The 72,089-nt window shown below is 37.6% G+C and overlaps 5 protein-coding genes across 7 annotated transcripts; 3 read left to right on the top strand and 2 right to left on the bottom strand.

Annotated features, from left to right (window-relative positions):
• Nucleotides 1–31,472: 31,472 nt before the first annotated feature.
• LOC128241771 (transcription factor Sp5-like) lies at nt 31,473–36,565 on the top strand. 2 transcript variants are annotated; one of them, XM_052958854.1, is made up of 2 exons: nt 31,473–31,726; nt 35,146–36,565. In XM_052958854.1, exons 1-2 carry the CDS (start codon nt 31,688–31,690, stop codon nt 36,244–36,246), a joined length of 1,140 nt encoding a protein of 379 aa, XP_052814814.1. In that variant the 5' UTR covers nt 31,473–31,687; the 3' UTR covers nt 36,247–36,565. The 2 variants fall into 2 exon arrangements, with proteins under 2 accessions (XP_052814814.1, XP_052814815.1); XM_052958855.1 differs by lacking the exon at nt 31,473–31,726 and adding an exon at nt 34,708–34,817.
• A 6,939-nt stretch (nt 36,566–43,504) lies between these two features.
• LOC128241213 (calphotin-like) lies at nt 43,505–46,521 on the top strand. The gene is made up of 2 exons (XM_052958167.1): nt 43,505–45,054; nt 45,150–46,521. Exons 1-2 carry the CDS (start codon nt 43,505–43,507, stop codon nt 46,519–46,521), a joined length of 2,922 nt encoding a protein of 973 aa, XP_052814127.1.
• A 4,049-nt stretch (nt 46,522–50,570) lies between these two features.
• LOC128239883 (uncharacterized) lies at nt 50,571–58,848 on the bottom strand. Of its 2 annotated transcripts, XM_052956323.1 has the most exons (5): nt 58,713–58,848; nt 57,439–57,540; nt 55,634–55,708; nt 52,764–52,901; nt 50,571–50,982 (listed from the first exon to the last, which is right to left on the bottom strand). In XM_052956323.1, exons 1-5 carry the CDS (start codon nt 58,771–58,773, stop codon nt 50,774–50,776), a joined length of 585 nt encoding a protein of 194 aa, XP_052812283.1. In that variant the 5' UTR covers nt 58,774–58,848; the 3' UTR covers nt 50,571–50,773. The 2 variants fall into 2 exon arrangements, with proteins under 2 accessions (XP_052812283.1, XP_052812284.1); XM_052956324.1 differs by lacking the exon at nt 55,634–55,708.
• A 3,059-nt stretch (nt 58,849–61,907) lies between these two features.
• On the top strand, nt 61,908–63,539 carry LOC128241212 (hornerin-like). Its single transcript, XM_052958166.1, has one exon. It carries the CDS (start codon nt 61,908–61,910, stop codon nt 63,537–63,539), a length of 1,632 nt encoding a protein of 543 aa, XP_052814126.1.
• Nucleotides 63,540–66,989: 3,450 nt separating this feature from the next.
• LOC128240125 (protein quiver-like) lies at nt 66,990–71,545 on the bottom strand. Its single transcript, XM_052956640.1, has 3 exons — nt 71,396–71,545; nt 69,490–69,627; nt 66,990–68,507 (listed from the first exon to the last, which is right to left on the bottom strand). The coding sequence occupies exons 1-3, from the start codon at nt 71,454–71,456 to the stop codon at nt 68,284–68,286; spliced, it is 423 nt and encodes a 140-aa protein (XP_052812600.1). The 5' UTR covers nt 71,457–71,545; the 3' UTR covers nt 66,990–68,283.
• Between the last annotated feature and the right edge of the window lie 544 nt (nt 71,546–72,089).

The raw sequence follows: 72,089 nt of genomic DNA, 5'->3' as shown, positions 1-72,089 counted from the left end.
AAATAATAATACTAAGTATTCGTTCCATCAATATCAATATATCTTTAAAGGTAATCAAATGTCGCAAAATTATTGTATGATTGGACAGATTATACAGCAACTGGCAAGCAACAGTTCAAAACTCTATATGAATTGAACCGCTGACGTGTTATCACTAAACAACAACGTCGATGTTGACTAACGTTTGTGTACGGTTAAAGGACCGTAATTATTTCAACGCATGGGCAGCAACTTACAAAACGTATGTAAAGCAGTTGTACGCTTGAAGACAAATAGATAGAGAACGTTCCCTCCATAAAACGCAATATACACATAAAAAGGTGAAAAATGTATAAAGCACTTGAACACTTTATAATAATTATCTGTACCACGTTTCAGAACAATCCGTTAAAAATATAGAAGTTCGATCCACAAAAACAAAAAATAATTGCACATTGAACATGCAGTTAAATGGTCATTTCTAAAACAAATGGCCGAAACTGAAATAAAATTAATTAAACATTTCTACACTCTATGATTATCATGTGTACGAAGTTTCCAAGCGGTAGGTTTGATCCATCATCGTTTTGAAAAAGACCAAACGACCACCCGAACAAGCGACCGTGTGGTGACTCCACTATACTCAATTCAACTGTTTGCAGGGCCTTAATAATAAAAGTTTTCTAAAAACGTTTTACAGACTGTTGATATGTCATTCTTTAAAAGATCAGATAACTTCTCATATATTGTTAACAAGGGTCTGGGGTCAGTTGTACCGAAAACATTATGCAAGTCACACAATGGAATCGTGAATATTGAACGTACATTAAACCTTAATAACCAGATAAACAACCGAAACTGACAAAAACATCAGTTGACATTGTGTATGTGTCGGGGACAGTCGTTGATTGTTACTTTATTGTTTTTAGTAGATTTGGTCCTTGATCAAGTGTGAGCAAACAATATAACTTAGATTAGCACACACGTAAGTATAACGCCGTGCCCGGTACTGTTATCATTTTACGATACGTGTTTATGAAAATGTTGATTATCGATAAAATTACATGCCAAAATTTAGAAACAATTAAACATCTTTTCATCGCAAATCTTGCAGATTTGACATTCATCAAGGATATGTCACGAGTCTTCATACAATACACCAATTTATTCAACAAGGAATTTCTGCGTAAAATAGCCTAGACGAGTTCAAAAAGCCTAATAGTTTCCCGAAATTGCTGCGAATCCCGCCATTGTCAAATACCCAAAAAAAAGTGCCTAAAAAGTGCCCTAAAAAGTACAGACGAAACGGTAAAAGATAAACCCCATATTGCACCATACCATTACTCAGGCGCGTAACAGTGCGTGTAAGAATCAGAAAATCGGCGGTCATGACGCATATGATGTCCTCAACCAGCAGCCGTAAGAAACTCCACAGTCATGACGCAAATGTAGTACTCAAACAGTAGCCGTAAGAAGATCCACAGCCTTCAGAGGATTCCTGGTCATGAATCATATGTAGTCCTCAAACAGCAGCCTTCAGGAGATTCCTGGTTATGAAGCATATGTAGTCCTCAAACAGTAGCCTTCAGGAGATTCCTAGTCATTAAGCATATGTAGTCCTCAAACAGCAGCCTTCAGGATATCCATGGTCATGTCGCACATAAAGTCCTCAAACAGCAGCCTTCATGAGATTCATGGTCATGACGCAAATGAAGTCCTCAAACAGCAGCCTTCAGGTGATCCATGGTCATGTCGCAAATAAAGTCCTCAAACAGCAGCCTTCAGGAGATCCATGGTCATGTCGCAAATGAAGTCCTCAAACAGCAGCCTTTAGGAGATCTATGGTCATGACGCAAATGTAGTACTCAAACGGCAGCGTTCATGAGATCGATGGTCATGACGCAAATGTAGTACTCAAACAGCAGCCTTCAGGTGATCCATGGTCATGACGCAAATGAAGACCACAAACAGCAGCCTTCAGGAGATCCATGGTCATGACGCAAATGAAGTCCTCAAACAGCAGCCTTCAGGTGATCCATGGTAATGACGCAAATGAAGTCCTCAAACAGCAGCCTTCAGGAGATCCATGGTCATGACGCAAATGTAGTACTCAAACAGCAGCCTTCAGGAGATCCATGGTCATGTCGCACATAAAGTCCTCAATCAGCAGCCTTCAGGAGATCCATGGTCATGACGCGTATGTATTTATCAAACAGCAGCCTTCAGGAGATCCATTGTCATGACGCGTATGTATTTATCAAACAGCAGCCTTCAGGAGATCCATGGTCATGGCGCGTATGTATTTATCAAACAGCAGCCTTCAGGAGATCCATTGTCATGACGCGTATGTATTTATCAAACAGCAGCCTTCAGGAGATCCATGGTCATGACGCGTATGTATTTATCAAACAGCAGCCTTCAGGAGATCCATGGTCATGACGCATATGTATTTATCAAACAATAGCGTTTAGGAGATCCATGGTCATATCGCACATGAAGTCCTCAAACAGCAGCCTTAAGGAGATACATGGTCATGACGCAAAAGAAGTCTTCAAACAGCAGCCTTCATGAGATCCATGGTCATGACGCGTATGTATTTATCAAACAGCAGCCTTCAGGAGATCCATGGTCATGACGCATATGTATTTATCAAACAACAGCCTTTAGGAGATCCATGGTCATATCGCACATGAAGTCCTCAAACAGCAGCCTTAAGGAGATCCATGGTCATGACGCAAAAGAAGTCTTCAAACAACAGCCTTCAGGTGATCCATGGTAATGACGCAAATGAAGACCACAAACAGCAGCGTTCAGGAGATCGATGGTCATGACGCGGGTGTAGTCCTCAAAAAGCAGCTTTCAGGAGATCCATGGTCATGGCGCGTATGAAGTCATCAATCAGCAGCCTTCAGGGGTTCCATGGTCATGATGTGAATGTATTCAACAACCAGCAGCCTTCAGGAGATCCATGGCCATAAGGCAAATGTAGTCATCAAACAGCAGCCTTCAGAAAATCCACGGTTGTGACACACATGAAGTCCCCAAAAAGCAGCATTTAGGAGATCCATGGTCATGACGCGAATGTAGTTTTAAACAGCAGCTTTCAGGAGATCCATGGTCATGACGCGAGTGTAGTCATCAACCAGCAGCCTTCAGGAGATCCATGGTCACGACGCGAATGTAGTCATCAACCAGCAGCTTTCAGGAGATCCATGACCATAAGGCTAATGTAGTCATCAACCAGCAGCCTTCAGGAGATCCATGGTCATGAGGCGTATGTAGTCATTAACAATCAGCCATATGGGTAGTCATAAAACATCAGTCTTCAGAAGATCCGTAGTCATATCGGTAGTCCTCACCGCGTAGCCTTCAGGAGATCCACGGTCATGTCGCATATGTGGTCCTTAACCCGTAGCCTTTAGGAGATTCCTGGTCATGAGGCATATGCAGTCCTCAAACAGCAGTCTTCCAGAGATTCCTGGTCATGAGGCATATAAAGTCCTCAACCCGTAGCCTTCAGAAGATTCCTGGTCATGATGCATATGCGGTCCTCAAACAGCAGCCTCCAGGAGATCAATGATCATGACGCATATGTAGACCTCAAACAACAGGAGATCCATGGTCATGTCGGCCATTTAATCTTCAAAATTATGTACTCAACTGGTACTGTTCGTGCAACAATCGGCAACCCGATTGGCGGTGTACTGCTCAAGTCATAGTTCCGACTCAAGTGGCAGAAATGCAAACCTTCATTTAATTGGAACTTCTAGTTCAGAATTAATGTTAAAATTTCCTTCCTTTTTTAACTATTTGGTATTGTACAATTATTCATAAAGATTTTTGTAAAGTCATCGCGGAGACCGGAGAAATGATCGCCGATCATACAGCCATAGGGTTTGCAACTTGTCAGTATATGATTGGATGCGACGGCTTGGCCACTTAATTGCTAAGGGGAACAAAAATAAACACCAAATATGACTTAGTTTATAAAGAACCGAAAACGAAAAACTGAAAAACAGAACTTACTTAGTATATCATTTATGTGCAATAATACGATGCATTTATTGTATTTTCATAACAGAAGCAAACTAACAAAGTTTCAATAAGGGCCTGTCACACACTACCGATGCACCTCGCCGGGACTAAACCGAAGCACACAATTAACACAATTATGGTTGTTAGTATATTCTTACAAAAATCATTGGTTTGATGCGACTATTAGTAAGTACAAACAACCTTTAACATTTTAGTGGTCTACATAATATTGTGTAAACACCCACGAACACTATTTATATCTACCGCTTCACCTGATTAAAATCAATTACGGCTGACTGCTAATCTACGGAAATAAATGCACTTCGAATCATACTGCAATCTCTTAGACAAACTATTATGTTGATCACTAAAGAAAGATTTGATATCCGTAATGTTGTACGTAGTAGAGTTCGGCTGATTTGCTATGATCGGTTTTCCATAATATACTGAGACATTCCTTTTAATACATTTTTGTATTTTTTGAAAGGCAACGTGCGATATTAACATAATTACATGTACATTATATCTGTTTTTAGTTTGATGCTCTTAGAAAGAAATGTAATATAATACTACTTTTTTAAAGCGTCAGTGTTTACGTTATCAAATTTAACTATCAGAACGGAGCTTATCAAATTATGTTTCTTTGTTTCTTAAAATAAGATCAAGCTTATAAGTATCTTCCATGACCGAGAGTGTAAGATAGGTTCATTCCGACCCGAGCGTAGGGTGTTTTGCGGAAACGAGGTTTACCGAGTTTCCGTAAAACACCCTGCGCGAGGGTCGGGATGAAACTATTTTACACGAGCTGCTATGGTAGATGCTTTTTCTCCCACCTCAGTTAAACAAAAGTAAGTAAAAATGTATTTTTTGCTGGAACTCTTTTGTGCTTAGTGAAAATAATTGCGAATGGATATGCGATATCACGTGGTTGTCATGGATATGCGCGCAGTGGTCCAGTTAATGTGAATAGTCAAATCGGTCTTTTTAAGCAGTTCTAAGTAATAAATGAAGTATTATTTCTTGAATGGTGCGTGAAAACTGTTTTATGGTGACATTTGAAGCGAGAAATAATTAATTAGCGTTCTAAATATTACCATAAGACAAGATTTCCTTGATGCTACTGACGACAGTCTTCAACAAGGGAGGTTATTATAATGTGGTGACCGTTAAAAAGGAGTTCCATACGGGCATTTTATCTTCGCCCGTGGGCAAGATAAGAATATCTAGCATGGTTAAATTATTGGATCTACTTGTCTGAGGTGGGAGAAAACTAAATCTCAATACTTAATAACATAATAAAGCCATGTTCACCTTCTGATTGTTTAGTTATTATCTTTATTTTATTTTTTAATGTGTATATATTATTGTTCGTTTATTATCATTGCTTAAGCAATATGTGTTGTGGCGATGAATTATGTGTAAGTCAATAAACACCAGCGGATTAAGACGGAGCGTACCCAACTCATGCCCCCTCTGAAAGTGTTTAAGTTTATTTTTTTAAATAAATAACTAAGAAACTATATGAAAATAATGCATTTTAATGCAATATTTCAATTTAAATGCCTCAATATTTCCCTGGGGGCGACTTCAAGCCCCAATTAACCCATAAAAACCATGCATTGTTAGTTTACTTATGAAAGGGGGCGTACGTTCTTTGTTGCACTTCCAAAGTGCGCCCCCTTTAACCCGAAATCCCGCATCCACTCCTGATAAAATATGTCTGTCAGCCTGTGTCGATATACTGAACGATATACTGTTTTGCATTCGAAAGGGGGAAGCAACACGGTAGGTACTTTGTGTTAATAGTTTGCCTTCTTTCCCTTCAACGAGCAATTATTAAAACGCCAGATTATCGCATTACAAGCCATGTGTGTTCTCTGCAAACGTCCCCGCATGCATTGCATTATAAAAAATTGCGTGTTATTTTCAATTGGGGAACTTGTGGTCACGTGGTTGTTAATAGAAAACCCCATTAATAAAGACTGTTTCTTGTGAATAAATCTATTTTTGTCGCCTTTAAGGGGCTGTACTCCGTATGATAAAATAGCGGGGGGGAAAAGAAAATTGTCGAAAACTGACATAAACTTGGCATCGATGTGTACAATTCATTGAAACTTACTAGCTGAAGTACCACATAGTTTACAATTTATTCAAGTTTAGCAGTTATTTCGTATGTTTCCATTAAAAAAGATTACTGGGTATGTCTACCAGGTAGAATTCATTCCTTATGCGTGATTGGTTAGTCGGTGTTATCACATGATATTACCGAGGTAGGTGTATAGCTGGATTATGTCACCCAATTAGAGTAAGCCGTCGTAGCTCAGTGGATACGACGCTGGACTGCAATTTTGGCGACACGGGTTCGAACCCGGTCTCCAACACATTTTTTTTTTTTTACATTCTGATACTTTTTTACAATATTGATATCAAAGCGTAACACATTCTATTAGATAATTGTCCTGAGATTCGTTTAAGAAAAAAATCTGCCAATCTGGTGTACAGTCCCTTTAAAAAGAATAACACTTTGTTCGTCGAAACCCCCCACACAACTAGGTAGTAGCTAGTGTGTTATCAGGGGCGGTTCCAGGAATTCGCGTTTGAGGATGCGTAACCCTTTGAAATTCGTCCCTCCCTCGGAATATAAATTTGAATGGTTTAAATTGTTTGAAGGGGGTTGGGGGTAATACCCTATGAAATATTTATATTTGTCAGAAATGGTGCAGTTGGAAGGTATTCTATTCTCCAAAATTGCTGATTGTAATATATTTTATAAGTGCACAGATCACATGCTTTATTTGTTTAATTTCTTAAGGTAAAATGAGTTAAAACGGACCTATCTGTCGGTCTGATAAACTGAACGTTATAGTGTTATGCGTTCGAAAAGGGGAAGCAACATGAAAGGTAGTTTGTTGAATCGTTTGTCTTCTTTCCCTTCTGCGAGCAATAAATATAGCGCCAAATGTCGCAGTGCTTGCATGGTGTGAAGGAAATTTAAAGTCACGTGATACTCTGCATCCCAGCATAAAATGCGACATTTTTTTATTTTTGCGTGTTATTTTCAACTGGGAAACATCTTTAAAAAAAGTAAAAGGGCCAGCTTAAATCCGATTTCGTTTGAAATAAAGAAAAAAATAGTTACAAATTGTCATAAGTTAATCGTTAATGGTATTTCGGTTATAACAGCCATAAGCAGGCATTACGTTTTAAAATGATTAAAAAAATATTTACATAGGGGCACCAGGCATAGCTAATAACATTAGTAATAATAAGCTTGTGCGCTTCAGAGTCCTCATTATCATATCCTGTTTTCAAAGTTATGTTTTGTCCAATGATAATGCTCTATTGTATATCAAAATTCAGCCGTTATTGAATTTAATCAGGTGAAGCAGTCGATAAAAACGATGGATGGCCCAAAAAGATAGTAGTTTACACAATATAATGTAGACTTTTAAAGATTTTAAAGATTGTGAGTATGTTATTGTACAAATTAAATGGATATGCGACTGCCTCAGCACCAGCAGCATACAAGTCGCACCATCACCATTATTATCATCACCAGCAACAGCAGCATACAACAGCATACTAATCACCATTATCATCACCAGCAACAGCAGCATACAACAGCATACTAATCACCATTATCATCACCAGCAACAACAGCATACTAGTCGCACCATCACCATTATTATCATCACCAGCAACAGCAGCATACAACAGCATACTAATCACCATTATCATCACCAGCAACAGCAGCATACTAGTCGCACCATCACCATTATCATCATCGGCAACAGCAGCATACTAGCCGCACGGCCACCATTATCATCATCAGCAACAGCAGCATACTAGCCGCACGGTCACCATTTTCACCATCAGCAACAGCAGCATACTAGCCGCACGGTCACCATTATCATCAGCAGCAACAGCAGTATACTGGTCGCATCATCACCATTATCATCATCGACAACAGCAGCATACTAGCCGCACGGTCACCATTTTCACCATCAGCAACAGCACCATGTTAGTCGCACCGTCACCATTATCGTCATCAACGCGACCATCTCAAAAAGATCATTATTTCAGAAGTATCAGTCCATTTTATTAAATCATCACCGCCAACTAAGTTCCTATGTATGAAAGGGGGGTAGGCTCTATAGAATAGCGTACACTGGGACATACCCGCATTCATAATGAATAACAGTCGAAACCCGTTGGCTCGATTTCCTCGTTGGCTCGAACTAGATGTAAAGGACCGATTTCTTTATACTGAAGGTAACCATTCCCGCTTGGCTCGAATTTTCCGAGACTCGAGGTATTTTCGCCGGTCACTGTGAGTTCGAGCGAACGGGGTTCAACTGTATAGGTTATATTTGGGGCTCGTTAATGGTACATGTTGACATGATCTTGAATTATTTGTTCTACCACTGCGACATTAAAAGTTTGCTTGGCGATGAATGGTAAACATTTAATTATTTTCTTAAATGAACTGTGATCAGAGACAGTAGCGGCGATGTCATGCCACACCTGTGTGTATATATATGGACCTATAACATGAGTCATGCTTAATTAATACATCAAAACGACCGCCCACTTCGGCGGTGAGATCAAAGAAGTTGTGAAAACATCAAAGGATTTTTTTGGGTATCTTTACCTGTATATTTACACGAGTGGTTAACATCAAAGTCGTGACAATTTAATCGTGTTTAAATTCTATTTAAGGTAAATAGGGAATTAAATTCATATTTTTGAAAGGAAAACTTGTCATTTTCATATTCAAATGATTGTATATGAATTTTAATATGTCATAATTTATACTAAATACTCGTCCGCTGCCCGTGTTATTGAAGTTATACAAGAGCGCATTAACGCGACATTCAGTGTCAAATATTTTGTACCAGACCCCATTTAACCGAACGTTTAAAGTCCCTTATAACAGGATAACTCTCATCTCAATATCTTTGTTTCCCTATAATCTTTGTAATATTTTTTTTGTTTTTTAGAGATTAAGACTTTAAATTAAATTATGCTTATAATAATCACAATAAACAATGTTTCATTTATCTAAATCACATTTACGTATGTATTTTGGCTAAGTAAAATAAGTCACTTAAGCCTGTTAAGCTTAAGATGTTTCGAGAAATTAGGGCCAGGTTTTTTAAGGAACCGTGAAATTACAAGCGAGCGGTATAAGTAAATGACGTTCTCATTTATCCGCACGCTTGTAATAATTCAATGTTTAAGCTCCGCCTATTTACGACGGTCAGTGTCATTGTTATTTTGTACCAGGTTGTTAATGTAACGTGCAATAACAAGAGTGCTGTATAATCGAATGACGTTGTCATTTATTCGCACGCTTGTTAAAATTGAATGGTTAAGCTCCTCCTATTTATTGTCGTTTCGATATGAGAGTAAGTTAAAGACCAACACAGAGAAACACTCTCCAGAATGATACCAGTAACTGTTTGGCAGCATGGTGACTATGACAACGTTCAATAACCACCGTGTGGAATAAGTGAATAGAAAATCGTTTACATTTACGATAGTTATTGAACGGTTAATCTCCACCGAATTGTTACCTTTTCGCTGTTGTAGTTAAAAATCAGAGACAAAAACAAAGGAAAAACACTATCAAACATGTTTACTAGTGCTGTTACTATTTTGTACCATGCTATGTGGTTATGACGCACAGATAGTCCTCAAACAAGTACCAGGTTGTTACGGACAACGTGCGATAACTTCTCTCAAGCATGTAACCAATAACGATGTAGTAGCATGGTGACAAGAACAACGTTCAATAACCATCGTGCGTGATAAGTGAAGAGGTGGAAATTCATTTACACGAAAATAATTGAATGGTTAATCTCCGACCAATAGTTACCTTTTCGATGTGATAGTTATCAGAGACGAAGACAAAGGAAACACTATCAAACATGTTTACTAGTACTTTTACTATTTTGTACCATGCTTGGCGGCCATGACGCATAGGAAGACCTCAAACAAAGTACATGTAACAGGTTGTTAAAGACAACTTCTCTCAGTCATGTTGCAAGTAACTGTTTAGTAGCATGGTGACAAGGACAACGTTCAATAACCAGCGTGTGCATACAGTAAATAGCGTGAAATTAGAAATCCTTTCACACGAAAGTAATTGAATTATTAAGCTCCGCCTAATTGTTACCCTATCGTTGTGGTAGTTAATAAGAGACAAATACAAAAGAAACACCGTCAAACTTGAATAACTAACTATTTTGTACTATGCTGACAAGTATAACGTTCAATAATTAGCGTGCGAAATAAACAGAACAGAACAGAACAGAAAATTTATTTTTGTCTTAAGCATATACAGTTCATCGTCACATTACACAAAATATAAACATAAATATAGAATAAATATAGAATACACACACACATAAACAGTCAAAATATATATAGTTTCATGTATAACACTTTTTAAATGATTTTTGCATCATTGACAGATTTTTTAGAAATTACTCAAAAATGGAAAGAACAAAAGAAAAAAAGGAAAACATCAACCAAGTTACACACAAATCAGCGTGCATGATGGTTGATAAGAAAGTGAGAATGTTAAATATATGCTTTAACACATAAACCTTGAAAATTGCGGAAAGAAATAGAATAAGACATGAAAATAGAAGCAGTATTGCCGTTTCTAACGTTTCTAACGTTTCTGCCGGAACTAATACCAATAGATTGGAGATACATCATGTGTGATAAAACAACAACAGGAAACAAAACAAACAAACATGTGAAAAGGAAATACAAAGACATATACAGCTCGTCTTGTTTTTGGTGACAATTTATGAATGAAACCATTAGGCATTGTTCTTTCTTGTTTCAAAGGCTTTTAGACAAAAAATTGCTAATTTAACAAGAAATGATATATTATCAGTTTGCAGTAGAGAGATAAACTTAGCCATACTAGGATGTTCTGAATAGTATCTGGGTATAAAGTTTCTACGAACATCAGCATACATTGGACATTTTAAAGCAAAATGGTACTCGTCTTCCAGATCGTTTTAATTACAAAATGTACACTTTCTTTCATTTCTTACAATGTTATTATGTCTCCCAACTTCAATATTTAATCTATGCGACGATAGTCTTAATTTTGGACTGAAATAAAGACATAGCTTTAAACGGTTAAGCTTCGCCTCTTTGCTACCGTTCCGATCGAGCAGATGAGCAGATATAGACGTTAAGAACTAAGGTCACACTCTCAAATATGGTACAAGACCTTATTATTTAATGCCATCAAAGTGCTTGTTTTTAAGACGACGTACATGGCGTTTGAGTTACGAGATTTCATCTCACATAACCGCTACGTCGTAAACTATTTGATTTTGGGAATATTGGAAATCCAGCTCTTTTCTCTATGAATTTGAAAGTAAATTCACAAATTCAGAGGAACCCCTCCAGTTTCTTAAGAATTGTAAAGGTGCAGGATTTTGCGTTGGTGTGCGATCCCTTCCCAAGAAAGCCCCCCCCCCCCCAACACACACACAAGAAAGGCTCTAAACATGGTATTTGTTGTTTGGGGCAAGGCAATTTTGACTACTTTTAGTCTAAAGTGTACATTTAGATGTATTTAATGCATGTACCAAACTGATATAAAAAGTTCAAATGGCCATTTTCAGTGGGTCGCCCGTCGGGTGCCATTAACGAACCCTCCCCCGCCCCGTTTTCCTAAAGGCTATATTTTTATCGAACTTTCTGAGAACGCACATGATCGATTTCAAATTTATATCAAAGAAATGCTGTATTTTAATGACCTTCTTCAAATGATTCTTTGGCAGTAAGCATTCCGATGTCTTCGTTGGTTCTTAACAGCATTCTTCCATGGGAGGGGGGGGGGACTTCGATTTTGATCTGCAAACAAACACATTGGTTTGTGTAGCATTTTATTTCCTGAATTCAAGCAAGTGAGTACTTTATTCCTTGGTGAACGAGCTGCATGGCGTAAATAACTTCATAACACAGATTGCTTCTGTCTACGTAAACACTAGCGGATCCAGAAGTAGTAAGTTAAAACTTGGACGATTTAGGAGAGGGGGGGGGGGGCGTAAAAAAATCTAAAATATCGTCCAAGTTTATTTTTATTTCAATATAGGAGAAAAAAGAAATAAAATAAAAATGCTCCATTTCGGACATGAATTAGCGCAAATTATCTCGGGGGAGTACCCCAAACACAATGCCAACGCTTTAAACCAAAGTAATGTCGGTTCTGAGGCAAGGGCGCAAGTCAAAACTTTCACCCCCTTTAACGTCGACTTCTGTGCCCGCCCCTGGTAAAACAAAACATGGCTGAGGGGAAATGTACACTACAACCTGTTCTTGTGAAATAGTAGTTTTAAGGAAAAAATGAGGCAAATGGTGCGTATATATGTACCATACTTCGGCTAGTTTTCATCGAAACCAACCTCGTATGTATATGGACGGTTTACAATGTCAGAATTCTTTACATTTAACTACGCTGCAAGTAGATCTCGTAGTAATTTAAGTACTTGTTTAACTCTTGGGAATCTTAATGGTTTATGCAATAATACACAATGGCATCCATTTGAACTTATTAATAAAAAATACACGTTAAAATGCTAAAATTAATTTATAAAAGTTATATTAATTTTACGAACTATTTCTTGCGGAGATGGCCGAGGTGTTCCGATTGTCTTACAACACTTATACTCTCACTGGGTCCGACGCCGATGAAAGAATTCCCCGTTGACGTCGATAACTAAACGTACCCCTCCCACCCCCCTCCCACCAAGGCAGTATTTACTTATACCCAATTATCAATCGAGGCCCCCACCCCAACGATAGTTTTGGGACTTCCCTGTATGTACATAAACATGCTGAAACTTCAAACAAGTTCAGTTATAACCATCAAACGAATAGATTAACAGAACGTTTTGAAATTAGTATGATCCTTAACGCTTTGAAGTATGTTCAAATCTTTAGAGCTGTTAACACACGAGTTTAATAGTTTCGCGCTCAAGTGCAGTTAAATTTGCACAGAAAAAAACCTTTGGCGATTCATGATTTTGCGATTTATTTGATGTTTAAACCCGTATTTTAAAGCAATTTAGAAATTCAAATGACTAGATAATCATCGACACCTTGTGAGGTTTATTATGTGCATTTGTATTTGTTAATCACTGCGCGCGCTTAATTAACTACTTGACTTTACGTGTAATTCGAATAGTTCTTTTGAAGGGTTAAAGATGCACTCTTACTCCCAAATAAGATTTACCACAATAAAAACAATTGTTTAAATATACCAAAGAGGATGAATAAATGTCAAAAACAATGGTTCTTATGAGGGATACTGTGTTTAATTTGGAAGAAAATTGCAGAAAAGACGGCATTTCTACCTTATGATACTATAGTAAATCACTATAATATTTTACAAACTCACCAATCATTTAATACTTTTGCGTTTTCAGCTATTAAAACACGGCTATAATCTTGTTATCAGTAATTAATATTTTCCATAAATGCATTATTTAGTAAGTTGTTAAAGGTTTATCACTCAAATATAGATTTGTTATACATGTGTATGTATTGATTTTGAATAAGGGTGTCACTTTAATAAACATATATACAAGAATGACAATCACCGTTTAAAATGAAAGCGCTGAAAGCGTTAAAAGGCTGTAGTCATTATTTTTGTTTTACAGTTCTGTTCACAGGCAATAAAGATCAAATCCAAAACATCTTGGGAGTGGCACCAAACTGTAACCAAAAAGTGCACCTTGGAATCGTAATGTAAACTGATGATTTTTTATACAATTAACTAGCTTCATAACAGTTACTGATAAACCTATTTGTACTGGGATATATGAACATTGCTTTTAGCTCGCATGGCCATAAGCAGTGTAACGTTTATTTAATGAAACCCGATGTTGGCTGAGGACGTTTTGACTTTTTCTAGAAAGTTAAATAAGACAGGGTCTTTCAGTCAACACATTTCAACTTCTGTACACTTATCTATAATTATTCATTTACCTCGGTTCCTCGCCAAGATGTTTTTAAGAATCCTCGGCTTGCTAACAAACTCAAATTAACGTTGCAAGCTTATGAAAGTATTTTAAGAAAGTATTGTTGTTGTTTTTTTAATTTGCACTATTATTAAACCACATCATATTACACGTCAATGTTTGTAAGCCCGACACATTAATTTTTTTTCCATGTCATGTCAAAAAGTAGTTCTGATATACCTGATTTCGAAATGCGGTATTTATGTAAGTTTGTCTGCGGCCTACAGCTTTAAAATTAAAATAATTGTATCATGTATGCAAATATCAGCCTAAACAAACGGATGTATTGTATACACGGGTGAAACATTATGATAATAAATCATACGGTATCATCTACTCAACCACACCCCTTTTTGAGGCGGAATCCCTTGTCGGTACGCAATATTTAGGGGCTGAATTTGGAGTACTCGGATTTCGAATGGACTGTAACTGGTACGCAGAAACTCAACATTTGACATTTTTCGGAAAGCAGACTCAGTTTAATACCGTTTGTCACGCAGTTTTCGAGAAACATATAGAGGATTTTTCGGTACGCATGTGGGGTTGAGAAGTTGGTACGCATGAGAGGTAGAGAAGAATGTATGCATATGTTGTAAAGAACTTTGTATGCATGTGGGGAAGAGATGTCGGTATGCGTGTGGGGAAGAGAAGTCGGTATGCATGAGGGGTAGAGAGGTCGGTTCGCATGTAAGGAAAACTATTCGGTACGCAGGTGGGGGAAAATCGGTACGCAAGTGGGGTAGATAGTTCGGTACGCAATCGGGAAGAGCTTTTGGTACGCAGGTTGGGGAGGGTGTTACTCCTTCTTATTTCCTTTTCTGAAAACGCACCGTCAGCCATACATCTGAACTCCCTGGCATCTATTTTTCCTCTTATACTTATAGTAATAAAACCACAGAAACGTTCTCTTTTTTATAATTATCTTCAAACTGCAATCAATTTGCGATATATAAAATGTACTTAAAAGTATTTAGGCAGAAGCAAGCTCCATCAGACGTTTAAATCTCACAAAATCTCACACAAGAGCCGATACTTGCGGAGATCAATGCTGGAGCCCCCACCCGCCGTGGAATAAAGTTACTCATGCTGTGCTCGTGCAATAAACCCGGGCAACAAACGCGGGATTGTAATGAGGGAAGGAGGTGATGGGATTATGCGCGTTACGAGTACAACCCCCTCTGGCGGGCGCTACAAGCTCGCGATAAATAACCCAAACTGAGCTACGATTGATTGTTAATAACCCGGAATGTTTTAATGATAAAATAAAGGAAACCCTTTTGATAGTTACGAAAGAGGAGGTTTAGTTTAATATACAAAATACTGCTTTGTATTCTGGAAGAAAAGACTCCAGTGTGATTCACATCGAACAGTTTATTAGTTGTATTCACTGTCTTATAACTAAACAATACTGGTTAACCTTTCGGGACTTTGGACGGAATCGAACTAGACTGGTTGCTCTTTTCAGATTTTTGAGGGGTTCATACTGGACTGGTACCCATTTTGAGACTTTGAAGGGTTCGAACTAGATTAGTACCCCGTTGAGACTTCGGAACCTAGGAACAATGCTGGTCGTACCTAGGAACAATGCTGGTCGTACCTAGGAACAATGCTGGTCGCACCTAGGAACAATGCTGGTCGTACCTAGGAACAATGCTGGTCGTACCTAGGAACAATGCTGGTCGTACCTAGGAACAATGCTGGTCCAATGCTTGTCGTACCTATGAACAATACTGGTTGTACCTAGGAACAATACTGGTCGTACCTAGGAACAATGCTGGTCGTACCAATGAACAATGCTGGTCGTACCAATGAACAATGCTGGTCGTCCATGGGAACAAGACTGGTCGTACCTAGGAACAATACTAGTCGTACATAGGAACAATGCTGGTCGTCCATGGGAACAAGACTGGTCGTACCTAGGTACAATGCTGGTCGTACCTAGGAACAATGCTGGTCGTACCTAGGAACAATGCTGCTCCAATGCTGGTCGTACCTAGGAACAATACTGGTTGTACCTAGGAAGAACACTGGTCGTACCTATGAACAATACTGGTCGTACCAATGGTACAATGCTGGTCAAACCTAGCAACAATACTTGTCGTACATAGGAACAATGCTGGTCGTACCTAGGAACAATGCTGGTCGTACTTAGGAACAATACTAGTCGTACCTAGGAACAATGTTGGTCAAACCTAGGAACAATACTAGTCGTACCTAGGAACAATGCTGGTCGTACCTATGAACAATGCTGGTCGTACCGAGGACTAATGCTGGTTGTACCTAGTAACAATACTGGTCGTACCTAGGAACAATGCTGGTCGTACCTAGGAATAATGTTGGTCGTACCTGGTCATACCAAGGAATAATGCTGGTCGTATCTAGTAATAATGCTGGTCGTACATAGGAACAATGCTGGTCGTATCTAGGAACAACACTGGTCTTACATAGGAACAATACTGGTCGTATCTAGGAACAATGCTGGTCGTACCTAGGAACAATGCTGGTCGTACCTAGGAACAATGTTGGTCGTACCAATGAACAATGCTGTTCGTACCTAGGAACAAAACTGGTCTTACCTAGGAACAATGCTGGTCTTACCTAGGAACAAGACTGGTCTTACCTAGGAACAATGCTGGTCTTACCTAGGAACAAGACTGATCTTACCTAGGAACAAGACTGGTCTTACCTAGGAACAATGCTGGTCTTACCTAGGAACAAGACTGGTCTTACCTAGGAACAATGCTGGTCCAATGCTGGTCGTACCTAGGAATAATGCTGGTCGTACCTAGGAATAATGCTGGTCGTACCTAGGATCAATGCTGTTCGTAATAAGGTGTTTTACTTATGTGCAACGCAACGGCGCTGGTCAAAATTATGACTTATGTATAATTATTGTACATACAAAATGACATTAACCTAAGCGTTACAACGATTGAGAAACAAGTCATTTCAACATTATATTAATCACTCTCGTTGGCACGATGTTACGCGATAGTGTACTCTTGTGCTGTAGGGAAACCCGTTATACCCGAACGAAACCGTTTTGTCCGGCTTGTTGACCACAAACCAAACTGACCGCTAGTTGTTTCCAAGCAAGGAATTAAACCGGTGACGCCTTGTTGAAAAGCGAGTGCGCTGACCATTGCGCTTACCGGACAACCGAAGCGTTTATGCCACGGGCTCCTTTACAGTCGAAATCCGTTGGTTCGAACTCGCTTGCCTCGAATTCCTCGTTGACACGAACTAGATGTAAAGGACCGATTCTTTATTCTGCAGGTAAACATTCCCGCTTGGCTCGAATTTTCCGAGGCTTGAGGTATTTTCGCCGGTCCCTGGGAGCTCGAGCGAACGGGGTTCGACTGTACATGTATATTGGCGACTTCAAAGTAAGGCTCTTCCATAGGATTTTAAAGTTTCGATTAAAACCTTCAGACGGTGACGAGGAGACCCATTTTAATAAACTTTCTAGCAGCCATTTCATCTCTAGATTATGTAGATTTCCAATGGCTTAGATTATAAACACTGTTTAATTTGCCAAACTTCTAAGTCTTTCAGTCTTTTTGAACTTTTAAATTGTTTCTTTTATCTATGAAACTATAAGGTGCCTTTACTCATACGAGCAAAGAAGCCTTCCGCGCGGCGTTAAGTGTTAATGGTTTCTTGGGGTTTAATTAAGCATTATATTGTAGGGTACGGCCCAATTTAATAAGAGGGAGGGATTGTAAATTATTGGCTTATAATCCGGTTATTAACGGAATGACGGGGCTCTTGTTTATGAAGAAAAATATGGCGAGAAATGTGGGAAACGCGTATTCGGGCGAGTTATAGAGATTCCTGGATTCCAGAAATTCTGAATGGGTTTACTTCCAGCACGACGATAGGATTTATAGGTCCGTGCTTCCGTGTACGAAATATGTTCCTTTTTTATATTTTCTTTCAATTGTTTATTTTTATTTTTTTCTTAAAGCTGCACTCTCATAGACTGAACGATTTTACATTTTTTGTTTTGGAATGAGCCTATTTATGCAAAAATGCATGGAATTCAGTGATATAAGACTGCTGACAAAAATCAGATCAAAAGTTGATGTGTTATGCATGTTTCTTAAACCGCTAGTAACGCTTTAAGTCATTAAACATTTATTTTCGAACGGAAATATTGAAATCAGCAATCTGATCTTTTGTCAGCAGTCTTATATCACTGGTTTGCAGATATTTACGCCAAAAGTTGCTCATTTCAAGACAAAAAAAATATTAAAAAAGTTGTTAAAACGGTTAGTCTGTGAGCTTGCAGCTTTAAATGTCTCTAAAATAATTTCCTGAATTACAAGTCATATCTGCGAAAAAAGTGAGAAAAAACTAGTTGAAAAGAAATGATGAATGAATGAATGAATGAATGAATGAATGCATGAATGAATGAATGAATGAATGAATGAATGAATGAATGAATGAATGAATGAATGAATGAATGAATGAATGAATGAATGAATGAATGAATGAATGAATGAATGAATGAATGAATGAATGAATGAATGAATGAATGAATGAATGAATGAATGAATGGAAGGAATAGATGGGATTAAGGAATAGAATATATGATTCAATAATAAATAAATAAATAAATAGATAAATAAATAAATAAATAAATAAATAAATAAATAAATAAATAAATAAATAAATAAATAAATAAATAAATAAAATAAATAAATAAATAAATAAATAAATAAATAAATAAATAAATAAATAAATAAATAAATAAATAAATAAATAAATAAATAAATAAATAAATTCAGGTGAGATAGAGAGAAGACGACTACAAAAGAAAACATAACTTGAAATGTGTTTGCATTCAATTCAAATTTCAGATTAACATCATTCTGCGGTAGGGAATGAACTCAATGAGTCATGCTATCGAGTGTAAACTGTATTTGGTTTCATTTCAATCACCTGTTTTCCATTAAACTGACCCAAATGGGCGCATCTTCCGTCAAAACACAAATGAGTATTGACGATACCCGCCTTTTTATGATACAATCGCGACATTTGAAACCAAATAAGCAGCGCGTTACGGTGTATCAAAATAGTAAACCAGGGTTTTATCTGAATAAATATTGGCGGTTACTTAAGTTTTGCGACCGAAAAACCAAGTTTGTTCAAACATTTATTTATGAAAGCTACGAGGAATATTTGCGCTTAGGCCACAACAAATTGATCATTTGTTCCACGGATTTTGCCCAAAAAAAGAATAGGAGCGAGCGAGCGAAAAAAAATAAAAAATACTTTTTTTTTAAAATTTAAGGCATTTCAGAGGCGAGCGCAAAGCGAAAAATTAAAAAAAAAATAAAAAAAAAGTTTATTTCTTACCAAATCTATCATACAATTATAGCTCAGTTATAAATGAAAAGGTTTTGATTGTATCACATGAAAATCTGTCTCAATATTTAACAAATGGCAAAAAGATCCAGTGCTTTACTATTAACTTCAATTTAAACGTGGATATATTGTAAAGACAACATTCCTCATAGTAACGTGCAATTATTCGAAGACAAAACTTTTTGTATTCATTCCGTAACTTACTATCACAAAAAAACAACATTTTAGACTTGCCAGAGTAATTAAACATATGAGCATTTCCAAATATTTGGTCAGGTCTAAATTTGAACCTCTTAAAGCACATGATAAGGTTGTAATGACTTTGATATTGCAGAAGATCGAACATGTAAATGTAACACAGAGAACATTTAAAAAAAAAAGACATTGTGGATTAAATTGCGGGACCTCATAATTAAAGCAGCACCAAACAAATCTGCAAATGTTGCACCGGTCATTATATAAGAGCAGGTGGTGGATTAAAGACGTTTTCCTTTCAAGACCTCGCCTTTGCCATGAACTTGCGGGTTAAAGGTCCGTGCCTTAAAAAAAGAATATCATGACGGCCTCCATAGCTTTAATGCCCGTAAGAAACAGGCCACTTTAATCACAGGCCACTTTACTGGACTTTCAGTCTAGCAAACCCGGGGTCATCCAACGCATTCACCCGGCTAACCCTGGTATACTCCCGGACCCTGGATGGGGGAGGGGGGAGGGGGAATATTTTTAAAACATTTACAAGTCCTACTATTTATATCTGTTTATAACAATTATGAGTATATGAAAACTGAGAAATGCATTTTAGAATTTAAAAAATACTCACGAAAACATGTTCAATTGTTGTAAGTCGTGTGTCCGTGTATTTTAATTTAAGTTTTGCACTCAAAATCCGATTTAAATAGTAATTATTTAACACTAAATTTTGAGTACAAAACAATGAATTACTAAAACACACATAAATAATTATTGCCTTCGGCGCTGTGAAACTGTTGTTGTTTACTGAAGACTATAATCCATTGACTATGACACTGATTTTCATTAAAAACTTGATTTTACATTACGAAAACTGAAAGTAATCTGTATAATACCGGATAATAACAACGGTGCTTCCTGCAAAACATTCCCGACAAAAAAGACTGTCAACAAATATCGGCTGTTTTGCGGTTACCCGGACCTGATTTTGTCCTGACACGAGGAAATTTTGCTCGCAAAGAATGTAAAGCAAGGAAATACCTTCAAAAAAAGGCGAAGTCGACGTTGCAGGTTTAAATTCTATGTAAAAGAACTTCAGAAAGTAGAGGAAATTCAGAAGTAAACAAAAAAAATATATGCGCGGCCAAAAAGTATGTGCGGGCGCAAAAAAAACAGTGTTTTTGTGTGTTTTTTTCGTTTTTCGAATTTTAGGTGCGGCAAATCCGACGAACAAATGATCAATTTGTTGTGGCCTTAAGAATATCGTGCTCTTGAAGGCATTAAATTAATACTGTGGCTGATTTCTGCCAGTTCGTGTTTCAGCGTTTCCGAGGCGAAAACGTGCCAAACCAGTCTGAGCAACTTGGCTGTTTCCACCGAAAACAATATTGAATGTATGCCGATGCATTGGTAAAAGTAGTTCGTAAAATTTAAAGTGTAATTTGTATGCCTTAGTTCAAATTGATTACCTGTGAAGTGTATCATTGAATTATAATTAAGATTCTGAAGAGGAAAGTCTATAGGCTAAACCGCTTAACTGAATACTTGCAGGGTTGTTAAATGGAAAGAATTTTGACATTGTTAACCGTCATTATACATCCAAGGTTGTTTTCGTTGGAAAATGGCCGAGGTGTTCCGATTGGTGCAAAGCATGTTCGCATTTTCGCCATTGCAACGCGAGAATGCGAACACATGAAATAACAGAAATTAGCAGCCATAGATTAGCGTTAACTTGAAATGATGCAAAACGTTTAGCAAGATACACGTGTAGATTGAAGATTATGTAGGCAAGTTGATAGGTTCCTGCGCAGTGATCTCCCTTTGAGACCACCATGAACGAAAAACAGATTTCAATCATAGAAGGGGTTGTCAACAAATGCCTTTTTACAAGTAGGTATGCAATATTATAATAATCTTCCATTAAAAACGTTTACGTCAAAGTTAGATCTAAAAGATTACTTCAAAGAAAGTTAATTTTAAATTTTGAAAGACATCACGTGGTATTGATCGTCATCACGTGATTGGCGTAACAAATGTAATTACTGTTCGGCAAAGGGAAGTAACCGCTGTGAGACATTTGGCGGGTAGAGTATGGTGTCGTTTTCGGGTTCGAGTTGGACACGATCTATTGGCCACTCGTAAAAGTTGGTCATATGATGCGTTTGTCTTATCAATATAAGTGAAGACATTATAAAAACGTTTTTTATCAGCGTTGGTACTTCTGGTATCGATATAGCCGTCATACAATGGCCATGTACTGATGATTTTGTTAGTTTTTTTACACACTTTTGCCGGTTTCTGCTCCAGTATGCATTCTCGATAATACGTTTTTAATTCTGCTGTCTATACCATCGGGCAAATAAAATAAAAAGACACTTGATCACGATGGAGAATACGATGAAGCAGGTGTGTTCAAATTTGAGGAAAGAAAATGTGTATTTTAAGAATCATTCAGTAATTGTCTTAACAATATTGCTGTGCACGGAATGTGCACCATTTAAATCTTTATATCGGTATATCTTTTTGTTGCTGTGAATTGAGTCAGTAGCTAATGGAAGTCAGAAAAAGTTGGACGAAGGAGACGACTTTCAGCAACACAAAGGTACCCTACAAACAGGTTTAACTATCGCACTTTGCTTGCATCACAGTTTTAAGAATAGTGAAAAAAAATATTTGTTGAAAAATGCACTTATTTTTTCCCGAAATATTGAGCGCTGTTGGGCCCCCTTTCAATCAGATATCTTAGTCGTAAAATTTACGCTGCTTAAGAGTGTTCGGGTGCACCCGTAAAGTTACAAGCAGAATCATTGCGGTAAATGTCCTTACAATACTTGTATCGGACCGCAGTTACGCAAACAAACATAATTTTCGCATACAGTGACTACAGTCGAACCTCGCTGGCTCGAACTCACAGGGACCGGCAATAATACCTCGAGCCTTGGAAAATTCGAGCAAAGCGGGAATGTTTACCTTCAGTATAACGAAATCGATCCTTTACATGTAGTTCGAGCCAACGAGGAATTCGAGCTAAGCGAGTTCGAGCCAATGAAGAATTCGAGCCATGCGATTTCGAGCCAATGGGTTTCCCCTGAACATTTAAGTTACTTTCTAATATTGGAACGGCAACACAGCTCTATTATTTATGCGTTTAACGGCTCGATTCTCAATTAATTGTCTGCATTACGTGAAAAAAAATCTCGCAAATTATTTTTACTTACAGTATACTCGTACACGTGGCGAGAGCATTACGTTCAAAACAATACGGACCGAGGGAACATGGGGTGGGGTAACCCTATATGGTTGATGTAGGGACAGGCATGCCCCTGGGTTGACAATATACTGAGATAGGTTTACAGCCCTAATTAGCGATAATTGCGGGTTACGGGTAGATCAAGGAGGGACCATGTCATACCAGGGTGGGCAGTGACAAAGGGTAACAATATTTGATGGGCATGAAACAGATAATTATCTCGCCGATCACATTGTAAATGCTCCCGACAATAGAAGACTGCTCATATCTGCGATCGCTTTGAAATTGTTAAGACTCTGGGATAAAAACAAATGTCCACTAAACCCGGGATTGAGTCACTGTGTTTGCATGTAAACACCACATCAAAGGGTTCTCTTGAAACCAGTGTACGTAGGTATGTAAGTATTAGATCAGTCGTATAATGGAAATTAGCATTAACGCTTTGTATACTCTCACTTTAAATTGGAAATGGAAACTTTAGATAAATATTATAGTACGGAAATCACCTTATAATAGGTCCTCACTAGCGGCTCAATGGGGGGGGACGGCGCTCAATGATCAAGGGGGAGGTTACTTTTAACCTCAATAAAGGAGACAAAAAGTAATAACAGAAGCCCAAAATGCGCCATTTCAGATTAGAAATTCTTTATTTTCTTGGAGGAGTACCAACCCCCCCCCCCCCCCCCCCCCCCCTGGCAACACTTACCAAATAAGTTTCGGTCTGAGGAAGGGGCGCTAGTCTGAAGGTTACACCCCTAAATTACGCCCCCTCTAACGTCGAATCTTGGAGCCGCCCCTTTTCATCCACTTAAAATTGATTTGTGTGTAAGAGAATATCTTTTCTTTAGACGGGCACAATTAATGTTGATGCAAAAACAAATGCATTATAACTCATTATACTAGTAACTCATTATAACGCATTTTACTTTAGCTTGGCTCTTTTTTAGCTGGGAAAATTTGTGGCCACGTAGCCATTACTAAAAAAATATTATAAGCTATTTTAACGATACACAAATCATACGCTTTTTTGTTTTGATCATTAAAGCAAAATGAGTTGTCGTGCATTTAAATTGAAAAAAAACACAAACAAACAATTTGTACATCAACCTAAAATAGTATATTGTAGGCATTTAAAAAGCTATTTTCGCAGTCCTTTGTATTTAATACAAAGTCATTTTTCACTCTATTAATATGTCTGGTTTGATTATGTACACACCATACATATTTTATGTATTCATTTATATATCATATTCATGCATGTGGTTCATTTAACCCTGCAGAACATGCAGAGGCGGCGGGCGAGGCAAGATATATCGATATTGTATAGTTTATTATGGAGTTGCAGTAATTGAAAAATGGGCACATTACAAAAAAAGACATACTATGAGCTATAATTTTCTAGTGTTCCGTGGTATACTTCTTTTGCACATGACATACCTCCTTTCATCAGTAGAATGAACATTAACTGGATTGTTGTCCATCGCCGATTTGTTTTCAGCAGAGAATGACCGGTGCATGTGCAAAAAGGGTACCATTTCAGTAGATTTTGTAGAGGGTACCGATATGGGTTCGCACCGTGAATTAAGTATCATTAAGTGTACCTGTCCTGTATGGCGTTTATATGCTCAACATTGCCCATAGGGTATTTTTGAACGCGTTTATATGCCCAACATTTGCACATGGGGTATAAATGGACGCGTTTATAATTTATATGCTTAACATTTACCCATAGTTTATTTTTGGACGCGTTTAAATGCCCAACATTTGCACATGGGTATTTTTGGACGCGTTTATATGCCCAACATTTGCCCATGGGGTATTTATAGACGCGTTTATATGCCCGATATTTTCCCATGGGGTATAATTGGACGCGTTTATATGCCAAGCATTTGTCCAATGAGTATATCTAGACGCAATTATATGCCTAACATTTGCCCATTGGGTATATCTGGATGCGTTTATATGCCCAACATTTGCCCATGGCGTAAAACTGGACGAGTTAAAATGCCCAACATTTGCCCATGGGTATTTATTGGACGCGATTCTATGCCAAGCATTTGTCCATTGAGTATTTATAGACGCAAGTATATGCCTAACATTTGCCCATGAGTATTTAATAACTATCTATTGGACGCGTTCATATGCCCAGCGTTTGCTCATTGGGCTTTTTTGGACGCGTGTATACGCCCAGCGTTTGTCCATGGGGTATTTTTGGACGCGCGTAAACGCCCAGCGTTTGTCCATGGGGTATTTTTGGACGCGTGTATACGCCCAGCGTTTGCTCATGGCGTATTTTGGACGTGTTTATATACCCAACATTTGCCTATGGGGTATTTATTGGACGCGTTCATATGCCCAACATGTGCACATGGGGTATTTTTATTTTAAAATGGATGGTATGAACGGAATGCCAATAATTCGTGTTGAAAAGTACATTCAACATAGAAAAAATGAAGCTTTACCTTGGAACAATAGCAAATCCTACCCTAAGCTATTACTTACATATAATATAAACATAAGTACGAATACGCCATTTTATGCTGCAGTAAATCAGGTGAAATATTTAAAGTAAAGAATATGTGCGTCTTTCAAAACAAACATTGTATGCTGTCAGAAAACATTTAAATTGTACGTGTTCAAGTTTCACGATTTCATTCTTAAAAATTATATGATTCAAGTATGTGTTAAAAGTTGTGTTAAAAGTTAAGAACTTCAAAGTACTAGCTTAAATAAAAGTACATAGTTTATAATTAAATGTATTTTAAAAGCTTAGCACTCAAAGAACGACTAAATAGCCAAACTTGAAAACAAAAAAGCTAAATCAGACATAGACATGGCATTTTAAACATTTCAATCCCTTGTAGATACATCTGCCAAAAAAATTCAAAGAGCTTTGACAGAATAAATGGGTTTGTATTTTACTTTCGTTCCTTTGTTTTAATTGTCAACTATTTACTTAAAGCTCTGCCAATACCACACAATACCGCCAGGAGCAAGTACATATTTGCGGTAATATGACATAAAGTACCCACGGGTGCAATTTTTACCCTATCTCTATACATGTGGCACCCCCCCCCCCAAAAAAAAAGAAAAAAAAAAGAAGAAATAAAAAAATAAGTAACTAAATAACTAAATAAATAAATTAATTAATTAATAAATAAATGAATGAATGAATGAATGAATGAATGAATGAATGAATGAATGAATGAATGAATGAATAAATAAATAAATAAATAAATAAATAAATAAATAAATAAATAAATAAATAAATAAATAAATAAATAAATAAAAATAAATAAATAAATAAATAAATAAATAAATAAATAAATAAATAAATAAATAAATAAATAAATAAATAAATAAATAAATAAATAAATAAATAAATAAATAAATAAATAAAAAATAAATAAATAAATAAATAAATAAATAAATAAATAAATAAATAAATAAATAAATAAATAAAAAATAAAAATAAAAAAATGACATTTACCTCCGTGGGAACTTGCATTCATATGCACGTATTTGCCCCTGAGGTAAATTACCCCACGGGGTTAAATCTCGACATTTAAACGGCCTATTTTTAATTGTGATAAATGCATACGTATTGTGTCACCTTCTAATTAATGTCGAAAACAAAAGAAAACACCATCATCTATTCATTTTAAAAAAAAATACTTCAATCGTTTTGATAAATGCAGATTGTATACGCCATGTCTAAAATCTTGAAAAGATATTTCACGGATAAATTAAAAAAAAATACTTTCGCTTACATTTCAACTGAACATAAATCATTTTTCTCAAAATTTCTATAACTTCTAAATCATCCGTCAAAAAGTTATACGCCATTGAAAAGAAACCTATTTACCACCGAGATGAAAAGTTTCGGAGGCATTAATTTTCGGTTATTTACCTCCCCAATGATAAAAGGGAAAAGATTGGTTTATTAGTCTATAAGTTATGTCTAATTAGGTTTAATTGATAGCTTATTCTTTGATATTCGTCTTCCCTTTAATCTTACAGTATTTCATGACACAAGACCTTTAGAAAACTAGATAATGGATAAATGGAGATTTTTGTATTTTTAGTGTAAGCTTAGGAAATGAGTAAACCTTAATCTTGCTCCTAGATTTTTGATTAAAGCTATAATTTCCGGGTCTTCAAACAAGCTTAGTACAAAATGCTTAAATCTGGAGGCTGAAAGTCTAGAGGAAACTGATCGTTCCTCTAGCCTTACCCCTGGACGAACAACGAACCTCTTGTGACTCTGAAATCATTGAACTCACCCTGGTGTGGTGTTGCATCCCCCCCCACTCCCCACCCCCCTCAGTGTGTGCAAGTGTACTATTCTATGTCAATATCGTAGGAGAAGTATGAATAGAATGTGTCAGAGTGCACCTGTTCAGACTAAATCTAGTCAAACCGTCCCCAGAAGGACCCCAAGCCCCTCTTACCAAGTGTGTAATTCGAAACACCACGGTCATTTTTATCGAAAACAACCTCGGATGTATGCCGGTACATCAGTAGAAGAAGTTCGTAAAATTAGTGAATTATATCATTAATATTTAAATGCAGTTTTTGAGCTTGTATGTATTGATCTAAGTTTAAATCGAATGTCAGTGAAGTGTATTATTGCACACATAATTAATTACCAAAGTGTTAAGTCATTAATTTTAATTGTTAAATTAAATTACTTTGCGATCTATTTTCAGCGGAATTAAAATGTACCGATTTCTGACTTTGTAAACCGTCCATATACATCTGAGGTTGTTTTCGAAGCGTTCCGAATGCACGTGTGTACCATATTTGTAACCGACTCTGTGGGACGGGTCGTACGTCCGAGCTTGCAACCATCTCCGGTCTGACCGCGGTGATAATAGTCATATACTTCCATATCTTAATTATGCATAATATTGCGCGTTAATTTTCAGTATTCTAATTCCAATCTTTATGTAGTGTTATACTAAAGTTAACATTCGTTTTTAGATCCTTCTAATGGTGTAAATATATATTGAGAAGAAAATATATCGTTAGGCCTAGTGAAATGAAATGTACTGTATTGATTTTATGCAAGATACGAATTATTCCGTTCAGCTTAATTTGTGCAAATTTATTTCTAAAGCATTTGAACGTCGTCATAACATTGTAAATATTGTTTCATGATCTTAATTAAATGTTAATATTTTAGGGTTTTTTTTGCATACCATTACATTTCTTTAAAAAAAATCTAGATTTCATCATGAAAATATCATATGATATAATTATTCACTAATTAGTTGTTAGTCCATCCTCACTGTGGGGTGTAAGTGAAATGTTAGTGTATTGTAAAAGTATCTAATGTAAAGTTTTATGTTATGATATTGATTATCAGTTATTTTTTCATGTCTGAGATTTCAAACCTATCATGATATCGTTGTATATATGTTTAATTGAATGTATTATATCTATCATGTAATGAGGAGCACTTTGTGTTCAAGTTACTTAATAAATAAGTTGAATCTTGAAACTTGTATATAGATATATGATAATAATGTCGTTACTACAATGTAAGTACATTATCCGTTTGCTGTAATATTAATGTGTTGTAACTATAGTCTCTTAAAACTTTTACTTTGAATTACAATACTTTTTATTGTTATGTTATCGTGAAATGTATATATTGTTATATTGATGAGACTTAATAAATTATAAAACCTTAAACCTTTTATGCTAAATCTTGTTCTGTTTATTAGTGTGTGTTTCATTACAAATAATAGCAATAAAGCGAACAAGCATAATTTCATTTAATCCTTTAAAAATAAGCTATTACCGAACAAATTCTATCAGCTTGGCCTTTCCAATGCATATTTTTGTTGGCTGCATTCATCACGTCGTTTGCTTTTAAATCAAAGCAGTTGTGCGAAAAGGACAAGTGTTTTTCAGTTCCTGGAGAGGATGAAATCCCCTCTTGAAAAGCTCTTAATAACTTCACAGGACAAACCCTCATACAATCTGCAGATCCGTCATACTTATACGCGTTATTGATATCAATAAAACTTTAAAAACTCGAGCATTATCTCATTAGAGTGAACATTTCATCGCCATCATCAAAGTGTAAAAGGGGGCGTTACAACTCGAGATAATATCTGCCCATTGTACTAAACCTTTCATTATCTTACATAAGAAACAATTAGGGCCGGTAGATCGTCTTTGAAGCCTTGTCGGATATCATAAATGTAATCCCTAAAATACGGCTCTATCCTGACAACGACTGTCACATTTTTTCGGTGCCGCAGGGACAGAGAGATGCCGGGATCTGAGACCGGTAGCCGAGGAATACATTCGATAAATTAGCCCAATCAGATCTAAGATGTGACGGCATCTTCTCTTTTGATGTAGGAAATCCAATTAATGCGACAGGTTATACATGGCTTACTGAACGTCAGTATAGAACAGCCATAGGAGCTTAAATGATAAAATTTAAATGGAAATTTAATGTTACATTGCTGCCCAATTGATATGGGGGATTTTGAAAACACCCGGAGGAAAATAATTCAAAACATATTCGTGGATTGCATTATCTATTTTGTTAAGAGTGATTTCGTGCATATTGCACCAAGTTATTGATTTAAGAACGTACCACTGATAGTGGAGTTTAATCCCCCCTCCCATAAAAATGAAAATAGTGGGGCTTATTTCCTCCCCCCCCACCCCCTTAAATAATAATAATAAAAAATAGATAAATAAATAAATAAATAAATAAATAAATAAATAAATAAATAAATAAATAAATAAATAAATAAAATAAATAAAAAATAATACAGCAAGAAAAGACATGACGCATCTATTTGCTAATAAATAATATTTGTACACTGTGCAGAGGCGTATCTGGAGAATTTTGATTAGTATTGTATCTTGTTTTCTTTATTAGTTTGGTCCTGGTTTGCGCCGTAAGGAATTGGTGTATTTTCTTTAATGTATGTCGTTCATTGATGTAAAATTCACTGCATGGTTTATTTTTTGTATAAGGACAGAGTGGAATACTCAACATAAATCAGCGCGTACTGCTTTAAAAACTACATCCTTACATAATTACGTGTATGTACTTCATTTTGTGTATGGCAACTGTGCACCAAACCATTAAAATTAATTATAAGATGTAGCTCGTATACAAATGACTTCAAATAGTCCTTGTACAAATATGACTGTATTTGGACATTCTGCTGTTGGATTTCTTTCATAAAATGTTATTTTAATGTAAATATACGTTTCAATAATAAAACTTTAATCCCATCCCTGTGGGAGAATCAAAGAATGGTGGATTTCATAATATTTAATTTGAGTTTGTATTAATGTTTTTAAGCTCGATTGTCAGAAAGGCTGAGAGCTTATAGAATCATAGAAATTATAGAAGTTTCAATTTGGAACTCCTCGGTCATTTTCCATCGAAAACATCCTCGGATGTATATGGACGATTTTTCAACGTCAGAAACCTTAACATTTAACTACGCTGCTAGTATATCGCGTAGTAATTTCAATTAAACGTTTGAACTTAATGACTTTACTGTTGGGAATCTTAATTATTTATGGAATAATACAATTCACTGGCAATCAATTTAAACATAGTAATACAAAATACACGTTAATTAATTAATACTTTTATTTTATTTTAATTTTTACGAACTACTTCTCCGGATGTCCCGACATTCTTCCGAGGTTGTTTTTGATGGAAAATGGCCGAGAAGTTCCAAATTGGAACTTCCCCTGGTGGGGCTTGAACCCACGCCCTATTAGGTCTGCGAGGTAGACATCTAGTTTAAACAGTATTCTATTCCTAATTTACATACAAAACATTTGCAAGATTACAAAAGGTATAGATCGGAAAACAAGTAACTAAAATATTAAATAAATTCCTTTCAGACATTTATACCGCTGGACCTCTCTCACTTTTAACATATTCACCCATTAAAACACGTTAAATAATTCTTTTTCATGACATGTGGCGGATAAAACAACAACGCATATGTGGAAAGGCAATTCACATTTAATACACTAGAATGTAGTTTATTAATCATGACTTAATTAAAAAAATAAGCAAACATTATATTCAGGAGTTAACTTTTTTCATGATATGTTCTCAAAATGTTTTAAGTTCATATTGATAATGCTTTAAACGTTTATGTATACACCAAACTGTACACTGAATAACAAGAAGCCTTTAATATGCTTTTTTTCTAATAATATGACCCCAAAAGTTATAAAGTCGCATTTAAGAATATACATTAATCGCGCCAACCGCCTGTGGGACTGAGTCCATCATGAAAAACCCACTGAAAACATCTCCCCTCCCTCACTGACATTGCAAATAACTTCTGATAATCGCCCCTATTATGTATTTCAACACTTAGCCTTAAAAGAATCTTTAAAAGCCCGTAGCGAAAAGATCTTAATTTCCTTTTAACAGCAAATCGGTATTCATCTCAATTGGTTAGCGGCGGACTTCAAAGAGACTTTATCAGGTTTTTGATTGGTGGGCGGAGACATCAAAGGAGACATTGAGGTAAAAGGTAGTAGTATTGCTACTGACTATATAAACCTCTGTATGATCCCATGTCGAACACAGTTTGTTGTTTTTATAAGAAATTAGTGATTTCTAATAAGCTAATTTGCGAAAGTGCCAATAAAATCAGAATTGGAACTATTTAACTCACATTGTGTGGACTTTACAGTCGGAGAAATATTGAGTACGTGTTTAAGTCTGTGTGGAACCTTAAACATTTAACTGAGTGAATATTTAAAATTCTTATAATATTTAGATGCTTGGATTAAAGTGATGGCAACGGTACTATATCCACAACAGCACGCGTTCATGGTGAGAAAATAATTATATATTTCGTTAAGTGTCTGTATATTAGTGATATATTTTATTATATTGTATCGATAAATTTGCGAATATTATAAAACTCCTTTCATACTTTACCTGTTCGCTTTAAGTGCATATATAAGCGATTACATAATTTATGAATTTGATTACTGGTCACGTTGGCCTATATGAAATATGCATGTTTGTTCTATTTTCGTGAATAATGTGAACTTACCATAGTATATTTCAAAGAAGCAAAACAAAGCCTCCTTTAAGATGCTTGATTTTATGAATTGCATATGATTACTGCATTAAACAATCATGTAGTTGACTTGTTAAGAGCAGAAAAGGAAATTTTTTATTATTATTATTTTAAACTATGTTATAAAACTATTTATTTCGATGTTTTGCTTTTTAGACATCTTAGATAGTTGACTCTAGCGCATGAATTGACGATCAATGTTAAATATTAAACATTCTGAAAATCTGAATACTCTAAATGATTACCACGTCCGTCTCTAAAGATATCAAACGAATATCTATTTTTTCAAATCGATTGTTAAAACTCTTAAGAGAAAACTAGGAACTAAATCCATTCTTAAAATATCGTGTATAATTTTAATAACTCGGGTTGTGGTTGCAGCAATATTTCTTGTCAGATAAAAATCATTCTATCGAATTATTTAATTAAATGCCATGTAGCTTCATAAAATCACTGAATCAGACTGGATAGTTAGAATAAATTTTGTTAAAATAAACGAAAACCCTTTTGGTAACAATCTTAAAATTATTTTAATTTCCAGTCATCAAAAAATGTTATTCAGCGAATGTATATGACATTAGATATAAACCACATGGAAAAATGATGGAAGATAACTATTATAATCATGCTTGGTATTTACTTACATATCAGTCGGTGAAATAATAGAATACAGATGTGTTATACTACTTTATATTCCATACTATTGTATATAGACATAGTGATATGCAGGGGCGTAGCTTGACGAAAATATATGTGTAGGCCACTTTTTAGAGTACTGACCGTATGAAACTTTCAATAAATAGTATACGAAATATTAATGTCGCGTGAAAATGAATTTTAGAGCAAAGGAAAACGATATATTTGAAATATCCGGTTACCGATATATAAAAGCGCATTTGTCGGAATTTCATATTTTAGACCCTTCTCCCTTCCAACCCCCCTATGCCTTCAGTTTTTATAGGAAGCTACGCCCCTGATATGGTGTATAGTCTATATATAGGAAATGTCATGCATTGACTTTTCTATGATTTAAAACTTTGAATGTATTGACAACAAATTTTGCTGTATAGAGCAACTAAACCGGGTACTCTATGTCATATTTTAAATGTAAAACATAATTGATTTAGCATTTGGATAAATTGAAACTGCAGTGTGTCCAAAGACAATTTTCGTATTTTTTTAAATATTTCTTTCTATTTTCAAGTCAATTTATGATATTGTTTTCATTGCAAATCGAGGTCTGAAAGCGAAAAGCTTCTATCCTCTTCTTATTTAATGTCACTTACATCCTTTTCGCATTCACCCCTCGACATGTAAATATATCTAATTCATAATGTAATTAAACCAATGGAGTTAAGGTCGAATTCTGTCCAATTAAGTGTTATTATCAAATCATTAAATCATTAAATATTTAAGCAAATGTAAAAAATAAAACAAAACAAAAATGTTTGAGCCCCCATTGAAGTAATTATAAAAGCGAAACTATTTATGTTGAAGATGTATCTGTTAACATGTATACACATGCATAGTAATCCGGCATAATGATTGCATATGGGATAGACCAGGCTTCCATCATATACTATATTAAGTTTTCTGTATAATTCGAGGAATTCTATTCATATATAAATTTATTTATAATAGACCAGTCTTCTATCAAATACTGCATTAAGTTTTCCGTATTCGAGGGATTCTTTTAATATAGAAATTATGTTGCGTCCGACAGTTTTCTATTTTTTATACCAATAAAAACATAACCAAACAAAATGTCATCTTGGGCACACGGAATTTGAGAACCATCACCGAGCGATCACCTCGAGCTGACAAAATAAATTACTGTTGTAAATTCAGCAAACCAACTTCTTACCACTTGCCAACCCCTCGCCTGCCTTTTTATCTTTTAAAAGCGGATTTTAAACATCAAAGCGCGTAAAAAAGATTTATTTCGTTTTCACCCGAAACGCATACTGTGTGAGTGACTTTGAACATTCTTTGATGTTGCGGCGAAATTAAAGTAATTGCGTTATTTGTGTTTTTGTAACTACCAGAGTGGACATTTTCGATTGTGTCCATTTTTCACTCATTCTATAAGAATACAAGTTAAATTAGTCGAGTTTAAATTTTGAACTATTTCGGAATGTGAGAAATGTAAATTAAAGGACACTGTTGCTTAAGATGGCCTCTTCATAAATTGTTAGTGAGAGCTTAGTTATCGGATATTCCCAAATGTGACTATTTTAACTTGCAAAGTCAAGCATTGCATTATATTATACAAATACATACATTTTTATGAAATTTATTGGAACGTTTGGTTTAATTTTTAACCAGTATGTATTGCAGAAAATATTGAACAAAGTAAATAAGCATTTGAGTGACAGAACGTTTCTAATTAAGCATCAACGAGTCTGATTCTATAGTGAAAGAAAAATGTATTAATTTATCAGGACATGCAGACATTTGACTTGTAGGCATTATAGTGTAATACACGTCAGAAATTAAAATGTAATCGAGTATAAGGTCCATGAGTGATTAATATAAAAGTCTGTCACTTAGCAAGCACGCCTAAAAACAGTCGGTAACGTTACGAAACAGCCATTTATTCAACGTGACGTTTAGCTAACGATGTAACGCGAAGTCGACGTTTTAGTGACGTAACGTACCGCCTGTTTGACGGCTCTTATTAAAACAATCGCGCACAACTCACAAGTAATTCTAGTAATAAATAAATAATGTTGTTTTTTTCATTAATACAAATAAAAGTCACTGCGACTGTTGTTAAGGTGTCTGACCCACAAAAAGGGCTAGCTGTCTGTAGGGGGTTCAGTTTGCGACGTCAAATATGTAATTGATGTTAAATTTTGCAAAAATAGGCTTTTATTTCTGTTAACTGCAAACAATTAGTATCTGATGGTTCCATTCCAATGCTTGGTGTTTATGTTAACTAAATTACCTGAAAAAAATCAGTAATAACAAAACAATATAATAATAATAACAATAATAATAATAATAATAATAATAATAATAATAATAATAATAATAATAATAATAATATAATAAATACTAATATAATAGTAATAAGTATATTTATTGTAGAATTTTTAAAGTTATTCTCTTGTATTTGTTTTGTAGTTACAGAACATATTAGCATATTCATTTTTTCTCTTTGCAGCCTCCACACATGAATATGGGACCCCCGCATCCCGGATCCGCCCAACAGGCGGCCATGGCCTGTCAGCGCCAGATCTTCAAGCCGGCTCCCACACTTCCGCTTCCGGGTTGGGACCCGCGGGCTCCAATGACGCCACACTGTTCCCGGGTACCGGAAATGACGCTCATGTCCAGCTCGGCGCATGCGCCAACAATGCAAATGCAGATCAGCCATCGCGAAGACTTTAAATTTATACCACGTGATATACAACAAGAGAGTGCGCTCCCGCAGTTTTCCTACGAGTACCATCAGGCGCGTCTGATGCAGCAAACCATGCTAGCTACAGGAAGGCCATATTTCCCGACACAGGTTTCAAACGTCACGCATCAACATTCGGTAATGACGCCGCTACAGTCGCCGCCGCCCCTTATATCCCCTATGGCACCAAAACAGATGTCACCTCCCCCAGCAACGGAGGCAGAGACCCCTTGGTGGAGCGTCACCCAACAGACGGACGTAAAGTATCACATACCCCACCCCCTCATGTTCGGGCCCGGGGGTCCATCAGACCGACAGTTCCAGGCTCACATGGCGTCTTTATTGCACAATATCAAGCCAATCACTCCTGCTCGCCGCTGCAGGCGATGTCGTTGCCCGAACTGTCAAAACCCCTCGAACAACGATCCTTCGAAAAAGAAAGTACATATCTGCCATTTTCCAGGCTGTGAAAAAGTGTATGGAAAAACGAGTCATTTAAAGGCCCATCTTCGATGGCACGCGGGTGAGCGACCGTTCATTTGCAACTGGCTATTTTGTGGAAAGAGTTTCACGCGCTCGGATGAGCTACAAAGACATCTTAGAACACACACCGGAGAAAAACGATTTTCGTGTAAAGCGTGTGGAAAGCGCTTCATGCGCAGTGACCATCTAAGCAAACATAAGAAAACTCACGAAAGCAAACGAAGTTCTAAAACGGAAAAATCCGAACAAGAATCGGACACGGAAATTATCGATCCTGATACGGAAAATACCGATCCGGACATGCGGAATTTACCGATCAGTGACGATGAAGAAACGGACATTGATGTCGAGTTTGACGATTCGGATGTCTCGGACCTTTAATTTTTCACACTAAATTAATTTAAATTTTGCCTTAATGCTATTTGAAATAACCAGTAGATGCTTATCCTAGATGAAATAGATTGTTTGTGTTTATTCTTCTGAAGACTTACGAAGTATTGAATAATTGATTTAAATGACGTAATTTTTCTATTAATTTTTTTTTTCATGACGTCAGTCATGTGTTGCCTTTTACGCACTTACATGTATAGAAAACGTATGCTTACAACATTATAAGTGCCATTTTACGTAAATATTTAAATAATTATAACGAATTGCTGATGATATTGTTGTAAAGTTGTTCACAAGTGCTAATATTTGATTCAGGGTTTTAACAGGTTAATAAAACATTAAATTCATGTTTATGTGTTGTTTTCTTATAGGGTGCTAGTTTCATCATAATTCAATTTTTTTAATGACAGTCTATTCAAGAAGAGTCTTAATCGATTAAATGAATTATCTATATCAAGTCGTGAATTGAAAAGAAAATGTGTAAGTTTAAAACCTTGGGATTAGTCGTCAACACATTGAAATTAAATTATTTTATAAGTGACATTTTTATTACACATTATCATCAGATATGAATGATAGAATGACGTTATCTTTTAAATGCTTTATTATATATTATTATCATTGTCTTGAATATGGTACGTTTTTGGTAGTAGTAATGTTCTGGTATGATATCGTAGTTCAAAGTAGGGGCATGGCTAGAGCGTATTTGATGTGCAGGCACAAATGTAGGGGGGTCCGGGATCATGCCCCACCCCCTGAATATTTTGAATTGCGGATATAGTAAAACGTGGGTTTGGGCGTATATCCAGAGGGAATATAAGCTTGTAAAATCGAAAACATATTCGCGTAGTTTATTCAAATCACTCTAGCAAAATTTACATTTTGTTTATTACATCGCTGTTTCTTTGTACAATCATAGAAAATAATAACACTGAACATGAAGACAACGTTTAAATTAAATAATGAGGTGTTACAATAGTCATCGGTCTAAAAGTAATGTATCTATAACTGTTTTTACAATTCGGGAGGGGGACGGGGGTGGGGGGATCTGAACACCACTCTCTCGACTGTAACAAAAAGCAGGAAAACTGATGCTCAGAACTGGACCGTTGCAATGTCTGCGGTCTAACATTCAGGCATTTTACGAGGGAACAATCCGATTTCAAGAACGTTCATGAATTAATGTGAGTTTATAAAAGTACTAGTTTAACAGTTTACTTGAAATCATGTGTGTGTAAAATATCACAAGAAGATCGGTATTTTGCATTCAACCGATTTAAATCTAACGTGGAGAAAGTGAAGCAACACACAATTCTCTTTCATCAATTTTATTAGTAATTTATCTTCTACAGTGCGACGCAATCTTTCATAACAGTTAATGAAATCAGAAGCCCCGAAACAATACCAGCATTACATTAGTAGCTGAAATTCAAAAACATCAAGATCACCCTCTTGAAACTATCACAGGGCTACTGTGAAATGAAACGTGATTAAAGATTGGGGCGGTATTAACCGGTAATAAATGATTGTATCATTGCTTCACGGGGCGGGCTTTCCTCTGATGTTTGGTAATTATTTGTAAGTACTCGCTCTTTATCAGTCGCCTTGGTAAAACTGGAGTCGCCCGAAGGTTCCTTTAATTTACAATCTGATGAAATTTCGAGTACGTGTCCTTATCCACTTTGAACGAAACGAGATTTTCGCGAAAATATATTAATTTAAGTGCATAGATCTTGTTTATTACTAGTGTAAGATTAAATACAGAATGCAAATATCTTTTTATTATTTGTTCCGGATTATTTACCACTCTAGTTTGTGATTTAAAAGTACAGCAAATCTGTATATCTTTATAAACTATTTATGCCCCCCGTCCAATGTTTTTGAAGAAGAAAGGAATGCTTGAATTCAAACACCAAAAAACAACAACAATATAATAAAGCGGAGTATCGTGAGAGATTTTCGGACGGGGGCGGTGTGGCAGTATGAAATTTATTAGAAATGTTTTCAGTAGCTCTTGGACCGATTATCCGGAGAGATACTTGGGATGGGGAGGGCGGGGTTTACGAAATTCAATGAAATTTTTTCAGTAGTTCTTGGGCAGATTATCCGGAGAAATACTTTGAGTGGGGGTGGTGGGGTGGGTGTTGTGGGGTGATCGAGGTTACGATATTCAATAAAAATGTTTTCAGTTGTTATGGAGTGGACAGGAACGTTTAAACTCGATTGTGGCATTTGACAATCTGATTAAAATCATATCTTAAATAAATGCGTGAGGATGAGAGAACCTTAAAAACGTCACCTTCTCACAACCTTTCCATCAGCCAATCAAATAAAAGAAACTAACACAATATGTCCACGTGACCATGTACGCCTATGGCCGTTTGTGAATACCAAAATAACGCCAGAGAAAAAAACAGTTCATGATGTGAAAATCGCCTTCTATGTAGCTCTTTTTTAAAACCAAAATGAAGAAGTTTTCATCCCAGACAAAAAAAAACAACAGAAAAAACAAACAATCTATGACTTTAAAGGAACTCGCTCATTCATTTGGACCAAAAATTATTTTCCCTTTTTCAGAAAACACTTATTGTCTCATTATTGATCTTTATGCTACCGAAAAAATATCTTGGTGTTAGTGGGGTGCGCCAACCCTAACTCTTTAGCGGGGTAAAGTCCAGATATTTTTTAATAAAAACAACGACTGGTCCACTCCAACACAAGGACATATACTGGATGGATATTTTGACATTTTAAGAATACATTGATAACATCACGTGATAATGACAATCAACAAATTACGCTACAAAGAATCGCTGAATCACTTTTGTGACGGTACTCAAAAGTTTGGTCTTCAACGACGATATTTGAGCAAATATCAACATTGACTGAATGGTTCCAGCTGTCAGTATCGTAGTTTTAAAAGGGCCTTACTCCGTATGATAAAGTAGCGAAAAAAAAAGAAAATTGTCGTAAACTGACATAAACTTGGCATCGATGTGTACAATGCATTGAAACTTACTAACTGAAGTACCACATAGTTAACAATTTATTCAAGTTTAGCAGTTATTTCGTATTTTTTCCATTAAAAAAGATTACTGGGTATGTCTACCAGGTAGAATTCATTCCTTATGCGTGATTGGCTAGTCGGTGTTATCACGTGATATTACAGGGGTAGGTGTATAGCTTAATTATGTCAAATAGAGTAAGCCTTCATAGCCCAGTGGTTACGACGCTGGACTTCAATTTTGGCGACACGGGTTCGAATTTTTTTTATACATTTTGGTACTTTTTCACATTTATGATATCAAAGCGTAACACATTCTATTAGATAATTGTCCTGAGATTCGTTACAGAAAAAAACTATTTTTGGTGCTAATCTGGTGTACAGTCCCTTTAACACTCCTTATGATTTGTCACACTTTATTTCGTAATGCATGGTGGATTTGTTTCGTAAAAAAAACAGTTGTATAAAAACAATGAGCGAGTCCCTTTAAAAGAAGGAAAAAATAACTACCAGCTATCCAGTAATACGCTACGGGCGTACTCTTGCCTGATAAAAACCATCAAGAACAGAAAAAAAAACCACATCACAAAACAACATTACTTAAACTGAAATAACTAGCCAAAAACTAGCCCTCATTTTCTCACTACATATAGCAATACAGAAGTAACAGGAACTGCACTCTCTACCCATGTTACTGAAAGTTAAAACGAGTGCACGTTGCATGTATAATTTAAATCAAGAAGGCAATGAGTGTAGTTTACTGTTTTGCACGATATTGCCAAGGATAGCGTTCATAAATCGTTCAATAAATACCGTGGGTATAAGATAATATCGTTGTAACTGATCCGCACGCGTGTTATTGCACGGTAAGAGCTATGCATACTGGTTACCGTTCTGATATGCAACTAAATGAATGAAAGAAAAAGAAATAAACGCATCTCAATATGGTACAATTACTATGTTTTGAAGATGCAATCCCAAATATGATTAGCACAATTAATAATATTGTTCTAATATTCCAAAAAGGTTGAATAAATGTCAAAAACATTGGTTCTTATGAAGGATATCGAGTTTAATTTGAAAGAAATGAGCTTGAAACATGGTATTTCCACCTTATGGGGCAATAGAAGACCACAATAAATATTCTAGCATTCACCAATCATTTAATATTTTTGCGTTTTCAGCTATTAAATACAAGGTTACAATCTTGTTATCAGTAATTATTATTTTCCAGAAATGCATTATTAAGTAACTAGTTACAGGTTTATCAGTCAAAAATCAAAGTATATGTTTGTTATACATGTGTATGCATTGATTGTGAATAAGAGTGTCACTTTAAATTTAAAGCTTGAACCATCAAAAACGATCTAAATGTAGTTGTAAGATAGTGGTTTAATGACAAAGTTTAGACATCTGTATTCATTATTTGAACAATTTCTGTTTTAATGTACACATCCCCATACATACTTCTGTAGGTGGAATGTTTATTATCATAAAGAAAAGCAATGTCATCAACGAAAACAAACACGATAGACGTTTAAACCGGCCTTCCGAATTTGAGCTGTTAAAAGTAAAACCGTTTTCATCGTCATCAAAGAAAGCGCAAACAATACCAAACATTTATTCTTCAAAGCCAAATATTTTTGTTCACAGGCTAACCATTAGTGTCGCGAGCATTTTGGTTAGAGATTAAAGCGTCCATTACATATACCCTCTAAACACTAAGACGAAGAACAAATGATCAAAATTAAACTTGTACTGCCGGTAACCGTTTGAAGTCCTGTTGTCTGTATTTGATTACGGCGTTTTAACACATTACAAAGGAATTTAAGGATAAATCTTGTCCATTTGCTTGCCTGAATATGTGCTTGTGTATATTCATAGGCGGGATGAATCCCTTGTAATCACGTCAAGATAGAACGAGATGCCGCGGTAACCCGGGAGATTTCCGCGCGAGACAGGCACGCGCGCAGATGTGTGTGTTAAAGGTCAAAACATTAGTCCTTAATTTCTTGACTACGTAAACAAAGATGTTTTCATCCAAGTGGTTAAGTTTTTAGAAAGATAATAACAGTAACAGAAATACGTCAACAAAAGAGTTGATTGTAAGCATTAAATTAGGCTATTAACACTGCTAGGCTAAGAGCGCCCCCACCCCCGCCCCCTTCCCCATTACAAATCCACCCAACCACCCACCCTACCTACTACAGCTAGCATAGGAAGTTGGATTGTTTCACATGTTTTACACCAGTCAATTAATACCACGACCGTTCCCCCAGGTTCGGGGATATACCGGGGATAGTGGGGGAAACGGGCCATGTTTTTACCTTCCAGGTGGCTCCGCAGTGCTGAGTGAATGCGGTGGTTTTGTTTTCGAGCCGAAATAGCGGGGAATGGGCAAAGGCTTTGTGCCCGGAAATATCCTCCGTTCTTTTAACGGGATTTGTCCGCGTTAAAGCCAAGCTTTTCCCGGAGTAAAATGAGATCTCGCGAGATATTTAAAAAAATGGTACCTCATCCTTATTTCGTCCAATTTGAAAGAAGTCAGTTTAAAATTACAAGCCCCGAGTTACGGAATGGCCTACCCGTAACAAACCATGTTATATGGAATGGCTTACCAATCACCAGCCTTGTGATACGGAATGGCCTACCTATCAACATCCCTGTTATTTGTAATGGCTTCTCATTACTAGCCCTGTTATACGCAATGGCCTACCCATAAACAGCCCTGTTATACGGAATGGCCTGCCCATCACCAGCCCTGTTATACGCAATGGCCTACCCATAAACAGCCCTGTTATACGGAATGGCCTGCCCATCACCAGCCCTGTGATACGGAATGGCCTACCCATCACCAGCCCTGTTATTAGGAATGGCATACCCATCACCAGCCCTGTGATATGGAATGGTTTTCCCATCACCAGCCCTGTGATACGGAATGGCCTACCCATCACCGGCCCTGTTATACGGAATGGCCTGCCCATCACTAGCCGTGTGAGACGGAATGGCCTATCCATCACCAGCCCTGTGATACGGAATGGCCTACCAATCACCAGCCTTGTGATACAGAATGACCTACCAATCACCAGCCCTGTGATACAAAATTGCCTACCCATCACCAACACTGTTATACGGAATGGCCTACCCATCACCAGCCCTGTGATACGGAATGGCCTACCAATCACCAGCCCTGTGATACGGAATGGCCTGCCCATCACCAGCCCTGTTATATAGAATGGAATCACCATCACCAGCCCTGTTTTATGGAATGACCTACCCATCACCAGCCCTGTTATAAAAACTGGCCTAACCATCATCAGCCCTGTGATACGCAATGGCCTACCCATCACCAGCCCTGTTATTAGGAATGGCCTAACCATCATCAGCCCTGTAATACGAAATGGCCTACCCATCACCAGCCCTGTTATACGGAATGGCCTACCCTTCACCTGCCCTGTGATACAAATGACCTACCCATCACCAACCCTGTGATACGGAATGGCCTACCCATCACCAGCCCTGCGATATGGAATTGCCTACCAATCACCAGCCCTGTAATACGGAATGGCCTAACCATCACCAGCCCTGTTATAAGGAATGGCCTACCCATCACCAGCCCTGTAATGCGGAATGACCTACCCATCACCAGCCCTGAGATACGGAATGACCTACCCATCACCAGCCCTGTAATACGGAATGGCCTAACCATCACCAGCCCTGTAATACGGAATGGCCTAACCATCACCAGCCCTGTAATACGGAATGGCCTAACCATCACCAGCCCTGAGATACGGAATGGCCTACCAATCACCAGCCTTGTGATACGGAATGGCCTGCCAATCACCAGCCCTGTGATACAGAATTGCCTACCCATCACCAACACTGTTATACGGAATGGCCTACCCATCACCAGCCCTGTGATACGGAATGGCCTACCAATCACCAGCCCTGTGATACGGAATGGCCTGTCCATCACCAGCCCTGTTATATAGAATGGCCTCACCATCACCAGCATTGTTTTATGGAATGACCAACTATTACCAGCCCTGTTATACCAAATTGCCTAACCATCATCAGCCCTGTGATACGGAATGGCCTACCCTTCACCAGCCCTGCTATTAGGAATGGCCTAACCATCATCAACCCTGTTATAAGAAATGGCCTACCCATCACCAGCCCTGTTTTACGGAATGGCCTACCCATCACCTGCCCTGTGATACGAATGACCTACCCATCACTAACCCTATGATACGGAATGGCCTATCCGTCACCAGCCCTGCGATATGGAATGGCCTACCAATCACCAGCCATGTAATACAGAATGGCATAACCATCACCAGCCCTGTTATAAGGACTGACCTACCCATCACCAGCCCTGAGATACGGAATGACCTACCCATCACCAGCCCTGTAATACGGAATGGCCTAACCATCACCAGCCCTGTAATACGGAATGGCCGAACCATCACCAGCCCTGTAATACGGAATGGCCTAACCATCACCAGCCCTGTGATACGGAATGACCTACCCATCACCAGCCCTGAGATACGGAATGACATACCCATCACCAGCCCTGTGATACGGAATGACCAACCTATGACCAGCCCTGTAATACGGAATGGCCTAACCATCACCAGCCCTGTGATACGGAATGACCTACCCATCACCAGCCCTGTTATAAGGACTGACCTACCCATCACCAGCCCTGAGATACGGAATGACCTACCCATCACTAGCCCTGTAATACGGAATGGCCTAACCATCACCAGCCCTGTAATACGGAATGGCCTAACCATCACCAGCCCTGTAATACGGAATGGCCTAACCATCACCAGCCCTGTGATACGGAATGACCTACCAATCACCAGCCCTGAGATACGGAATGACATACCCATCACCAGCCCTGTGATACGGAATGACCAACCTATGACCAGCCCTGTAATACGGAATGGCCTAACCATCACCAGCCCTGTGACACGGAATGACCTACCCATCACCAGCCCTGAGATACGGAATGACATACCCATCACCAGCCCTGTGATACGGAATGACCAACCTATGACCAGCCCTGCGATACGGAATGACCTACCCATCACCAGCCCTGAGATACGGAATGACCAACCTATCACCAGCCCTGTGATACGGAATGTCCTACCCATCACCAGCCCTGTGGTACGGAATGACATACCCATCACCACCCCTGATATACGAAATGACCTACCAATCACCATCCCTGATATTCGGAATTGCCTACCAATCACCATCCCTGTGATACGGAATGGCCTACCAATCACCAACCATGTGATACGGAATGGCCTACCCATCACCAGCCCTGATATACGGAATGACCTACCCATCACCATCCCTGTGATATGGAATGACCTACCCATCACCAGCCCTGTGATATGGAATGACCAACCAATCACCAGCCCTGAGATACGGAATGACCTACCCATCACCATCCCTGTGATATGGAATGACCTACCCATCACCAGCCCTGTGATATGGAATGACCAACCAATCACCAGCCCTGATATACGGAATGACCTACCCATCACCATCCCTGTGATATGGAATGACCTACCCATCACCAGCCCTGTGATATGGAATGACCAACCAATCACCAGCCCTGAGATACGGAATGACCTACCCATCACCAGCCCTGAGATACGGAATGGCATACCCACCACCAGCCCTGTGATACGGAATGACCTACCCATCACCAGCCCTGATACATGGAATAATTACCCATCACCAGCCCTGATATACGGAATGACCTACCCATCACCATCCCTGTGATACGGAATGACCTACCCATCACCAGCCCTGAGATACGGAATGACCTACCCATCATCTGCCCTGTGATACGGAATGGCCTACCCATCACCAGCCCTGTGATACGGAATGGCCTACCCATCACCAGCCCTGTGATACGGAATGGCCTACCCATAACCAGCCCTGATATATGGAATGGCCTGCCCATCACCAGCCCTGTGATATGGAATGACATACCCATCACCAGCCCGGATACTAGTATACGAAATGGCCTACCCATCATCAGCCCTGATAAACGGAATGAACTACCCATCACCATCCCTGTGATACTGAATGACCTACCCATCACCAGCCCTGTGATACGGAATGACCTACCCATCACCAGCCCTGAGATACGGAATGACCTATCCATCACCAGCCCTGTGATACGGACTGGCCTACCTATCATCATCCCTGATATACGGAATGACCTACCAATCACCAGCCCTGTGATACGGAAAGAACTACCCATCACCATCCCTGATAAACGGAATGACCTACCCATCATATGCCCTGTGATACGGAATGACCTAACCATCATCTGCCGTGTGATACGGAATGGCCTACCCATCACCAGCCCTGTGATACGGAATGACATACCTATCACCAGCCCTGTGATACGGAATGGCCTACCTATTACCATCCCTGATATACGGAATGACCTACCCATCACCATCCCTGATATACGGAATGACCTAACCATCATCTGCCCTGTGATACGGAATGGCCTACCCATCACCAGCCCTGTGATACGGAATGACCTATCTATCACCATCCCTGATATACGGAATGACCTACCAATCACCAGCCCTGTGATACGGAATGACCTACCCATCACCATCCCTGATATACGGAATGACCTACCCATCACCATCCCTGATATACGGAATGACCTACCCATCATCTGCCCTGTGATACGGAATGGCCTACCCATCACCAGCCCTGTGATACGGAATGGCCTATCAATCACCATCCCTGATATACGGAATGACCTACCAATCACCAGCCCTGTGATACGGAATGACCTACCCATCACCATCCCTGATATACGGAATGACATACCCATCATCAGCCCTGTGATACGGAATGCCCTACCCATCACCAGCCCTGTTATACGGAATGGCCTACCCATCACCAGCCCTGCGATACGGAATGGCCTACCAATCACCAGCCCTTTGATACGGAATGGCCTACCAATCACCAGTCCTGTGATACGGAATGGCCTACCCATCACGAGCCCTGTGATACGGAATGGCCTACCCATCACCAGCCCTGTGATACAGAATGACCTACCAATCACCAGCCCAGTGATACGGAATGACCTACCAATCACCAGTCTTGTGATACGGAATGGCCTACCCATCACCAGCATTGTTTTATGGAATTACCTACCCATCACCAGCCCTCTGATACACAATAGCCTGGTCGTCACCATCCCTGCTATATAGAATGGCCTACCCATCACAAGCCATGTGATACGGAATGGCCTACACATCACAAGCCATGTGATACGGAATGGCCTACCCATCACCAGCCCCTATAATGCGAAATGGCCTATCCATCACAAGCCCTGTGATACACAATAGCCTGCTCATCACCATCCCTGTTATATGGAATGGACTACCCGTCACTAGCCCTGTGATACGGAATGGGATACCCATTACCAACCCTGTTATAAGGAATGGCCTACCCATTACCAGCCTTGTGATACTGAATGGCCTCACCTTATTTTGGAAACAGGTTTGTCGAAGTGTTTGAGGAAACTAATCACCTAATCAAGCTCCGGTAATAAAACGAAAGCGTGGCTCTTAAAGCGATATAGACTGCCTTTTGTTCCATTTAAAATGGTGAAGACAAGGAAAAATTAACATTCTTTTAAGTCATCATTCGAGGCAAAATGTCGCCTTCCGGCGTAAAATGTTATGTTTCTTGTTTGTGAAGAATCGTTACTTATTGCTGAAGACGGCTCCTCCTGATGAAGTAATTGCCGTAAGCGTATGCGCATATAGCCACGCATACTGTCTGCATATGCAAAGACGCAATTTCAGTGTCAACGCTGATTAAAATGATATCTTGCAAGAAGGGGGGGGGGGGGGCATGCAATGAATATCAGGTATGTTGTACAGGTGGACGGATTAATTTTAAAACTGATGTTTTCGATAAAAATGGCCGAGGAGCTCCGAATGATTACATATCTTGTAAATCCACTTATACATTCATATACATTGGTCTCAGGTTTTAAACAGCCTGTGAGGCTGTATGTCTTGGGTTTACTGCATGAAACAAGCTAGTTTATTCAGAAATCGAAGTTCATTTACCAAGCAGAAGCTTATAGTAGCTATGCACCATTTAATTGTAACTACGACACGCCCCCGCCTCCCTGGTCCGGGGAATAGCGGGGACTTTGACTTTTGGTCCAGCCAAGGCGGGTAAAGTCCCCGTACAGCGGAGACCGCCTGCTAGTAAAATACTAGCTAAATGCCCCCGCACCAGGCCCATCCCAGCTTTTTTTGGCGTGAAGTAAAATCACCGCATTTACCTGGAAGGTAAAAACACGGCCCATTTCCCTGGCTATTCCCGGTATGGTTACAATTGATTGATGCACTTACTAGCTTCTTTGTTTGTGTGCAAGTAATAGAAACAGTACGTGTTTTTCTTCAAAATTGTCCTTTTACAGACGTAGGAAGCTGTTTCGCTAGGACGAAAACTAGTTTTGTCCGAGGCGAAAAAATTGGTGTTCGTCCTAGCGAAACGGTTTGTTACGTCTGTAAGAGGACACTTTTAAATAAAAAACGAGTAGCTGTATCTGACTTTAATACACGACGATAAGTGTATTGCATATATATTCGTGAGCAAATAAATGCATTCATCAAAAAAATACTTACAGATTTATAAATATAAATATTTTTTCGAAAGATAAACATTTATTATCTTGGCCTTTCTAAATAAAATGTATCGGCTAGTGGGATAACTGGTGCACGCTCCGCTTACAACCGTAAGAAGACATTTTTCAATAGTTCTGCAGGGGGTATGGTCGTATAATGCACCAGTCAGAAGTAACCACGCCCTTCCCCCCAACCCCAGGTCCGGGGAATAGCGGGGACTTTGACTTTCGGTCCAACCAACCCCGGGCAAAGTCCCCGCCGTGCGGGGACGAACTGCTCGTGAAACCCCCGCCAAATGCCCCCGCACCCAAATGACTATAGGTAAGGCCCATTCCCCGCTATATTTGACATGAAAACAAAACCACCGCATTCACCCGGCACTGTGGGGCAACCTGAAGGTAAAAACACGGCACATTTACCCGGCTATCCCCGTTATACCCCCGAACCTGTGTGTGTATGTGGGGGGGGGGGGGCGTGGTTACAATTGACTGGTGCATTACAACCGTAAGAAGACACTTTTTCAAAAGCTCTGTTGGGGGTATAGTCGTATAAGATGGACGATCAATTGTGATCAAGTAGGACTGTTAAATTTTCCAGTAACGTTTGTAGTACCTTCGCTTATTTTATTCATTTGTTACTTAACATATTTATAACAATGGCATTAATTCAACGATATATGGATATCGAAAGCACACTTTAAGTCTTCAAGAACATTTTTATTTGTTTTTCGGCATTTTGATTGCACTATTGCCAGCTCTCATTTTGTTTTATTATAATAAAGCCGTTTACCAGAGATTGGCTAAGTCATGGCCCCACAACCGTCGGCACCCAGGTTACTTAATTCCATCATTATTCATAAATACCTTGGGACAGTTGACTGACAAAATCTCTTTTAATGAATATGCATGAGGCAGGGGAGTCAACTATTTTTGTCAATTCGCATGTTACTATTAAATATTTTTCAATAACATTTGGAAGCCTGCATAGCCTAGTTGAGTTGACTGCTGACTAAGAAATAAATACGGATTATTTCTGAAAAGACGGCCTCGGTTCAATACCGAAACATTTTTCTACATGAAAGCATTCGGAACCAATCCAATTGACTCTTTAATAATTCATGATTACGAGATTTTCCTAGTGACAAAGTCGTCCGCGGTATACAACAAAGCATAACATGGTAGTGTAACGGGTTAGGACTAAAAAAAATATGTCTGTTTCGGGTAACCCGACCCTACCTATAATTTTTTTTTTTCCGTTTCTGAGCAAAATAAATATTCGTTAGCGAATACAGAGCTACGAAGGGCGGATAAATGCAGATTTTAATCAGAATTATTGTTTATATGATAAAACAAAGTCAGGCAATGACAGTAATGTAGAAAAGACTGCCATGTGCAAGAAAACACTCTGAACTTACGACAGATTTTGAAAAAAAAAATAAAAAAAAAAATAAATCCCTACCTACCCTCCCTACCCTACCTAGAAACTTTGGGAAGGTTACCCTAAACAAACAATGTTTTTGGCCTTATCCGACGATGTGGTACTATTAACGTCAAACCACTGGATAACACAGTTTAAAGCATACATGTTAACAAATTTTGGTATCAAACATATTTTAAAAAGAGTACAAAAATACACCATCGATAAATATATTTAAAACTGCACTCTTACAGATTAACCGTTTTGAAACTTTATTTATATAAAAAAAAATTGTCATGGAATAAGCCAATTTGGGGTAAATATCTGAATACCAGTAATATAAGACTGCTGACAAAAGTTCTGATTGCAGATTTTCATATTTCCATTCGACAATTAATGTTTTATGGCTAAAAGCGTTAGTAACGCTTTAACAAACTGCATAAAACATCATATTTTGAACATAAATATGCAAAACTGCGACTCGATCATTTGTCAAGGGTGTTGTATCATTGGTTTAAAGACATTTACGCAAAAATTGGCTCGTTCCAAGACAAAAAATAAAACAAAGTGTCAAAACGTTCAATCTATGGGAGTGCAGCTTTAATAGTGGGCAGAGGTGGGTTATATAATTTCATTCATTCCGTATTGATAACTGCAAAAGAAGTATAAGCACATCGTGTTTTTGTTCCAGTTTGGAACCACAATGCATTTCGTTTTAGCGACTGAGGCGTAACAAAAGGAGTTTGTTTCCGGTTTCCCTACCTACCCTCAAATACCTCCCAACCCATTCGGATCTCCTCGGCCACTTTTATCGAAAAAAACAACTCGGATGTATGCCGGTACATCGGAAGCAGTAGTTCGTATAATTTCGAATTACATGTATATCATAAATTAAATGTACATAGTGATTTAGCTTGTATTTGTTGATCTAAGTTTAAATTGATTGCCAGTGAAGAGTTTTATTGCAAACATAATTAGGATTCTAGACAGTTAAGACATTAAGTTTAACTGCTAAACTTAAATACTACGCGATCTACTTGCAGCGGACTTAAATGTACTGATTTTTGACATTGTAAACCGTCCATATAATTCCGAGTGTGTTTTTTTTCGATAAAAATGGCCGAGGAGCTCCGAATACCTCCTAACCTTACTGTCATTGCTACAAGGCAACCCTGTTTTCGTAAGATTATGTGGACGTCGTTTAGAGCGTTTATTACATTATAAACCCAAAACAATGTAGAAGATTGTGAAAAAGTGTGAAAATTGCATAAAGACGTTGTGACCTAAAGTTAAACATTTCGCTTCCACAAGTTCTTTTGAGGGCTCTCCTGGCTTCAAATTTGAAGCAAACTGGAACATCAACTCTAAGAACCAAAAGCAACCAAATAACTTATAGAATCTAACCAAACAAAACATCAAGACAGGCTAGACACGCAAAGACAATCGCGGTTATCCAAACAGTGGCAAACATAGATGTCGCTGCGTTACACTTGTGTCCATTGCAGATGATGAAATCCCCCTTGTATTTTTCAATCTTCACTGTAACTTCCGTATTCTTGTGGAAGCGTGCACTTTCGGCACCGAGTGACAAACAGCCACGGTGAATAACTGAAACAAACATATTTATTATGTTTAACTGCTTTGTATCGGTGGGGTACAAGTGGCGTAAAGGTGGCGTAAAGGTGGCGGAAAGGTTGCATACAGGTGGCGATAAGTGCCGTCAAGGTGGCAAACAGGTGGCAAACAGGTGGCGAACAGGTGGTGTACAAGTGGCGTTAAGGTGGCAAGCAGGTGGCGAGCAGGTGGCGTATAAGTGATATAAAGGTGGCAAATAGGTGGCGAACAGGTGGCAAACAGGTGGCGTAAAGGTGGCATACAGGTGGCGTACAGGTGGCTTACAAATGGCGTAAAGCTTGCAAATAGGTGGCGAACAGGTGGCGTACAAGTGGCGTAAAGGTGGCAAATAGGTGGCGAACAGGTGGTGTATAAGTGGCGTAAAGGTGCCATACATGTGGCTAACAGGTGGCGTAAATGTGGCATACAGGTGGCGATAAGTGGCGTCAAGGTGGCAAACAGGTGGCAAACAGGTTGGGTAAAAGTGGCATACTGGTGGCGAACAGCAGGCGTAAAGGTGGCATACAGGTGGCGATAAGTGGCGTCAATGTGGCAAACAGGTGGCGAAGAAGTGGCGTACAAGTGACGTAAAGGTAGCAAATAGGTGGCGAACAAGTGGCGTACAAGTGGCGTAAAGGTGGCAAACATGTGGCGAACAGGTGGCGTATAAGTGGCGTAAAGTTGCCATACAGGTGGCGAACAGGTGACGTATAAGTGACGTAAAAGTGGCATACAGGTGGCGAACAGGTGGCGTATAAGTGGTGTAAAGGTGGCATACAGGTGGCGTATAAATGGCGTAAATTTGCCATACAGGTGGCGAACAGGTGGCGTATAAGTGACGTAAAAGTGGCATACAGGTGGCGAACAGGTGGCGTATAAGTGGCGTAAAGGTGGCATACAGGTGTTGAACAGGTGGCGTTTGCTTTAAACCAGGTTAAGTTTTTGAATTAAAAAATTTTGAACAGAAAAAGTGTAATACTTTGTTAAAATTCATACTGTCGAGTGTACCAATGGGACAAATGTCCGTAAAGATGTCACTTTGAAATAACGTTGACTTAAAGCTGCACTCTCACAGATTTAACGTTTTGACAACTTTTTTATTTTTTTGTCTTGGAACGAGCCATTTTTTGCGAAAATGTGTGGAAAGCAGTTATATAAGACTGCTGACAAAAAAAATAGATCCCAGATTTTTATATTTAAGTTCAAAAGTTGATGTTTTATTCATTTTTCTTAAATCGTTAGTTAAACTATAAAACATTAATTTTCGAACGGAAACAAGAAAATCTGCGATCCGATCTTTTGTCTGCAAATGATTTGCTCTGTCCAAGACAAAAACTAAAAATAGTTGTAAAAACGATGTATCTGCGAGAGTGCAGCTTCAAAGTGACACTCTAATTCAAAATCAATCCATAACCATGTATGACAAACATAATTTTTGAGTGATACACACCTTGAACAACTTACTAAATAATATATTTATAGTTTTTTTTTTTATTACTGATAACAAAATTGTAACCGTGAATTTAATACATGAAAACGAAAAAAATATTAAATGGTTAATGCTAAAAGATTTACTGTGATCTACTATGGTCTCATACGGTAGAAATACCATTTTTTCTGCACCTTTCTGTCAAATGAAACTCGGTATTCCTCATAGCAACCATTGTTTTCGACATTTATTTATCTTTTTTTGGCATATAAAACAAGTGTATTAATTGTGGTAAATCTTATTTGGGAGTCAGAGTGCATCTTAAAACTAATGAAGACAGTCTTACTTTTGTGCCTATTCTCATTTTCCCCAGAAAACTTGTAGCAACTTCCTGGACAGGGTGCTGTGTAAATATTTTCCTGTGTTGTTTCGTTACAGTCTGTACACATGTAGCATCGCCTGTCAATCTGAGCCGAATCAGTCCCTGAAATAAGGTCATATAACAGCTGTAGCATTATCTGCCGATCCCTGCCACTAAAATAAGAGAATATTACAGGTGAAGCATTATCTGTCGATAACAGCAACTTACGACCCTTAAATAAGGTCATATTACATGTGTAGCATTGCCTGTTGATCCCAGCCACTTTTGAACCTAAAATAAGGTCAAATAACAGGTGTAGCAACGCTTGCTGATCCCAGCCACTTTTGAACCTAAAATAAGGTCAAATAACAGGTGTAGCAACGCTTGCTGATCCCAGCCACTTTTGAACCTAAAATAAGGTCAAATAACAGGTGACGCAATGCTTGCTGAGCCCAACCATTTCCGAACCTAAAATTTAGCATTGTCTGTCAATTCCAGCCGAACGTTCATTATGACAAATTACTGGTGTAGATAATTAAAGATTATTACGTAAAGAAATAAAATGTGTTGGCTAAAAAACCCTGCCTGACATTACCTGCTACAAATAGACAAAACGTCCTCAGCCAATATAAGACTTAACTTATTAATTTTACCCAGCCATAAACCTGCAAGACGAATCCAATGTTCGTATATCCTAGTACATATATGTTTTTTCTGTTACTGTTATGAAACCAGCTTGTTGTAATGAAATTAAATAAATTTACAGTACCTATTCTTATCCAATGACAAGTACTTTTCTGTTACAGTTTTGTATCATTCAAAATAGCATTTTTGATTCCATTATTGCTTCCTGTGAACAGAATTGTAAAACATGTGAAATCTTTGTTTGTTTCTCTTACAGCCTTTCAACGCTTTCAGCGCTTTTATTGATCTATGGTAACAGCATTCGGAACTCCTTGGCTATTTCCATCGAAACAATCTCGCATGCATGCAGGTACATCCGTAGAATAGTTCGTAAAATTTAAATAATGGTATTTATTATTAATAGTATTTTAACGTCTATGTTTTATAACTAAGATTAAATTGATTTCTAGTGAGGTATATACTTGCATAAACAATTATGATTCCCAAGAGTATAATCAAACAGTTTAACTACTATATCGAAATTACTACGCGATCTACTTGCAACGAAGTTAAGCTGTATGGATATCTGACATTGTAAACCGTCCATATACATCCGATGTTGTTTTTGATGAAAAATGGCCGAGGCGTTCCGAATGTGATAAGAGAGCGCACGTCAGAAGACCCTAAGGCCAAAAAAGGATCCTTGTATCCAACAACGTATCCAAAAAAATAGGAAGGGTAGATAGGCGTTTCTTTCTTATTTTAAGATTCGGGATTCTGTACCAAACCGACCTATATTTTGGTATAATATCCCTGTTGTAGACAGGTCGAGATATTAAATGACATAAAAACACTTGTGTTTATTCACAGTGGATGGCTGCATATAAGTACAAAGAGTATAGGTTGTGTCTGGGCAGTAACTTTTTCTTGTATGGACAGATTTGAAAATAACTTGCCACATGTGTTTGATATACCAAGACGATGAGTCGCGTTCAAGACCCATGTCCCTACCTCTAAGGTCAAGGTCACACTTAGGTGTTTATTCGCAGTGGATGGCTGCATATAAGGACAAAGAGTATAGGTTGTCGTGTCTGGGCTATAACTTTTTCTTGTATCGACAGATTTAAAAATAACTTGCCACATGTGTTTGACATACCAAGACGATGTGTCGGGTGAAAGACCCATGTCCCTACCTCTAAGGTCAAGGTCACACTTAGGTGTTTATTCACAGTGGATGGCTGCATATAAGGACAAAGAGTATAGGTTGTCGTGTCCGGTCTGTAACTTTTTCTTGTATGGACAGATTTGAAAATAACTTGCCACATGTGTTTGACATACCAAGACGACGTGTCGGGTGAAAGACCCATGTCCCTACCTCTAAAGTCAAAGTCACTTAGGTGTTTATTCACAGTGGATGGCTGCATATAAGGACAAAGAGTATAGGTTGTCGTGTCTGGGCAGTAACTTTTTCTTGTATGGACAGATTTGAAAATAACTTGCCACATGTGTTTGACATACCAAGACGATGTGTCGCGTGCAAGACCCATGTTCCTACCTCTAAGATGAAAGATACACTTAGTAATGACATCAAAGGACACCTTTTATGCGATAGCAGTGTAAAACTCGCCCAGGAAATCAGGAAATACGAATGTGCACCTGGAAACTGTCCTGCTAGATCAAATAAACCAGATACAGATCAAAGAAAGTCAACCGTCAATTGTTATATCTGGTGATTTCAACCAAAATGCGATAGCCCGTCCAATGCCTCAAATATGCCAGGCGCTCATAGAAAAAGGATTCCGCCAGTATTCTCACTCACCGACCCATGTATTAGGTTCTTGTCTTGACCATATCTGTATCTCTGGGTTAGTTGGCATAAGACCAACAACAACACTGACATATTACAGTGACCATGCATGGGTGTAATGTGGTGTTTCAAAACCTCAATGACAGGTAATTAGTGTTTTTTTTATAATGATTCCACTTGGTCATAAGCATTCCTTGCTTTATATTATTTTATCATTGTTATTATTATTATTATTATTATTATTATTATTATTATTATTATTATTATTATTATTATTATCATCATATTTTTATTATTACTTTTATCTATTTAATGTGACGTTTGATATAAACAAGGCTTAGCTTAAAGAATAGTTGAACAGAAAAAAAGTTACACTTTGGTAAAAAAAGTCCTTGAAACAACTTTGAACATAATAAATACATACGCCTATTTTCATTTCTGCCACCATCTGTGTTCTTATTTGTTCCTGATTGCCCGTCGGTCTTATCCACAGCCGAACCTAAAATAATACCAAATTATGCACAAATTGTAAAAAGGTTCGGGGAATAGCGGGGACTTTGAATTTTGGTTCAGTCAGCCCCGGGTAAAATCCCCGCCCTGCGGAGACGACCTGCCGTTAAAATTCCCGCCAAATGCCCCCGCACCCTAGGGACCTTAGGTAAGGACCACTCCCCGCTATTTTTGGCGCGAACACAAAACAACCGCATTCACCCGGCACTGCATCTGAAAGGTAAAAAACACGGCCCATTTCCCCGGCTATCCCCGGTAAACCCACGGACCTGGGAGGGGGGGGGGGGTGGTCGTGCTTACAATTGAAAAAACAGGTTCATTAGAGGTGTAGTATTGCCTTTTGGTATTTACGGAAGGGATTATCCACCAGTGGATGCATGCTGCTATATAAGTATTACCATATTTGTTTGCAAGTGCATTTGTCTGAATGGTAAGTGCCTATATGCATTACATGCCTTAATTGACTACCGCATTTGTTTGTGTACAATTTTGACACTGGCACCGGATTTTCAAACTCTATCATTATTTTTAAAAAATAAAAAAATATCTGATTTAACTAAAAATTACAATACCAAACATGTGAAAAATATTGATTGTTTTTACAAATATACAGTACAAAGTGCATATTTATAATAAAAATCAATGATTTTTTTTCACGTTTTTGCTATTGAAGTTTCAAGTTTGGAATTAAAAAATAAAATAAAAAAAATGATTGAGTTTAAAGATCCGGTACCAGTGAATTTTACTTGTCTTCAACTTCAAAAGTTCACATGTCTAAATGATAGGTTCTATTGTCAAGTGTTGTATATAGTCTAAAATAATAGACGTGTTATACGGGATTCTTCCAATCCCTAACGTCTAAACGGGAATGTGCAAAAAACGGGGGTGTTTTAAAAATATTGAAATTGTTTTAAATGAAGTATTTTATGGTTGAAATTGATCATAAAGAGTTATATTCATATTTATCCATGTAAGTGAAATGTTATTTGGCACTAAACAAGCATTTAATGCATTAAAACAAGTTGTTTACCTTTCCAATAAAACGAAAGTTGACTGACACAGAAAACAATTATTCGAAGGGGAACAACTCGATACAATCGTAATAACTCGGCCTCCTCCGACAAAGCTTCGAGATAGACCTCGTTACACAATCGTAGCAACTCGGCCATGGCCGAAATGTTCCGAGCGATTTAAAACTGTGCCCTGAAGCTTTGCAGGTGCCCGTCATGTATATATCGTTATGTTTTGACAGAATGAAATGAAGAAAAGCCGTCAAACTCATAATTATAAGTTTGATATTTATTTTTTGTGTACAGAACTAATATAAAATAACAATATCTGGTAATATTTCTTGTTTTTATGATATTTTATAGACGCTATATGCTTTAACCCGGAATCCTAATCGGAACAACTACCCACTTTTGATACTAAACAATTTGTACGTGAAGGATTTGCCATAGCAAAAATCTAAAAAAATCCGTCAACGTACAATTATTTGGACTAGTGTTGTATACTGTGTTTTATAAAAATACACATCTAAAACTACTTCTTCTACTAATAATACTATTGATATAATGTAATAAGACCATTGAAACCGAAATCTATTCATAGCAGTATGTATTTTCAAATAAACATGACCGGTTGAAGTGAAACAAATAAAAACAACAATTGTAAAATTTACATGTATGGATATCATATTTATCATTATCATTACTTTACCTGTCATGCATCGTTGCGTGCAAGAGTATATGTCCGAAATTGTTCCTGAATTGGCACAGCTCCTGTAGCATTGCATGACATCATTCGCAGCCACTCCCAAACCTTTAAGAATATCGAATTACAGGTGTAGAATTGCCTTTTGGTATTTATGGCAGGAATTATCCACCAGTTGATGCATGCTGCTGTATTATTATAACCATATTCGTTTGCAAGTGCATTCGTCTAAATGTGTGGGGTTTGTTTTTGGAATGAACTAATATTTGGGTAAATATCTGGAAACGAGTGATATAAGACTGGTGACAAAATATCAGATGACGCTTTTTAATATTTACGTTCGATTTTGAAATTGAAGTTTTGACACTAAAAGCGTTACTAACGCTGTAAAAAATGAGTTTTTCGGAGAAACATCAATTTTCAAACTTTAATATGAAGAATTGCGATCTGATTCTATGTCAGCAGTCTTTTATCACTGGTTCTCAGACATTTTCGCAAACGGTGGCTAATTTGCCTAAGCCAAAAAATAAGAACAGTAGTCAAAACGGTCCATCTTTGCGAGTGCAGCTTTAATCTAAGTGATCTTTTCATTCCAATAATGAAGCAACAATAACGCATTCATTGCACCAAAATGCCCCATTTAAGGCTAAGATTAGCTCAACATGTCTTTGGCAAGGTCCCAAAAGCCGTCCGTTACCTTGTCTAGGGCCCGCTGTTTTGGATTATGGAACAATTAAACATTAAATCCAAAAAGGTGTCAACGAACTATTTTGGTAAATGCCTAGGTCTTCAAACAACAACAACAGCAAAACACAGTTGCATTCAAAAGGCACTTCGTTTGAATAATTCAAGACACAACCCTTTAAAGTTCAGGACATATTGATACTAAAACGTTCAAATGGTTATATTATTACGTTAAAGTGACACTCTTATTCACAACCAATACAAACACATGTATACCAAACGTAAATTTTTAGTGATAATGCATTTATGGAAAATATTAAATACTAATAACAAAATTGTAACCGTGTATTTAATAGCTGAAAACGCAAAAATATTAAATGACTGATGAATGCTAAAATATTTACTGTGATCTACTATAGTCTCATAAGGTAGATATACCATATTTTCTGCACCTTTCTTTCAAATCGAACTCGATATCCTTCATAAAAACCATAGTTGTCGACATTAATTCATCCTTTTTGGTATATCAAAACAGTTGTTTTAATTATGGTAAATTTTATTTGGGAGTAAGAGTGCATTTTAAAATCAAAACTTACTTGACAAAACTATGCAGCCTACCACTCCAGTGACAAGAAGCAAATACTTGAAACTCAACATAATAAAAAGAATTATATTTAAAAGAAGTCAAGTGAAAGGTAGTAGTGTTAAACTGGAACTAGTTCAGGCCTAAAGGGTGCGATGGTATTTATTATTTTAAATTCGTGCTATTATAGAAATCTATAAATCTATTTTGAAAACATCCTGAATCCGTTTTTGAAAACAAGGAAGCAGGATGTGTACAGGATTTTTGTATATACATGAACCTTTTTAGTCTTCCTAGTCCACATCCGGTTGTTAAAGTCGTTTAAAAACCATTTGGGAGCACTATAGAGTAGTATAATAGTGAATGTTGAGGCGGAGGGGTTGGGGTGGGGTCGCAATCATCGGCGTAAGATCTTCGGGTGTTCGGGGCAATCATTTGAGCTTGATCTTCGAGTGGGCGTGGGTTTGGCTTTCATCGGCTCAGAATCTTCGAATATTGGGAGGGTCATCGAAACTCGATGTTCGGGTCGCACGTGTTATTCTACGTGTCTTTCTTATCGTCCACACGGCCGTCCATGTGTCGGAGAGACCGTCGAACGAGGGCGGGTGGTGTTAACCCATTGGTACAGTTGTTCAATCACAAGTGAGATGGAACGGACGTTTTATGTGCTGATATGAGCAGACGTTTTTAATCGTATATTGAGCAAGTGTATATTGAAGATCCTGCACCGATGATTGTCCATCACCCCTACCGCCGCCCCATCACATCATATACACTTTTTATAGTTCTCTTTCATAGTTAAAGTATGACTATATACATTGAAGGTATACGTCAAATAGAGTTATGTTCTGTTCCATGTTCTATTGAATGTTTGTGGTACATACATCAGTGTGTGTATACTACGTCATGAATGCTACGTCGAAATAATATTTTTTCTTCAAAAGAAGACATCAAACAAAGATATTTTTCCTTTTTCTTTTCAATTATAGATAAAACAAAGGGCAGTGTATGTCGCTTAAAGAGATCCGCCTTCGTTTAATTACCGAAGTTTGATAAGTTGATTAATTTCCTCAAACACTTCGACAATCCTGTTCTCAGAATAATGTTTAAGAGTGCTCCATTAAGTGACGTTTTGTGAAAAGGTTTGTCGAAGTATTTTAAGAAACTGAAGTCTCAATAAAACTCTGGTAAAAAACCGAAGGCGGGGATCTGCGATTCAAATATATCACACAGAAATATTATATAAATCCTAACATTGCAAGTTTAGAATAATCATATCATCATCTAATGTTGCTATTTTTAAAGCATCGGCGGCAACCACGGTACTTTCTTCCGTTACACTTCATACATACCGTGGGATAATTGACTGACAAAATCTCGTTTGAATGAATATGCATGAGGAAGGAGAAACAACTCTTCTTCCAACGAATTCGCATGTAATACTCAAATATTGTTCAATAACATGACAGTGTCAGTAGCCTCCGTGGCCGTGTGGTCTTGACTAGTGTCAACTGTTATTGTACCGAGAAGGCGGACCCGGTTGAACTCCGGCAATCGCCAGAAAATTTGTCAACCGTAAAGGATCGGGTACTTTGCAGAACCAATGAAACTGCCTCATTAATTGTTCATGATTACGAGATTTTCCAAGCCAAATTGCCCACGGTACACAACAAAGCATGGCGTGGTGTGTATTGGGGGTATCCGACGATGTATCTCTACATATGTGTACCGTGAATTTGATAAATGAAAAGTACTTCATGAAGAATGAAATTCTAAAATCACCATCCATATCGTAACCCTATAACTGTAAATTTGTTTCATTGTGCTTCATATTACTGTTGCGCAAAATTGTATGATAAAAGTGTATGTCTGTATATATTGTAACGGCCTTAAAGCAAATAAACTTCGTCATTGTCATAGAAGGCACAACTGAACTGGTGCAATTTAGAAATGTACTAGTCGTTAAGTGTATTAAATACATATATATCTAATTAATGCACCACTCAATTGTAACCACGGCACTCTCCCCCAGGTCCTGGGGTAAACCGGAGCTAGCCAGGGAAATGAGCTGTGTTTTACCTTCGAGGTGTCCCCGCAGTGCCGGATGCATGCGGTGGTTTTGTCTTCGCGTCAAGAATAGCGGGGAATGGGCCTAACCTAGGGTCCATTGGGTGCGGGGGTGATTTTACCCGGGCCTGCGGGGGGGGGGGCGTGGTTACAAATGACTGGGGCATAAGATGTGCACTTGTATATTTAGCGCTGAACATCCATATTGAAAGGTACATGTCTAAATAAAGAGGTGTCCATGTATGTCCAAACAATGAAATACATTTAGAAGAGTTTCTCTATACTTAGAGAGATGTACCTCCATACCTGGGATACTAGAGTGCACCACTATTTAGGGACGTACAGTACAGTTAGACTTTGAAACTAAATTGAACAGCATATTTCATATCTACCATAAATGCATAATTTAGTAAGTAGTTAAAGGTTAATCACTCAAAATTTATATTTATTATACATGTGTACGTATTGATTTTGAATGAAAGTGACATTCTTATTCAAAATCAAATAATACACATGTATAACAAACATAAATTTAAGTGATAATCCTTTAACTACTTAAGTTACCTAATAATGCATTTATGGAAAATACTAATTACTGATAACAAGATTATAACCGTATATTTAATAGCTGTAAATGCAGAAAATATTAAATGATTGGTGAATGCTAAAAGATTTACTGTGATCTACTATATTCTCATAAGGTAGAAATACCGTGTTTTCTGCACATTTTTTTCGCATTAAACTCGTTAACTTTCATAAGAACCATTGTTATGGACATTTATTCTTCGTATTAATTGTGGTAAATATTCTTTGGGAGTAATAGTGCATCTTTAAAAAATTGTGTATAAAGGGTGTTGTTAATTTTATCAGTGTTCATTGTATACCTAATCGCTTCAATCAAGTCCCGATCCAATACTTGTTATTACTGAATATTTTTGAAGCCGCTTCTTGTTGATTTTGATAAAGTGATAAATAAGAAATATATATATATATATTTATATATATTTCCACGAGAACGGGTATGTAAATTTGCATTACAAATACATATGACGTCCGTGTTTTAGTAGAGCCATATTCGGGCAAAGTTATACATGAACATTCTTTTGTTTAGGAAACAAATTGCATTTGTTATAATTTTAATATGTGTTACAGCTCGTGTTTTAAATTTACTTATATTAACGCACACTTATTTCGATTCAGCAGCGAACAAAAACTGCATAAAAACTATCACGACAAACACCAATCCACGGCAAACATCAATCCACGGCAAACACCAATCCACGGCAAACACCAATCCACGGCAAACATCAATCCAAGGCAAACATCAATCCACGGCAAACATCAATCCACGGCAAACACCAATCCACGGCAAACATCAATCAACGGCAAACACCAATCCACGGCAAACACCAATCCACGGCAAACATCAATCCACGGCAAACATCAATCCACGGCAAACATCAATCCACGGCAAACATCAATACACGGCAAACACCAATCCACGGCAAACACCAATCCAAGGCAAACACCAATCCACGGCAAACACCAATCCAAGGCAAACACCAATCCACGGCAAACACCAATCCAAGGCAAACACCAATCCAAGGCAAACACCAATCCACGGCAAACACCAATCCACGGCAAACATCAATCCAAGGCAAACACCAATCCAAGGCAAACATCAATCCACGGCAAACACCAATCCAAGGCAAACATCAATCCACTGCAAACACCAATCCACGGCAAACATCAATCCACGGCAAACACCAATCCACGGCAAACATCAATCCACGGCAAACACCAATCCACGGCAAACACCAATCCAAGGCAAACACCAATCCAAGGCAAACATCAATCCACGGCAAACATCAATCCACGGCAAACACCAATCCAAGGCAAACATCAATCCACTGCAAACACCAATCCACGGCCAACACCAATCCACGGCCAACACCAATCCACGGCAAACATCAATCCACGGCAAACACCAATCCACGGCAAACACCAATCCAAGGCAAACACCAATCCAAAGCAAACATCAATCCACGGCAAACATCAATCCACGGCAAACATCAATCCACGGCAAACATCAATACACGGCAAACACCAATCCACGGCAAACACCAATCCAAGGCAAACACCAATCCACGGCAAACACCAATCCAAGGCAAACACCAATACACGGCAAACACCAATCCAAGGCAAACACCAATCCAAGGCAAACACCAATCCACGGCAAACACCAATCCACGGCAAACATCAATCCAAGGCAAACACCAATCCAAGGCAAACATCAATCCACGGCAAACACCAATCCAAGGCAAACATCAATCCACTGCAAACACCAATCCACGGCAAACATCAATCCACGGCAAACACCAATCCACGGCAAACATCAATCCACGGCAAACACCAATCCACGGCAAACACCAATCCAAGGCAAACACCAATCCAAGGCAAACATCAATCCACGGCAAACATCAATCCACGGCAAACACCAATCCAAGGCAAACATCAATCCACTGCAAACACCAATCCACGGCCAACACCAATCCACGGCCAACACCAATCCACGGCAAACATCAATCCACGTCAAACATCAATCCACGGCAAACACCAATCCAAGGCAAACACCAATCCAAAGCAAACACCAATCCACGGCAAACACCATTCCACGGCAAACATCAATCCACGGCAAACATCAATCAACGGCAAACATCAATCCACGGCAAACACCAATCCACGGCAAACACCAATCCAAGGCAAACACTAATCCACGACAAACACCAATCCACGGCAAACAACAATCCAAAGCAAACACCAATCCACGGCAAACACCAATCCAAGGCAAACACCAATCCACGGCAAACACCAATCCACGGCAAACACCAATCCAAGGCAAACACCAATCCACGGCAAACACCAATCCACGGCAAACATCAAAGGTGATCTGACATCGGCCATTGAGTACCCATGTTAAAGCTACACTCTCATAGATTGAACGTTTTGACACACTTTTTTCATATTTATGTTCAGAAATTGATGTTTTATGTATTTTTCTTAAAATGTTAATAAAACCTTTAGACTAAAACTATTTTTCGAACGGAAATATGATAATCTGCCATCTGATATTTTGTCAGCAGTCTTATATCACTGGTTTTCAGATATTTACGTAGAAATTGGCTCACTCCAAGTAAAAAATGTTGTCAAAACGGTAAATCTGTGAGGGTGCAGCTTTAAGTACACATGCCGTTTAAAAAAAAGATGCAAAGGCTCGTTAAAAAATTGCCAAAATAGGTCCAAGGACGATTTACTTAGCTTTAATACACAGTTTCAAGTCATACAAATTTCTATTTTTACTTTGAAAACAAACAATCGTTTACTTAATACATTCAATCACTTTTTCTTAAGGCCTCTAGAAACGTTAGTTAAAATCCGAGAATAACGTACACGTAAGACCTCCTGGTATGCGTATTTATAGTGCGATAAAAGTGATAAAAACTTCTTACCAGCTCAAAATATCTTTAATGAACACCAACATTCTCAAAGAACCCGCCATTTGTTCCGCATTGAACATGTCCCTCACTTAAAATTCCACAAAATTCATTTACGTTGGACCCACAGGTGCAAACACCAATATAACGGAGTAAAATGAGAGAGTTTAATGTAAATGATGGCACGAAATGGGCGCGTTACGACCTGACATCCCCGCAAACCGTTTGGCGTTCAAATGAGCTCTTTCACATATTGTTGAAATACACCATATAGAATAGGGACTTTTTTGTAAATTACGTCATTGCTAACAACTTTTCCCAATATTTACACGCGGTAAACTTTGATTGTGAATATGTGTAAATGAAGCAAAAATATGTCCGAAGAGATGTATATTTAATTATTTGTATGATATCGTAGGTCTTGACCTTGTGTCGTGAATTGTGTAAGATTGTGGAATACACAAAACAGTTTAAAAATCTTTCTCAAAATGGAGCGTTGTGTGTCATGAATCCCAATGGCGGTCCTACCGGGGGCATAGAGGGCCCGTTGCCCCCCCCCCCCTCAGCTAGCCAGAAAGTTATATTTTTTAGGGCACATCTTTATTGATTTAACTGTACAAATAAATTTTGTCACAATTTCAATTTTATTAACATTGTTTGAGCAAGTAAACAATTGAACCTGATTCTCGTGTTTCAGTATTTATGGTATGCCAATTTCAAAGCATAATACTGTATAGTATACGACACGAAAAAGTATCTTGAAAATGACATCGGGGCCCAAACATTCAATAACGATAAATCGGCGCCGCATTTTACACAGACAGCTGATCAAACGTAAACAAATATGGTTGCAGTTATACAGGTTAGTTTACTGTTTTCAGAATTTTTTTTCTTTTTGGAATTGTCAATCTATAACAATCCGTGTATTTTATTATAAAACATACCATTCTGTTTTCAGAATATATCCTATACCAAAAATATAAGTTGTTTTAAATTGTTAACACATGCACAGTTAATGTTCGTCATTGCTTTTAATAATGTCATTGTACGAGTATGTCAACAAGGTATGTGTGTGCATGACGTACATTAAACAAAAGTTAAAATTCAATTTAATAAACGTTACCGCCTTGGAACTTTCCATTCGGCCTTTATTAACGCCCAGTTCTTTGAATCATGCTAGAGCCTTTGTAAATGAATACAGAATAATTTATTTGAAACCCTTTCTGGATTATGCTGTCAAGTTGTTTTTACTTCAGTTAACTTAAATGACAATGACATCCGAGGTACAGTATCGTTGAGTATAATCGATATATATCTAAGTTACTGTAGGTTCATGTAGTATTTATACTACTCCACATATGTGTATCTGAGGTGGCCGAGTACTCAGTGTGTGTATACCACGTGATAAAACGTGATTAGCCCCGCATTTGTATTATTTCCGAAATTTGATGAGGTCATTAGTTTTATCAAACACTTCGACAAACCTGTTTTCAAAATAATGTTTTGACAGTGCTCCGTCAGACGGCCGTATTGTGAAAAAGTTTGTCGAAGTGATTTAAGAAACTTAACTCGCAATCAAATTCTGGTAAAAGACCGAAGGTGGGACTCCTTAAGCGGCGTAGACTGCGCTATGTTTCATTTAAAATGGTGAAGAAATAGTGAAGTTATCTTTGTTTAAAGTGACACTCTTATTCAAAATCAATACATGCACATGTATATCAAACATCAATTTTTACTTATACACCTTTAACTACTTACTAAATAATATATATATGGAAAATATTGATTACTGATAACAAAATTGTAACCGTGTATTTAATAGCAGAAAGCGCAAAAATATTAAATGATTGGTGAATGATAAAAGATATACTGTGGCAACTATAGTCTCATAAGGTAGAAATACTGTGTTTTATGCTCATTTCTTTCAAATTAAACTCAGTATCCTGCATAAGAACCATTGTTTTCGGCATTTATTAATCCTTTTTGGAATATTAAAATAATAGTATTAATTGTGGTAAATCTTATTTGGGAGTAAGAGTGCATCTTTAAAGTCTTTTTTCAAATCAAAATATTGCCTTCCGACGTAGCATTTATGACGCAATTTATCACGTGGTATACACACACTGGTACTTAATGACTTTGGTTTCAATTCAGGCGACCCCGATTCCATTCTTCTCATTGGCATGATATATTTTTTGTGTGAAAGGTTTATCTTGTATCAGTTAATGCTTTCCTTTTAATTCAAATGATCTGCCAAACAGCATTGACAGCGACGACAAATGTGAATTCCATGTCATGATATGATTAAAATAATGCATTCCCAAAAGGTTTTATATGTTATTATTAGTTGTGACCCCCCCCCCCCCGCTTTAGAAAGTCCTGGAACCACCACTGGTTCCGTAGATATTTTGTTATCATAAATTTGGACACACAATATATATGGACTTTTTCTTAACTGTATAACCATAACTTCCATGGAGATATGGATGTCATAACAGTTAGCGGCCATCTGTCTGTAAAATCGTCGAAATGTTTGAGGTTGGAATCGAGTGTTTTTGTCTGGTCCGCCATCTTTGTTTTCGATATGTCAGTTAGCTATACTACATGATGTCGGTTGAACTGTTGTCCAAAACTAAACTGAATCGCGTGATGGTTAGGATTTTTTATGCTATCGATTTCTGGATAATTTGGACAAACCAGGGAGATAAGAAAATGGCAACCGCCTGTAATAACCTATCCACGTTTATTCAATAGTTTAAGCCCGAAATTATAAATATTCTGGTATTTCAAAGCTAATCGTCCGGTACAAACAAAACTATACCTTTTTAATATACACACGTTACTTTAGAAACAATAGTGTCATTGGTCTGTTACATGAATTTTAATAGCTCGAAATTAACATTTTATTTGTACCGGCATGAGAAAACCCTGTTATATGATTTCAGTCTATATCTATTGGCTGCTGAATTATAAAAAAGTTGTACAGCCGGTATGCAACAGAGAGAAGAAACAAGGACCAGTTAGTTAAAGCAGGTATTTCATGGCATGTGCACCACACGAATATACGTGCATTTAATAAAATGATTCAATCTTAATGAATGCTCAGAGCTTCTGTTAATGTTATTATAACAGGGAAAATAACACAAATATTCGGAAGTGACTACCCAGAGCCCCATTTGTCGTTTATTGTCTCTTCTTCTTAGCACATGCCAGTGAATCAAAGCATTGTTATACCATTTCAAATCACTGTCTACTTCCAATGTATGTTTTGGACATGAATGTTTGTTCTTTTTAATTTATAAAAGTGCTAAACATACTGGATCTGCCTGATCCACTGTTTTTTTTACATTTTCACCGTATTGTTTTATTCATACACCGGATGTGATAATTTTATCGAACATATAGTGGTTACGTTCAACCAATTTTAGTTTTCTTATTAGAAACGTTACCTTTTTTTCTAACGATGTTTAATATTTTGCTTTTGAAGTTTTATAACCACAACGTTTTCTTAGTCTACAGCTTAACAACAGTTGTTTCAAACGGTATTTTTAAACGAGTTTTTTCTGCTTAAGTCATTTATTAATTTTCATTCATTCCGTGTTGATAATGCACCAGTCAATTGTAACCACGGCCCCCTGGTCCGGGGTTAAGCGGGGACTTCGACTTTCGGTCCAGCCAAGCCCGGGTAAAATCCCTTTTCTGCTGAGACGACCTGCCGGTAAAATCACCGCTAAATGCCCCCGCACCACAGGGACCGTAGGTAAGGACCATTCCCCGCTATTTTTGGCGCGAACACAAAACAACCGCATTCACCGGTCTTGCGGGGCCATCTGGAAGGTAAAAACAAGGCCCATTTCCCCGGCTATCCCCGGTATACCCCATGACCTGGGGGTGGGGGTGTGAGGGCGCGGTTACAAATGACTGTTGCATAATATCAACACTAATGCATTGAACACATCATTTTACATACTAGAAATTTACGTTTGTAATCATGATTTATTTACCCACTTCATTTAAAAAAAGTTAACCAACTAAGAGGCCACGTAGCGCTATACACGTGGCGACAATCGAAGGTATCCGAACAGTGTCAAACACAGATGTCGCTGTATTGCACTTGTGTCCATTGCAGAAACACATCTTTCCTTTGAAATCCCCCAACGAAACCAACGCCGACGACCCTGTTACACATGTATCGCTGTGCAAACGTGCCGTGCCGAAACCTAAGGATAAGCAGCCACGATTTATAACTGAAACAAATATAAAATAAGAATTATGTTTTCAACATCTTTGACCGGTTATGGTGCCGTTTGATACAAACTCACTTGAAGAACATTTGAAAATAAACGGCGTACATAAGTTAAGATAAGAAAGCAGAAACTGATAAAGAGACTCGCTCATGTCACGTTTGTGACCAAAAAATAGTTTTCCCAGTAATGCATCTGAAAACTCTTATTTCATCATTATTTTCATCTAGCTGTTATTAACGCTAATGAAAATAATGGTCTTTAAAGACGATATTTGAGCAAATGTCATCATTTGTTGAAGAATTCCAGCTTTTGGTATCTTAGTTTTAACACTCCTTATAATTTGCCGCACATTATAATAGTGCATTTTGCATTTTAAATATAAGCGAGTCCCTTTCATTTATGTTTGCCAATTCAAGAATTTTGGAGTAACTGAGGAAAGCTGGTTATCAAACATGACCAAGGTATTCTGACAATGCACATATTGTCAAAGTTTGGTGCTGATCGGTCCAAAACTCATCGAGTTAATACAGCGCTTACAAAATAAAGTGTGTTCAAGATAAGCAATTGACGGGCTATAACTCTGAAATGACTGGAGCGGCACTGTGGATTGTCCAACATGACCGAGATATTCTAGTTTGGTGATGATGGGTCAATAGAACATCGAGTTAAAGTGCATACAAAATAAGGTAAGTGTAAATTAGGTCATTCAAGGGACATAACTCTGGAGTGACATGGCTATTATAGATCTGCCTACACATATTTTGTGTAACATGATCGGACAATAGTTCCAGGTCCTTGGGTTACAGCCCGGATGACTAGGTACACGTCGCCCGCCCGTCGGGCGCCGCCCGCAATCGTCAGCCGCCAAATGTGAAAATAAGCAAAGACAATCTGTCCCGTTTGACAAAAAATATAAACCTGCGACACAGGTTCGTGATGAATTTCCTTGAAACAACATTAAATTAAAATAATGACGTCTTACTTTCGTAACCCTTCTCATTTTTAGCGGCCATTTTGTAACAATTGCCTGTGCATGAGGTCTTGCCAAAATTTGCCTTGGTTGTGTCGTTACAATTGTTACACGTGTAACATTCTCGGTCGATCCCAGCAACTATCGAACCTGAAAAAAGGTCATATTGAATAATGTATGGACTGCAAAAGACACGTTCGGAGCTCCTCGGCCATTTTTTTTTCAAAAACAACCTCGGATGTATGCCGGTACATCAGTTGAAGTAGTTCGTATTTTTTTTAAATTATATCGTTAATTAAATTTAGTGTTTTAGAGTTGATCTAAGTTTAAATTGATTACCAGTGAAGTGTATTATTGCAAACATAATTAAGATTTTCAAGAGTAAAGACATAAAGTTTTACTGCTAAATAAAATTACTACGCGATCTACTTGCAGCGGATTTAAACGTACCTCCTTTCGAGTATGTAAACCGTCCAAAAACGTCCGAGGTTGTTTTTGAAAAAAAATGGCCGAGGAGTTCCGAATGCAAAAGTCAGTGTGTGTATACCACGTGATAAATTGCACCATAAATGCTACGTCGGAAGGCAACATTTTGCTTCGAATGAAGACTTTAATCAATTTAAAAGATAACTTTCCTATTTCTTCACCATTTTAAAAATGAACGTAGCGCAGTCTACGCCGCCTACGGAGCCCAGCCTTCGGTCTTTAACCAGAGTTTGATTGAGAGTGTAGTTTTTTAAAACACTTCGACAAACCTTGTTACGATACGGCCGTCTGACGGAGCACTGTCAAAACATAATTCTGGAAACAGGTTTGTCGAAGTGTTTGATGAAACTAATCACCTTATCAAACTCCGGTAATATAACGAAGGCGTGGCTCTTAAAGGGGCATTAAATGCCCTTTGTTTCATTTAAAATGGTGAAGTTAAAGGAATGTTCCCTTCTGACGTAGCATATATGACGTAATTTATCACATGGTATATACACACTGAAAGTAGTGCGGCCAAAATATGTAAAGGTCTGTCTGTAGTTGCAGAGTGTATTTCAGATAAAAAAATATTACATCGTTTATTTAAAACAGTATTTGGAGGACTAAGCTTGTGGAATATTTACATAAAAGTGCAAACAATCAGTATGTGACCATGTTTTTATTTGAGACGTAAGTTGTCGCTCATTCGGAACCTCCCGCCCATTATTCCATTGAAAACAGTCTCGGATGAATGCCAGTACTTCAGTAAAAGAAGTTCGTAAACTTTTCAATAAAAGTATTAATTAATTGACGGACTTATAAACCAGATCTGTGATTAATGGTAGCGTTTTAAGGTGTATTTTGTATTACTAAGTTTAAAATGATTGCCAGTGAAGTGTATAAGTGCATAAATTATTAAGATTCCCCAAAATAAAATCATAAAGTTCACTGCTTAATTGAAATAACTAAGCGATCTACATGCAGCATATTTGGACTGTAAAGATTTCTGACATTGTAAACCGTCTATATTTATAACAGAGAAGTTATTTTCGATGGAAAATGGCCGAGGAGTTCCGACTGATTGTCGCTTTGTTGCTGTTTTCTCTAAACAAGTTGTAGACTAGCAGTATACATAATTTGCTAGTGAATAATTTATTACAAAATACATGCAAGAATTTTGCTTCCTTGTTCATTCACGACCTATATACGATTACTAATTCTTAAATACAGATTGTCATTTTTCTTATACTGCTTAAGTTTAAACATTTTACTAACTTTCTATTTAAATGTATAATAAAAAAATGATCGAAATGGCTTGAAAGATTAATTCCGATAATCGATTTGATTTCATATTAAAATTGAATCTCTTATAAAAATTATCTAATTTTCAAGAATTTAAAACACTTATATAAATCTTTTAGTTCAATAATGATGCATAAAAAATACTTACTCGTCAAAAATATGCAACCAAACACTCCAATAATGGGTATCAAATGCTTGAAAGTCAGCATGATGCTAAATTCAGAAATAGTATTTAGATGTAGAACTTTCAGCTTAACTGATACAATGATACGAATCAACGGGAGTTTGTAATCGTTGCATATGGTTGTTATTTAGGCCACCACAAATAAATGGTTCAGTTTCTAGCGTTCCTACCCACCAAGCAGTAGAAAAAATAACATCACGAAAAAAGCAACTAGCATTGTGTTTAAAATTGTTCTTCATAGGCAAAGATAATATTGCCGGATTGCTTTTTCCAAACCAAGTCATTTGTTGTTTTTTTAATTGTTTTTACTTTGCCCGAGTTTTATTCCAAGACTTATAAATTGTTTTATTGTTTTTGCATTGTCGGATCGGATTACTTTTACAAGATTAAGCATATTGCCTTGTTTCATTGTTTTTACAATGTCAGAATGAATTTTCCAAGACCAAGTGTATTGCTTTGTTTATTTGTTTTTACATTGCCATTTTTTCCATGACCAAGCATTTCGTTTTTTTAATGGTTTTTACATTGCAAGATTGTTTTTCCAAGACCAAGTGTATTGCTTTGTTTAATTGTTTTTACAATGCGAGATTGATTTTCCATGACCAAGTGGATCGCTTTGTTTAATTCAATATTTTTTTAAATGCAAAATCGTTATTCG

This window comes from Mya arenaria, chromosome 7 (assembly GCF_026914265.1).
Source record: "Mya arenaria isolate MELC-2E11 chromosome 7, ASM2691426v1".
Taxonomy (NCBI): domain Eukaryota; kingdom Metazoa; phylum Mollusca; class Bivalvia; order Myida; family Myidae; genus Mya; species Mya arenaria.
This window is presented reverse-complemented; position numbering and strand designations above follow the sequence as displayed.

Excerpts from the sequence above, each read along its gene's own strand:
- LOC128241771 (XM_052958854.1), top strand. The coding sequence starts at position 31,688 with ATGGCAACGGTACTATATCCACAACAGCACGCGTTCATG. Across the intron at positions 31,727-35,145 it reads CACAACAGCACGCGTTCATG|CCTCCACACATGAATATGGG; the intron begins GTGAGAAAATAA and ends TTCTCTTTGCAG.
- LOC128241213 (XM_052958167.1), top strand. The coding sequence starts at position 43,505 with ATGATACGGAATGGCCTATCCGTCACCAGCCCTGCGATATGGAATGGC. Across the intron at positions 45,055-45,149 it reads ACCTACCCATCACCATCCCT|CCCTGTGATACGGAATGGCC; the intron begins GTGATACGGAAT and ends ACCCATCACCAG.
- LOC128239883 (XM_052956323.1), bottom strand. The coding sequence starts at position 58,773 with ATGTTGAGTTTCAAGTATTTGCTTCTTGTCACTGGAGTGGTAGGCTGC. Across the intron at positions 55,709-57,438 it reads CACGCAACGATGCATGACAG|GTTCGGCTGTGGATAAGACC; the intron begins GTAAAGTAATGA and ends GTATTATTTTAG. Across the intron at positions 52,902-55,633 it reads TGGCAGAAATGAAAATAGGC|GGACTGATTCGGCTCAGATT; the intron begins GTATGTATTTAT and ends ACCTTATTTCAG.
- LOC128241212 (XM_052958166.1), top strand. The coding sequence starts at position 61,908 with ATGTGTTACAGCTCGTGTTTTAAATTTACTTATATTAACGCACACTTA.
- LOC128240125 (XM_052956640.1), bottom strand. The coding sequence starts at position 71,456 with ATGCTGACTTTCAAGCATTTGATACCCATTATTGGAGTGTTTGGTTGC. Across the intron at positions 69,628-71,395 it reads TGGTTGCATATTTTTGACGA|GTTCGATAGTTGCTGGGATC; the intron begins GTAAGTATTTTT and ends ACCTTTTTTCAG. Across the intron at positions 68,508-69,489 it reads AAATGAGAAGGGTTACGAAA|TTATAAATCGTGGCTGCTTA; the intron begins GTAAGACGTCAT and ends TATTTGTTTCAG.